Source organism: Equus quagga, chromosome 7 (assembly GCF_021613505.1).
Source record: "Equus quagga isolate Etosha38 chromosome 7, UCLA_HA_Equagga_1.0, whole genome shotgun sequence".
In the NCBI taxonomy this organism is placed as follows: domain Eukaryota; kingdom Metazoa; phylum Chordata; class Mammalia; order Perissodactyla; family Equidae; genus Equus; species Equus quagga.
The window spans coordinates 40,358,420-40,427,919 of NC_060273.1; the positions used below are offsets into that span (position 1 = coordinate 40,358,420).

The following is a 69,500-nucleotide window of genomic DNA, read 5'->3' on the forward strand; positions in this document are numbered from 1 at the left end:
AGGAAGACGGAAGTGTGGAAAACTCTGGTTTGAGCGGCCGGGACGGTGCAATTCGCTGGGATGGGAGCACCACAGAGGGAGAGTTTAGGGGGAAGAGGAGGACTCTGGGTTCGGACACTGAGGTTGAGGTGCCCAAGGGACGGCCAGGCAGAGATGACACTGCTGGTCTGGACTGAGGAGGGCAGAGTGGGGTCCCAGGAGCCCAGAATGGGAGGGTCTTGGGGAGAGGGTTGTCCACAGCGCTGAGCGCTGCTGAGGTGGTGCGTAAGTTAAAGCACAGCAATCCCGTGGGGCTGCGTCTGCGGGGTCTCTGCTGGCCTGTGAGCGGTGAGGGCCGTGGGGGTGGAGGTGGGGGCGGGGGCCAGACAGGAGTGGCTGAGGAGTGAGAGGGAGGTGAGAGTGGAAACAACCGTGTAGACAGCTTTTTGGAGAGTCTGGCTGTGACAGGGAGGCGAGAGATAGGGGGCAGCCAGAGGTGGAAGTGGGGTTCAAGGCAGACTTTCTTTTCGTTTTGTCAATGGAATGTTTAGATGCCAATGAGAAGGGAGTGAGAAGAGAAATGCTGGAAACCTAAAGGTGGCTGGGCTGAGACGTGCACGGAGCCTCAGAGGGGAGGGGAGCCGGTGGAGGTGGCTGCACCGTGGTTGAAGTGGCCTCTTCTGCACGGATGGGGAGGAGGAGAGGCCAGGTGGCCTGAGGCCCAGGGATGGGAGGTTGAGCACAGTCCCACAGAACTAGCCTTGGGCTGAGGATGAAGGCTCAGAAGTTTGGGGACAGTGAAGTGGGTATGAAGGATTTCTGTGTGAAAACTCGGTGACAGGGGAAAGCCCAGAGTCAACCTGGGGCTGGGGGCAGAGGTCACTGTGGGCTGGGAGCAGAGGTCATTATAGACCTTGGGACAGTTCCAAGTCTGGAATTAGGGTCAAGATCCAATCTGGGGTCAGAGAGGGCTCTGCCCAGAGTGGGGAGCAGATGGTTAACACAAGGTCAGAGCCCTGTAGCCCTGGGCTCCATCCTGATCTTGGGACGCAGTCCTGGAGTCACTGAGGTCAAAGGCAAGCCCTCCTGGGCACTCAAACTCCAGGCGTCTGAGCTGGCTCGGCTCCCGTCCAAGAACCTCCACCCTAAGGGGCAATGCCGGCCCAGACCCGTCTCTTCCCTCAGGCCTAAAGGGCCCCCCAGCCCAGCCCAACGGCCCCCGACTGGGCACGAGCCGAGTCCCACCCCGCCCAGTCCAGGGTGAGAATTCCAGCCACACGTCTCTGTGATGTGGTCACGGTGGAAAAATGTTAATCAAATATTCTCCTCCGTGTTTCCTTTCTTTCCCAGGCTGGATTCCTAGAAGACAGGAATTTATGGTGTGAGAGCTCCAGCCCCCGCAAACCCACAGCCAAGGTCAACAGCACGAGGCGGGCAGCGCTGCCAAGCGAGGAGGGGAGCCGCGATTTGGGAGCTAGCTGCACAGAAAACCAAAGTACTGGATTTAAAAAATCGCTCCTCTCCCTCATGTCCCCAAACTGGCGGCTCAAACAAGGTCCCCAGACTGGCTCGCACGGGCCCCTTTCTGGGAAGAGTGCCCTGCTCAGAGACAGGGCCTGTGAAGCTGCCAGGGGGGCCCTTTAGCCTGTGGAGGATCTGAAAGTGACCCCATCACTGAGACCCAAGCTCGGCAGCCCCCATCTGGCCTCCAGAGCTGGTGGGCGGGCTACACATGGTGCCCCCATCCTTCTAGCCAACCAAGGGCAGCTGAGATGGAAGGTGGTGCCCTGGGTCCTGTTACAAAACCCCCTGAGATAGGTGCTGATCCGCTCAGCCTCCCCTCTGTCTTCTGGGGTCTGGGGTCTCGAGTGCCCCCACTCAGTGAATTCCCTGTGCCCCTGGGGCCAGGGCTCCCTCTCACAAGCCCAGACCCCTAGATCTCCAGCAGCAAAGAATAGACTTATTCTGCTTCCTGAGGGGCTGGGGAGAGCTGCCTGGAGTAGGTGAGGGGCCCAGATTCAAACCCGGCTGACTTGGTGCTGGGAAGACAGCCCTGCTCGGGCCGTGAGCCCCGCAGGTGTAACTAAACATCCACGCTCGTCCTTGCACCTGATGTGCACTGAGTCCTCTTGGGTGCAGGCAGCCAAGAAAGGGACAAGGTGGCCTCCTGCCCTGAAGAAACACCTCCAAGTCGGGGTGGAGGGAAGACTGACAAGGAAATGGAGAGTGCCCATCACGTGAGGGCTATGGATCCCCCCAGAAGAGAGTGAGCATGCCAGGTCTGGGGAAGAACATTGGTCAGGAAAAGCTTCCTGCTGAAGGTGCCCCCAAGGGGTGGCCAGAGTTCACCAGGGGGACACAGAGCAGGAGGGGGCCTTGGAGGGAACATTCCAGCTAAGTCCACAGCATGTGCAAAGGCCCAGAATGTTTATACCTTGGTAAGACTTTTCATATAAATAAATTCTCAAATCCAAAAAATAAAAAAGACCTCTGGCAAATCACATGTCTGGATTTCTTGCTTGGAAAATGAGGCCCTGCTGTGTCCCGGAGCCCAGGGACCAGCAAAGTTCTGGCCAGACGCAGCCCTCCAGTGCCGACCGCTTCCACCCGGCGCCCACAACAGCACCACACGGTGCGCCCCCATCGGTCCACCTCTGCCTCCATCCACGCCCTCAGCTTCTGCTTCACACTGTGGCGCAGTCGGGAGAGGATGGGGGCGCTCCCTGGGGCCTCAGGGTCCTTCCATGGTCTCTGTTCCCTGGGTGCCTGGAGTAGAGGGAATCTGAACCTCCAGTTTGTATCTCATTTTTTCCATTTCTTTTTGGCCCTCAAACACAGAAGGTTTATTTACTCAGTCACTTTGAGTCCCATCCCCCCCAACAGGTAGCCTTTCTAATGCATGCCCTTTTGTTGGTGTGTGTTCTTGTAAAAGGTGGACAACTAGTGTCTGCCTAACGGATATGGGGTTTCCTGTTGGGGGATGACAGGTCTCGAAACTGGACAGAGGCGGCGGTTGCACAGCGTCCTGAATGTATTAAATGCCGCTGGATTGTACACTTTAAAATGGCTAATGTTCTGTTTTGTGAATTTTACCTCACTTTTTAGAATATGTATCACCGATTGGGGAGGGTTTTTATTTACATGAGTGGAATTGGGGTATGGGCTATATTTCTTTCTTACTTTTTCCACTCGGTGCTGTTTTTACGATCTAGCAACACAGTTTTGTCTCTGCTGGGCTTGTTGCTTCGCACTGTGCGTGGTGCCAGGAGGGGCAAGGCCACATTTCGCACCCACCCCCCAGTGATGGGCACCGAGGGGGCCCCCTCCCTGCCACCACAGACAGCGCTGCCATGGACTCGTGCCGGAGTGGGAGCGTCTTGAGAATATAGCCAGGGGGCATATGGGCACCAAACCGAAGGAAGCCCTCGTAGATGGCCTTTCAATGGCACTGCTCCTGCCCGCATCCCTGCCAGCATGTGGCCTGACCCAGTTCTCTAATGCCCAGCAGTCTGATGGGTATGAAGCAACATCTCAGTATAGTTTTAATTTGCATTTCTCTGATTATAAGTGAATTTGTCTCTCTTCCATGCTCTCTAGTTCTTGATGCTTCCTCTTCTGCAAATTGCCAGTTCAGACCCTTAGCCTGTTTTTCTGTTGAGGCTGCTGTCTTCTCTCCTTGCTTTTTAGGCATTGCTTATGTATTCCAGATCGCAGTTCCTTGTTGCTTAAAGATCACAAATATCATTATCCTCCCATCTGTCACTTTGTCCATGGAGTTTGTCCTTGAACCAAAATCCCTAATTCCAACTGGATCTTTTTGAGGAGCTTGAAAAACTTAATATAAATCTATGGACAAATAAAGATTCCTGAATGGCTAGGTGACTTTGCAAAGGAGCCCAGAGGAGAGGGCTTGCCCTGTCTGAGGTTTACACGCACTACAAAGCTCTGGAAGGAAAGCAACATGGTAGAGGCGCAAGAACAGACCAACGGCGACGGGGCAGATCGCAAGCTGGGAGAGAGTCCAGCACACCTCGGGCCTGGGGAGCACGTGGACTGGCTGACAGGGTTGAGGAAGGGGCTCATTTCATAGAGAAAAAATCACAACTGGATCTCTACCTAATATCTCCTAAAAAGGTGGCTCCAGATGGAGTAAAGACAGACCTAAGTGTGAAAAATAAGAATTTGCTGGAATGAACAGTTGGAGAACATCTTTGTAACATAGGAGTGGGGAAGGACTTCTTAAAACAAAACCCCAAATGCACAAGCCATAAGGCAAAAACAGCAAACCTCCAGCCTTATCCAGAGGAAGTGGCATTTCCTCCCGGACGCCAGCCACGGCCCTGCCCCCCTGGTGAGTCATGGGCGCTTTCGAGGCTGGCAGCCCGGCCCGCCCTTCCCGTCGGTACCCAGCAGGGCGCAGCAGCAAGGCCCGCCTTATCTCGCCCTCGCCCAGGCCCTGCAGACATGAGGTCAGGACCGGGGATGTTGAGGGTGGGAGGCAGGAGACAGCCGAGCGGTCAGGGACAGGGCAGGGGTCGCTGGCAGAGCTGCCACTGCCCTTTCGAGGTCGGGGTGGGAGACAAAGCAGGTCCTTGAGGGACGCAGCCAGCTTCTGCGGCTGGGGGCGGTGGAAGGTTCATGTCATCAGAGGGTGGCTGGGGTGAGGAGAACAGGGACACGTGTAGCGGCCTAGTGGAACAGAGAGCCCAGATCAGGATCTCCCATCTGGGATTCTATCCTCACCCCTTTGCCCCTTCCAGAATCCTCTCTGGCTTCTCCAATGGCTCTTTGGAGCCAGCCCTTCCAGCTAAGACATGGCCAGGCTAAGAGGCCATTGATAACAGCGAGGGTCTGTCTCTCAGTTTGTGTCTGTGCTCCACCTGGGGGTCTCCCTGGGGCGCTTTGGGTATCTGTGTCCCACCCCTTTGGTCATCTGACAGAGGGCCACCCTGCACCAGCAATCAATGCTGCCCTGAGGCTCTCTGAGTCCAGGGTGGGATGAGCCCCTCTCAACAGCAGGAGAAGTGTGTGTCTTTGTGTCTCGGTCCCTGGGCTTGGCGGTTCCTCTGGGTGCCTGGCGCCCGGGTCCAAGCCTGGTGTGTGGGTCCACATGTGTCTGAGACCATGTGTATGCCAATCCAATTGTCCATCCCCCTTGCTTTGTCCTGGTTCTATGCTGGCCATGCCAACTGCTCCTTTTCCGGAAGGTCCCTGAACACTGAGACAAGATAGCATCCTCTCGCCTGCCCTGGGCATCCTGATCAGTGCTGGACAACAGCCTGTGCGTTGGGCAGGCAGCTGGTCAACAAATATTTACTCAAGGGTGTACAGGTCAGCCCTGACGGGCCTACAGCCTGAACTGCCTCCATTTGGGGCTTCCAGGGACTAGAAGGGGATGTAGTTGTCCTCTCTGGCCAGTGCTGCTGTTCATCTCTGCAGCTGGAGTGGCCCCTCCCCTTCTCCAGGGTGCAGGTCTGTGTGCGTCTGTCCAGGGTGAGTGGGGATGGGGGACCTACTCCACGGCCAGTGCCTGCCTCCACCCACCCCCGCAGAGGACCCAACTGTGCATAGAGAAACAGCATTAGCCAGATTCTCCTGAACACACAGAGATAGATGAGGATGATGACAGACAGACGACAGATAGACAGATAGACATAGATTTGTATATACACCTATTTACATATACATACACATATATATCAAAGTACTGTGACTGATTTTTTTAACCTTTTAGTCACAGTAATATTACATTATTATTATATTTTAAATATACAATATATTATTATTATATATAGATTATTATATTATTTATATAGAGAAGTGCACAAGTCATATGTGAACTTTCCTCGAATCAAATGTAAATTTTCACAAAGTGAACACATGTGAGCTGACAGCACTCACATCAGCATACAGAACTCCACCAGGCCCCCGAGAGCTCCCTCACAGCCCTGCCGGTCGCCACTCTCGCACCCAGGACAGCCACTCTTCTGCTTCTCTCGCCACAGACCAGTTTCGCCACTTTCTGACCTTGATGTCTGCGGAATCCTGGAGCACACGCCCTGTTCCATCCGAGAGGCGTTGGAGCGGCTGAATGCAGTGGCCAGTGCGTTATTTTGCGTGTGCGTTTGATGTGGCTGCATCCTGTGCCCCTCCTCGTTCTGCTGGCACCCCCACCTGAGCTCCGAGGAAGAGCTCGGGAAGAACACTGGGAAGACGATCCTAGAGGAGCCTTTTTGAGAGCACACCTTGAGCCACAGAAGCTGTCATCCTCCCAGAGACCAAGATGACTTCAGAGGCTTCTGCTGAGCTCCCAGACCAACGTCCCCGACACGGGGCAGCAGGGAATGAGACCAGAGGGATAGGCCCCAAGGCTTCCCCAGCCCTTTCCAGAAACGTGCAATGGAAAAGCAAGCCGGGTGCAGGTGCTGGGGGGAAACAGCCACCTTCCAGGCAGGAAAAGCAGAGCCTCCTCAGCCAGGCAGGGCCTGTAGGAGGCGGCCCTGTTGGACGTGGCCCTGTTAGAGGCAGCTGTGTCAGAGGTGGCCCTGCAGGCCCCGGGCAAACAGAGCTGAGCGGTGTGGATGGAGGCACATCCTAGGCGCAGAGGGAGACTGCACACCCGCTGTCTCTCTCCAAGAAAGGATGTGTTTGTGGGCCGCTCAACCCACACGTGTTCCCTCCCCCAGCCCTGAGTCTGTGCCAGGCTCAGGGACACAGACGTGGGCTAGACACCACCGTCCAGACATCCTTCCTCTCCTCCTTTGAGGCCCAGATTGAGAGAGACCTCCTCTGTGAAGACACCTCGACCCTCTGTCCAGGTCCCTCCTGGACCCCGCAGCCCCTTCCTTGGTACCTCCGGCGTGGTGTACTGCACAGAGGAGGTGATGCCCCAGGGGTCCTTCTGGATGCACGTCTGACCCTCCCTCTGCCGTGAGCCTCCCCTGGTTCTCAGTCATCTCTGCCAAAACATTCCAACTCCTCCGTCTGGCATTTCATGCCCAGCAGGATCCAGCCCCCCTGGCTTCCCCACCTCATTTCTTTCCACTTTCCACTCTCCAGCTCCCCACCAAAGCTAGCCTGCTATTTCTCACCTTCATGATTTCTGAATTGTGGTTACCCCGATTACAATGCCCTGTCTCCCTTTAAACTAGCAAACTTTTTATCCTCAAAGACTCAACTCAAAGGTCCCCCTCTCCAGGAAGCCTTCCCTGACTGCCGAGGCAGGGTCAGAGCCTCCCCTGGGCTCCCACAGCCCCATGCTCCCCTCGGAGTACCCCATTCCTCAGTTGCAATAGCCCCCTCACTGGACTTCAGGCCTCTGGAGGGACAGGCTGGCACTGAGGAGGGGCACCGTGTGGACGTGTGAGGGGTGGGCATCTGAGGGCATCCTGGGAGGGCGTCCAGCAGGCAATTGGCCATGTGGGTCTGGGACTTAGAAAAGAAGCCTGGCTGGGGCCGAGAGTCCCCTCAGCTCTGTGGGGATGCCAATGGGATCAGGGCTGTGGCCCAGCTAGTGTGGCACAGCAGACAGACATGGGACTGTCACTAGTATCAGCCCACATGGCCTGGGCTGGCACAGGGCCCTGAATGGGTCCAGCCATGAGAAAATGTCAGGGGGCCTTGGCCAGGTGGCCAAATGAGGACCATCTCCCCAGGAATGAGCCAGCCTGTCCTCCAAACTGGCCAGGCGGCTGTGAAGGTGGTGTGACTCTCTGGGTCAGAGCACAACCTTGGACAGCAACTCTGGTTAGAGCCTCCTCTGACTTCCCCAACTGCCCCGCAGGATCCCATAGCCCCCAACGGAGCTCCCCAACTGCCCCAGGCACATGGCAGCCAGAGGGCACCTGCTCACATGCAGACCTAACTGTGATGCTCCCGGCCTCAAACCCTCCATGTCTCCCCAGTGCCTCAGGGCACAGTCTTGGCCTGATTCCCATGGTCTGCTGACCTCTCTGGCCTCATGTCTCAACACCCACGCCTCATCCCCAGCGCTTCACTCCATCAGAGTAAACCCCGGGCAGGTCCCCAGGCTGATCCCCCCTCCTTTCCCTCCACATCGCCTGGAGCACTCACTCCCTGCACCCACCGGCCACAGCTGCTCTATAAACGCACCCTGTTCTCTCCAGAGAAGACTGACTGCTCCGCCGCCGCTCCCTGCGGCCCCCTCTCCAGCTGTCCTGGACCGTGAGACGCTCTGGGGCACTTCCTGTCCCTGTCTATTACCCCCTCTAGACTGTGGCCTCGGGGCTGAGGCTCTGCTCGGTGCATCTCCATGCCGGGGCCTGGCCCGCAGTAAGCGTTCATTGAACAAACCCGTGAATGCACCCATTTCATAGATGGGGGCACGCGGCCGGAAGGGCAGTGAGGCGGCTCGGATCCATTGCGGGGTGCAGACACAGGCCTTTGAGCTTCTAAGAGCTGTGGGCTGCTTTCTGGGGTCTGGGATCTGCCCGCTCTCCACCCCGCCGCATGTCAGTCCCTGGCAGGGAGTGGCAGGCTTGCGCCCCACTCCAGGAGCCAGGAATGGGACAGCCGCAGGAGCAAGCTCAGGAGACTGTTGGACATGCTTCTGGAGAAGCGGGTCACTCAGGACATGTGTTCTGCAGAGCCAGGAACTCCCAGGCGGGCCGGCGGGACTCAGGGTGGGGCCACAGCACCGGAGGGTGTGGCAAGACCTGGGAGTCGCTGGGGAGAGGAAGGCCTGATTTACGAGCAAGCAGTGATGGGGCCACTTGGCAGGGTGGGCTCGCACGACAGACCCTTGGAGATAAGAGCCCAGAAGTATGTGAGTGATGTAAACAGCGGCGGGTGGGCACCCCAGCTCCCCAGTACCAGCCGGAGACACCGAGACAGGGCAGGACGAGGCAGCCATCTCCGATAGGTGGCCTCAGGAACTTCCAGGCCTGGACCCCTGGTCCTTCCCCACATTACTGCCTCCACACCATCCTTCCCACTGAGCTCCTACTCCCTTTCTGACCCCTGCCCAGCTCTGCATCCTCTCTCAAGGCAAACCCGCTCTGGAATCTTCCCTGACTTCTCCAGGCTCTCCTTCGTTACTGCCCCCAGGTCAGGTCAGTCTCTCCTCCTTCGTGGCTCATCATGGCCCTTCTCAAGCTCAGCCTTTCTGACCTCCTGCACTTCCCTGAGTGTGCCCCACAGTTCTAGCCACCTGGGGGCCTTTGCACACATGATGCCTTGGCTCCAAAGTCCTCCACTCTGATCTGCTGGCAAACTCCTACTCAACCTTCAAAACCCACCTCATAGGTCCCCTCCTCCAGAGTCATTCCTGCCTTTCTAAGGCAGGGTAGGGGCTGCCCTCAGTTTCCACAACTGCCCACCCGACACCTGTCCTCTCAGTCACAGGACTCAGCGCTCTTGCCAGCCTGCCCCTCCTTTGGTGGGGGCTTTCTAGGGCAGAGGCCTTATGTGTGTTCTCTCTGGGTGCCTGACTTTCACGTTGGGGTGTTAAGGACTCAGACGCGCCAAGTTCAAGGATAGAGTCTCCCTCCTTTTGTGAAGAGGCCCTGCCCTGAGAGGCCAAAAGGATGAGGCCACCAACACAATCCCCCCTCCCACACACACACTTTCTGCAGGCCCCTCCCCGGTCCTGCGCCCAGGGACAAAAGGTGTTCTGGACACCGCTCTTCATCCTGATCACAGCGGCCACGCGGAGGGAATGACCAGGCACATAAGGAGGAGGAGACTGAGGCTGGGACACGCGTCTGTCTGAGCCACAGTCGTACAGTGGGGGAGCCCAAGCTGGCTGACTCCCTGGAAGGGCCCGGCATCCAGGGCAGGCAGAGGACATGCTCGCCCGAAGTACAGGGCAGGGACATACCAGCTGGTGCCCGGGCAGGACACATGGGCAGGGAGAGGGCAGTGTGTGCAAGGACAAGAGCTGCTCCGGCTGCCTGTGTGGGGCTAGGGACACACGGGCAGGGTCATACCAGAGGTCCACGTGGGGCAGGGAGATGTGCCAGCTGAGTGCCTAGGGCAGGAAACAGAACCCGGGTGTCACCGTGTGCACAAGCCAGCTTCCCGTGGACTGCCTGCACCAGCAGGAACGCAGTCACACGCCCATGGCACTGCCTCCAGTGGTGCACCCGATGCACACTCCCTTGGCTGTGGGCACGGCTCAGGCCCGCATCTGCAGACGGGATGGTGCGTGCCACAGCAGAGCCCCCACCCCTGCAGACAGCCGTGACCCCTCCTCACTGCCCTCCCACAGGAATGCCTGACTGTGGAGGAGACTGTCATCCAAGAAACAGCCCATGTTTTCCTTGGTGCATGCTCTGGGAACGTGGCAAGGACGGCTGTCCACACTGCCGTCCGCATACTTGGGCAGCAGCCGAAATGCCAGGCTGCCTGGGACAGCCATGTCCTCAGTCCAGAGGGGCTGGCCCCTGGGAGGCCACCCCCCCACACCTGCCTGAGAGAGCAGGTGGGACTATTTCCAGGGCTGGGAGCTGGGGTGCAGAGTTTGCAGGGAGCAAAGGTCAACTGCCCCTCACCCAGGCCTGGGCCCTGCTGGCCAAGCACTGCCTCTGAGTCTAGAAGATAGAGACATGGGTGCCAGTTCCCTTCCTGGCCACACCATGTGACTTTGGGCAAGCCACGCCCCTCTCTGGGCCCCAATCTTACCCTCCATACAATGGGCTCCCTCAAGGTTCTCCCTGACTCAGAGGGGTCTGAAGTTCAAAACCGGGTCTTGGCCTGGGCACCTCACCCCAACAGGATAGAAAGGGGCCCACTGGTATCCTCACACCCACACCCATGACAGCAGGGACACACCAGCCTTTGCTCCTGCAGGCGTCCTGCCTGCAACAGCTTCCCTCCTCCTTCCGGCTCTGAGCACAGAGGCCAGCCACAGGGAGGCCCCTCTGACCACACGCCCAGCGTCTCCTTCCTCTAGCATCCTCTCCTCTCACGTTGGTCCCCGCCCTGTGCTGTGGGTGACCAAGCAAGGTGGGGGCAGTGAGGGCGCTGTCTGTATTCCTCCTCTCTCTAGTGAGGAACCCAGGCCCAGCTCTCGGGGGCTCTGAACATCTCTGGGATGGAGACGTGTCCCTGGGGCCCCCAAGGGGACAGGAGAGAGTGTCAGTGAGCCAGCGGTTTGCAGCAGCCACACTGCCCCTCAGAAAGTTCTGCACATCGCTGGGCCCAGGCACAGGGCTGGCTGACACCCACCGCCGGTCCTGAAGGTGAGTGATGGAGCCCACAGAGGGGGAGCCCCAGAGGCACCCCTGGCCCCCGCCCCAGCCCCAGGCCAGTCGTCCGCTCTGCAGGGGTTAACACAGTGCTCCAGCCCCTTCTGTTTTCAATTTGGACGTGGTGGATGGAGCTTAAGGATTTTCGTGTTTCCTTAAACATTTCTGGGCTGGGGCCCAGGCAGGGGCCCAGGACAGATGCCTTCAGGAGCGCAGTCAGGCGCCACCTGACCCTTCTGGAAGCCACATCAGAACAGCCGACCTGGGGTCCGAAGAACAGCAGAGCCCAACAGCTCCTTTCATGGACCAGGAGGCTGAGGCCCACCGAGGGAAGGAGCTTGTCCAGGGCCCACAGGGCACAGAGCCCACAGGGAAACCCAAGGCACCGGCCCCTCGGCTTTGGCTGAGCAGCTTCTGATGTGGTGGTTCTAAGGAGGGGCATCTTCTGGGGGTCAGGGGCCCAGGCTGGGATGGGCCTCTCCATATGAACCGGGCCTGGCCCTTCCTCTCGGGGTCCCAGGCCCCTGCCATGGGCGCACAGGTGTGTCTGTGTGAGGGGTGTTGAGGCTGCACCCTCCAGCCAGGCCCTCTCTGACTGGTTTTCCACTGTTGGGGCTCTGGGATTATAAATCTACCAGAGAGTGGCTTCTCAGGGCCAGGGCCTCAGCTGGAACCCCTGAGGCTGAGGACCAGGCCAGAGGTGGCAGGCCCTTGGTCAGGCCTGTCCTCATTGCCCGCACCCTGCCCGGGGGGCAGCGTTGGCCTCGGCCTGGGGCTCCCAGCCCTGTGGGGGCTCGAGTGCGTGGAGTCAGCCACATCTGGCAAAAGCCATCTAAACAGGCCTGAGGCCCCAGAGCTCACTGGGCCCAGGGGGAGCCCAAAATAACATCTGACTCAGCGTCCCTGTAGACACCCCCACCCACCCGGGCCCATGGGGAGGGGCCCAGAGGCCGCCCAGACAGGGGACCGGGGCCAGGCCAGGCAGCCACCTGCTCCGGTGGTGCCCAGCCAGCGACGGGTACAGCCGAGAGGACAGCGAGCCCACCAAGGTCAAGAGATAGAGGCTGGGAAGTGGAGGGGAGAGGGGTGGCCCTGCCCTTGGGGACCTATCTGAGGGACACAGACATGTCTGCAGATGGTGGCAGTCCAGTGTAGTGGATGTCACACCAGAAGGAGAAGGGGGCTAGGAGGGCGGGGTGGGGAGCCCTCAACCCAACCTAGGGCGGGAGAAGGCTCCCAGAGGCCAGCGAGTCCTGAAGGGCGGGTTGGATCCAGACAGGAGGGAACTGAGGAGATACGCTCTAGACTGTGGGGAGAAGTGAGCAGAAGCCCAGAGCTCTCGGGCCTCGTCCCAGAGCAAGCTGGGTACCCCTATCCCTCAGCGGGCAGACGCAGACAGCCCAGGACAGCTCCTGCCCCCGGCTTCCAACTGGAATTGGCCTCACGCCGTGACCCAAGGACCTGGGCCACCGTCTTCCAGGGTCCTGTCTAGGGTGAGGCCAGGACTTGGCCTGGGCTGGGGGAGACAGTGCTGCAGGTCAGGAGACCTGGGCCGATTTGGGACAGGGGTCCGGAGACATGTGGCCTCGGCTCCTCCCTGAAGGTGGTCTCCGAGTGAGCGGCCCAGATGGTGCTGTGTCCCCACATCCCCGGTGGTGGCTCATGTCACTCCCTTCACTTCACAGCCCTTAGCAGCTGTGAGGTCGTCCTGCCCCTCATCTCCACGCCGGGGCAGGAGGCGGGTACCTGAGTCCCCGCCAGCCTGCGGCCTAATCCCCCAGCTTTCCTGAGAACGGCTCTGATGTTCTTGGCCGCGGCCTCCGCCGAGCCTGGCACGGCCCCGGCTTGGCCCTCACCAGAGAGTGAGGACTTGGCCGGGGCCCAGCCAGAGCGGTGGACATGATGAAAGCACAGAACATGGGGCCCAGCGGGCAACAGGGGCCCCGCCGGGCTCCGGTCGGCGGCTCTGTGGCGGGGTTGGGGCTCACCTCCTGGGCCCCTCTCATCCAGGGAGGCTGCAGCGGCCCTCTCCCAGCCTACCTGGGACAGAAAACAGACAGACCCTGCTCCTTCATGCCTCTGAGACAAATTCACACTTTCCCAGAGGAAAGAACCAGAAGGCAGAGCAAAACCCTGGTCCTCTCCTTCCCTCTCTCCCACAACAGGCCCTGATTGTGTCTCCACCACATCCAAGCTCAGTGCCAAGCTCTGGGCGGGGGTGCAGAGATGAATTTCCTACGGAGCCCCGAGGGCCGGGCCGCACCCTCCTCACTGCCCAGCTTCTTAGAAGAGCTGAGGCAGTGATCTGAGTGGAGCCGCAGCGAGAGCCGCAGGTGACAGTTCTTGAGCAGTCACCCTCTGCCCGACATGAGCAACGTGCTCCTTGATGCCTCCTCAAAACCCTCGCTAAAAGATGGGGAAACTGAGGCTCAGGGAGGTTAATTGCCCGAGGTCAAATAGGTTAAGTAGGACAGTGGGGCCCTGAACCTGAGATCTGTGAGCCCAGGACCCTGGCTTTTCGCTGCTGTGCTGAGAGGGCTAGACGGGCAGAGAACGTGTCTGTGCGTTGCTGGCATCTCTATGTGTGCCCCCGAGCTCGTCTTTGTGTGCATGTGTCTGTGTGTGTGCGTGTACGTCTAGGGGAGGGGAGGAGCCTGAGGCCAGCTCAGAGGGAGTGAGGCTGGGCTGCAGGGCGGGACCCAGGAATTTGTCACAGAATGGTGCCGGAGCAGTCCCCAAGGACCCTGGTAGAAATCCAGAGTCCCTGTGGTCCTTTTTGTTGGCAACTAGGGTTTTCACGCCCTTTTGTCACAGGCCTCGTTTGCGGGTCCCTTTCCTGAAAGTTATCCGAAGAGAAACATTCCAGCTGTGGAAGCCCCGTCCCCCAGCAGCTTCCACGGTGTCAAAGTGCCCTGCAGTCCCACCCAGGCACTGGGGCCCGAGGCGAGGGCGTGCGCAAGGGCAGGCTCGCCAGGTGACAAATGACTGTCCCATGAGACCCCTGACTCGTTAATTCTGTACGTTGAATATTGGAGTCAAGGAAATCCTGTGGCACCAGGGATACACCAGAGTACATCTCAGCACCACACTTCCTCAAGGCCCCGCCCAGGGCCTGGAGTGCCGCGGTGCTGTCAGGATTTGCTAAATAGACGAGCAAGCACCCTCAGTTGAATGGAGGATGCCTGAGCTCCCAAACCTCTCTTAATTAATAGCTGAACGCCCTTGAGGAGTCATTTAAATTCTATTTCTGATTAATCCTAGTGAAAGACTTCGACCAGATCAGAGGCATTAAAGACGCAACGTGCGGGGCACAGTGCCCGCCTTTCTCCCAGGCAGATGTTACCAAGCAACAGACTGTGTGATTCTCACGTGCTGACACTGGATATCCCCAGAGTCCTTTCTAACACCATTTCAGGCAGCCATTGCCAGTCAAATGGGCTTGGTGACGGAACCTATTTGCCATCCTGGGAGGGGATGAGCTCCTCCAGCCCAGAAATCTATGAACAAGTGGAGGGAAGGGAGTGGGAAGGCCCAGGCTGTGGGGCGTTAGGGAGGAGTAAGGAAGGATCAGGGAGGGAGGCTCCCCGGAGATTCCTATCTCTGTCTAGGGACCCTCAGAGTTGCATGAACAGGTGAGCTTGTCCCTCACCAGGTGGGAAAAGAAGCACACGTGGAGAGGGGCTGGGGGACCCCACACACTCCTGAATCCTGACAGAGGTTGGAACCAGCACTCACCTGGAAACCACAGGCAGCCCAGAGCTTTTATTAAATCCAGGGCCTGGAGGAAGAGCTGGGGCTAGCGACAGAGGCAGTGCACCTGCAGGGAAGTGGAGCCACCCACCTGGGGAGGGGTTGGGTGGGCAGGGCGAGCCCTGACTTTGCTGAGATTTGAAATACTCTTGGGCCAAGGTAGATCAGAGACCTAAAAGCGAAGGGTAAAACTATAAGCTTTGGAAAGACAACCCAGGGGACTATCTTCATGGACTTTGGGTATGCAAAGATTTCTTAAATAGGACAGAAAAAGCGTGAACCACTAGAGTAATGATTGATCCATTTGACTTGATTAAAATCAAGGGCTTCTGCTCATCAAAGGACAACGTGAAGAGAAGGCAAGCCACAGAGGGGGAGAGGTCTTTCTAATACATATAACTAACCACAGAATTGTATCAGCATATATAAAGAACTCCTACAAATCAATGGGAAAATATTAAACTACCCAATTTTCAAAAATGGACAAAAGACTTTAATAGCCACTTCACAAACAAAGAGATTCAAATGACCCAAAAGCATGTGAGAAGGTGCTGTCATTATTCGTCAGGGAAATGAAAGTTAAAACCACAATGAGATACCCTTATACACCCACCAGAGTGGCTAAAATTTAAAGCTGACAATTCTAAGTGTTGACAGGATGAGGGGCAACTGGAACTCTGACACACTGCAGGTGAGAATGTAAAATGGTACAAGATTTTAAAAACTGGAAGTTCCTCAAAAAGTCAAAAATATAATTACCGTAAAACCCAGCAATTCTGCTCCTAGCTCTATACTGGTGAGAAATTAGGACATATGTCCACAAACAGACAGGAATGTTCCCAGCAGCATTATTCATAATAGCAAAAAAACCCCAGAAACAACCCAATGTATGTTACTGTTAGAAGGGGTAAATAAATTGTGGTATATTTATAAGATGGACTACTACACAGCAATGGAGAAGAATGGACTATCACTATACACAACAACCTGGATAAATCTCACAGACACATTAGCCAAAGAAACCAGACACAGAAGAGTGCAGATAGGGAGATTCCATTTATGTGAAGTTTGTATTAGTCTCCTGGGGCCACTGTAACAAATTACCACAAATTTAGTGGCTTAAAACAACAGAAATTTATTCCCTCACAGTTCTGGGACCCAGAAGTCCAAAATCAAGGTGTTGGAAGGGCTACACTCCTTCCAAAGGCTCTAGGGAAGAATTCTTCCATGCCTATCTCTAGCTTCTGGTGGCTGATGGCTGTCCTTGGTGCTCCTTGGTTTATAGGCGGTTCATTGTAATCCCGTCTCCATCTTCACATGGGCTTCTTCTCCCTATGTCTCTCTGTGTCTTCATGTGGACTTCCTATGAGGACACCAGTCATTGGACTTAGGACCCACCTTAATCCAATATGACCTTGTCTCAATTCGATTACATCTGCAAAGACTCTATTTCCAAATAAGGTCACTTTCACGGGAACCAGAGATCAGGCCTCGAGCAGATCTTTTAGGGACACAATTCAACCCGCTACAAAGTTCGAGAAGAAACAAAACCAGTCTGCAGTGAAAGACATCCGCTGAGTGGTCCAACTGGGCAAGGCACAGAGGTGCCTGCGGGGCTGGAAATGTTCTCTGCGGTGATGTGGGGCTGGTGACGGGTCGAAGGGTGGGTAAAAATCCTCAGGCTGCACACCTACGCTTTGTGCACTTGGCTCCATGTCTGTTGTTCTCACTTTAAAACGCTCTTGTGGAACTGAGTTACCTGTTGGGTGAGCAGATGTCACTGTGCGAGTCCACACGACAACGCACACACAGCGCCACATGCCCACAGACAGACTGACACGGAGACACATGGACCCCCTCGCCCTCACTGCCGCCTCCCCCACGGGTCTCGGTCTCCTCTGCAGTCGGCAGCGGGTGGCAGGAGGGCCAGCCAGGCTGCCCCACGAGGCAGAAGGAGGATGTCTCTCCCCCCGAGCTGAAAGCCAAAACCCGTGCCGGGCCGTGGAGACCACCCCGCTGGGCGTGCTCCCTCCTCTGGGGCCTGGAAGGAGAGTTCAGGCAGCTGAGTCTGCTCAGGATAAACAGCTTCATGCAAAGCAGGGACCTGAGGGCCTCGGGCCCTGTGGGAGCGAACCGTGAGAGGCAGAGAGAGATGCAGGCAGGAACACGGAGATGGGGCGGGAGGGGAAGAGAGACACACAGAGAAAGAGACAGGGACACAGTGCGGGCGAGGCAGAGACGCAGAACGAGAGATGGGGACAGAGAGCAGGGGACATCCATCCATTCACTGTTTTTCCAGGCATGTGTTCTGGGCCTGGCCAGGATGGGTGCTGGGGACACAGAGGCACTGAGACATGGCACCAGCCCCCACGGAGCTCCTGGAAATACGAAATAGAGACTCCAGCTACTGGGGCGGGGGGGTGGTCAGGCTTTAGGGCAGGTCTGCCTCCTCCCCTTCCCCAGGGAGTTTGTGTCTCATCCCCCTCCCTCCAGGCTCCCTTCAAGAATCCAGAGATGGGATGGAGCCCAGAGAGCAGAGGAACCGCTGGGCCAACCTGGAGAGGGCCACAGACTCAGCAGGTGAGGACCCCCACGCAAAGGGTCAGCTCCAGGACATGTGCCCCAGCCCCCTCTGAACCTCCACTTGTCTTCCTCCCAGGTCCTCCTCTGTCTGAGGACAGGGGCCGGGGAGAGATGCTGGACTTGGGACAAGGTTTGAATCCCAACTCCGCCATCACCGGCTGTGGGGTCTAGGGCAAGTCACTTAACTTCTCTGGGCCTCGCTTTACTCACTTAAAAAATGGGAGGAGAATATTTTAAAATACAGATTTTATTTTAATTCCAGTATGGTGAGGCCAACGGATCAGAAAATGACTGACACTGAAGAGACAGTTTGTTGTAGTCACAGACTATGAGAGAAGAGGGCACGCCACACCACACAGGGCCACACAGGGAAGCACCAGGTCAGTCAGGAGGCCGAGGGAGGGGAAAATGTGGGCAGGAGCATGGAACAGGTGAGGCAGGCTTAGGATTGGCTCCTTTGAATAATTTCAACCCCAGTGGGCCCTGGGGCGTAGGGACTGTCCCTGGTTGTCAGCTACCTGGCCGCAGGGTGATTAGGGCAGGTGGGCAGTGGCCTGGAGTGTGAGAACTCCATAAACTTGGTGGTTTGGGTGCAGGCTCTGGGGTGGCTGGTTTATATACAAAAGGCACGCTCCCAGGGAAGCTGTTTGCTATCCCCAGGTATCAGCCAACCCTGGGCAGGGCAGTCCCTCCAGGGTCAGCAAGGCCCCAAGATGTCAAGGCATCAAAAATACAGAATGAAAAGACGTGATTAATACAGGGGAATAACAGCACCTCCTCATTCGTCTGGCGCTTAAGCCGGTTATTGTCATAGAAGCTCCCAGCATGGTGCCTGACGGGTGGCAGAAGCAGAGTACAGCTGGAATCTGAAGCAACATCTCACCTCCTCTGAGAAGCCCTCCCAGACTAACCCAACCAGGCACTTCTTCTGCTTGACACCCAAGCCCCCGGTTGGCACTGTCAGATGTTTTTTCCTACAGTCGTAATCTCTCACACACACAGCTCTGGGCAATCAGGAGTCTCCCCAGTCTGGGCTGACGGGGGAAGAGCGGGCGGCTCAGCCTGAATCATGGAATCCTTGTAAAGAAGTGAATGAGAAGCACCACACACCAGCCTGGATGCTCAGACTATCCGGTAGCACAGTGTGACCAGGAAAGCCCCCTCGGAGAGGTCCCTGCAGGGCAGGGGGCTGTTCTCTTGCACAGTACATTTGGACTATCATTCAGGAGGTACACACGCCCCCTCAGACCCACCCCTCAAACCCAGGCAAGAATCAGAGCCAGGGGGTCTGCTTTCAGGAGAAAATGTAATAGCATGTCACTGGTCAGGAAAGGAACCAGAGTGTCTGGAGGGCTTACTTCCAGAATGCTCCCTCCCTGCCCTTGGGGCCTGGGTGAGGGCCCGCTGCCTGCCCCCCAGTCCCCCACAAGGCTTTTGTTATGGGCTGATTTGTAGTCCCGCCCCTGACAGACTCACAGATGCTCCTCTAACCCCAGGACCTCAGAACGTGACTATATGTGGAAACAGGGTCCTTAAAGAGGTGATTAGGTCAAAATGAGGTCATTAGAATGGGCCCCAATCCAGGATGACTGGTGTCCTTATAAGAAGAGGAGATTAGGACACAGGCACACAGAGGGAAGACCATGTGAGGACACAGGGAGAGAGCGGCCGTCTGCAAGCCAAGGAGAGAGGTGTCAGAAGGAACCAGCCCTGCCAGCACCTTGATCTCGGACTTCCAGCCTCCAGAACTGTGAGGCAATAAATTCCTATTGTTTAAGCCACTCCGTCTGTGGTCCTTTGTTATGGCAGCCTGAGCTGATTGATACACCCTCCAGAAGCCTCTGGTGGCTCTGCCTTCTTTCCAGAAGCAGAAGCTGTGGTTGGGAGACATGGGCGACCCTTGAGTAGGGGACTCTGATGGTCAAGGTTAGGCCAGTGGTTCTTGTGCTGGGATGGGCACCAGCATCACCTGGTGGGCTTAGCCAGGTGCAGCTCACTGTTCCCACCCCCAGAGTTCCTGAGTCAGAACATCAGGGGCGAGAATCTGCATTCCTAACAAGGTTGTTCTCATGTGGTACTGATGCTGCTGCTCCAGGGCCCACACTTTGAGAACCGATGATGGGGATGCTCATTAAACTCTGAAAACCACTGGCTGACAGCCAGAGCCCCCTGTGGGAGGGTCACTCGCAGAGATGGGTCACCCAGCCCAGGGTTGCTCAAACTGTGCTGTGCATTGGAAGCTCCTGGGAAGCTTTAAAATGCCAACCCCCGGGCCTACCCCAGAGATTCCGGGCAGTGGTACTGCCTGGCCAGGGAGACTAGAAACTCTCAGGGGTCCTCATGCAAGGCCAGGGTTGAGAACCACTGCTCCAGTCTGCACCCCCATTGTTCGGAGGGGGCTCCAGGCCCAGACTGGGGGAGAGTTCCCAAGGGTCACATAGCAACTGGGGCAGGTCAGGGAATGGAACGCCAGTCTCCTGAGGACCCCACCGCCAGAATGGCAGTTTTCATGATTTTCAAGCCTAGAAGCCTTTCTTCGAATGAAATGTTACTCCAAACCCTGGTGTACAAACCAAACCAAACCAGGCCTGCCCAGCACCAGCTGGGTGGGGTCTGGAGCCCTGCTCACCCAGTAGGCCACCTCTATTTTCAGAGTTCTGAGGAACACACCCTGAAATGGCTCATGTCCCCCAGGATGTGCTCTAAGGGGGCCCCTGGGGACCCCACTCCCCCACAAGAACAATGGAGACCCAAGCTTGGGGGCCAAGACCCCAGTTCTTATCAGTTTGGCAGAGCCCAACATTTAGCCAAGCCAAGGGGGTCAGGGAGCTGTGCAGCAAAGGGGGTCTCCCTTCCCCTCATCACTTGTCTGCTTGTCCATTCGCTCGCCACACTGTGGGTGCCTGCGTTCGAGCCGGCCTCCTTCCCATGAGCAGGACCACAGCCCCAAGTGTAGAGTGAGAAGGATTTGTACACGGTCCTCGCAACAGTGGCTCTCAGACTGTGACATGCAGGAAAAAGTTCATCACAATCCAGTACTCACATGCAGGCACATGGAACTCAGACGAAAGATCAAGCCCCAAGGCTGACCTGGGCAGTCGCGTGACCCTGTGTCTATTCTTTCCTCTCACTTAAAAATGCTGTTCCTGACCCACTAAATCAGTTTCACACCCCGCCAAGGGGTCACAGCCCGCACTTTGAAAAGCGCTAGTACAGCGTGAAAGGCTGCGTGGGAAGGGCCAACCGCTTCCTGCGGGCTGTCAGCTGGGCAGGACAGCTGGGATCCACTTTCGGAAGTTCCCCGGCAGGCAGGCAGGCTGTGGGTGGGCTGAAGGGCAGAGGCCAGAGCCTCAGATGGGGCTGCCTTCACCTTTCCCCATTTTACATACACCACCCAGAACGTATCTCCCTTTGAGAGAAGGAAACAGGATTCAGCTCTGAGGTCATCTCCTCCAGGAAGACTTCCCGATTGCCTCACCCTTCCCAGGACTGCAGGTGCTGATGCCCTGTCTGTTCCCCCTCCCAGGACCCGACGCCCAGCCAGAACAGGCAGCTCAGGAATGTGAAGGACAGAATGAATGAGGGAGCAGATAACCCAGGCCCAGCGGGAGCCCCTGGCCCGGCCTCCCCTGCCTCCCACCCTGCATCCTGGCAGCTGCCCTCCCCGCCCCGTAGGACCCGCCCGGCGCCACAGAGATCAGGCCAGCTGAGGGTTCCGGGCATGGGTGGAGGGGTCTGCCCAGGGCAGGGAGTGGCCACACATGGTGTGGGGATGGAGACTGGCAGAGCCCAGGAGGAAGAGTTCCCTGACCAGCATGCCACCGGCTCAGGCTCTTGGAAGGGCTCCTGGGCAAGGTGGGCTGGGGGAGGCAAGGAGATAAGGACGTGCCGGAGGGAGCAAGGGCCAGGGTCGGGGAGTGTGGACAGCCCGGCTCACCAGCTCCCAGAGCGAGCACAGGGACCCCTGGGGTGCCCAGCCCAGGGAAGAGAGGGCTCTGCTCTCCAGGTGCTGGGTGTACCCCAAAGCTGGGGCCATCTCCCCACGTGAGAGCAGTGTGGCTGGCCAGCTAAAATACCCCAGAGGCCTCAGCTCCAGGCCACGGTGTCTCAGGCTGACCTTGGGCCAGTGGTGTGCTTCCTGAGACTCAGTTTCCTCCCCTGGGTAGCAGGATATTTGTGATGGACGTCATGAATACCTGTGTGTGTCCATCCTGAAGCCCGCCCCTCCCACAGCCCAGCAGGCTACAGGCCAAGGCAGTCTGAGGTCTTCCTCTCTTTGAGAGAGTACCGTGTGGGGCAGGAGGCTGAGGGAAGTTGTCCTGCCCTGGGCATGGAGAGTCCCCGCTGGGACCCGTGAGCAGATCACGCCTTGCAAGCATCGCCAGAGCCGGTCCAGGCCCCGGGCTCCCAGGCCCTGGGCTCCCAGCCCCACCGCGGTACCGGTACCGGGGCACAGAGGTGCTAACAAGGGGCTTATTGACTCTCCAGGGCCCGTCAAGACTTCCAGCCCCCACACGAGAGGCCCAGATTTTGGTTGGGGGTGGAGGGTGGGGACACAGAGACCTGGTAACTGGGATGGAATTTACTGCTGCCCACCCATGTGACAGGGGCTCAGGCTTGGAGTTAAATAGATCTGAGGGAGATATTGAGAGCGCTCTTTCTGGCGGCGGGAGTCCGCAGACAGGGCTGCTAACCCCTCTGTTTATAAACTGAGATAATAATATCCCAGTCGCAAATGGAGATGTGCTTTGTAAACTGTGAAGTGTCAAACAAATGAGAGGCGTGTTCTGGACTCCTCTGTGCCAGGTCCCCTGGGGAGGGGGTGCCCGGCTCGCAATGTTCCCCTCAGACCTCAGCAGACAGCCCTCGAGGCGATGCGGGAACAGCACGGGGCAGGACGGCCCGTCCGGGACGCCCACCTCCCGGCTCGCACCAGCCAAGGACCCAGACTGACAAATGACTCAGACGTGCAAACACCCAGCCTGGGCAGAGGCAGGGCCTTGCGCAGAGGTAGCTGGATCAGAGATGCACGGCTCAGGAGCTGGGGCGTCCGGGGGCAGCCGTGGGGAGGGCACTGCTGGGGAGGGGGCTTCCTCCTGCCCCCCCCCCAACCTTTCCCAGCCTCAATCGCCTGCTTCGGTTGCCTGAAATGGCACCAAAGACCCCATTTCGCCTTTGAGCGCTTGTTGGATACCAGACCCTTACAGAAGTGAGTTTTCAGTCTTAAAGGCTTGTGAAGACCCCTGTCTCCGTAAGAGGAAACGAGGGCTTCCAGGAATTAATTACTGTTGATGTCAGCATTATCTGGTAGTGTTACTAGATGACCCACCCAGGCTCATACACTAATTGTGTTGATCCCTATCACAAGGATGACCGCTAGCCCTCTAGCACCCCAGCCTGGGGGCCGCAGAAGCACCCTGTGCTGTAACCCCAGCCCCTCCCTGACTTCCAAACCCCACTCGGAACCGCCCCTGCATGATGAGGGGAGACTCAGAAGTGCCCCAAACCAGCAGCCTCTGCCTGTCCTCGGCTGCAGACCCTCGACCTCTGGTGAAGCCTGACACCCAGCCCTATTCAGGCCCTTCCTTTCCTGTGCTGTCAGAGTGGTCCCTGGCCACCACTGCAGAGGGCTGAACAGCAGAAGGCCTTCCTCAATTTCCAGACAAAGCGTTGGCTCTGGGTGGCCACTGCCGAGGGCCCCTCAGTAGACGGCTACCCTCCGGCTCGGTCACCAGCACGAGGACATAGCCTCTCCCTTGGGGCTGCCTGTCACAGGTGTGCCCCAGGCCTCTCCCTGCCGCCCTCAAGGACTTCCCTCCCTCCCTGCCCTCTCCCTCACCCTCCTGCCCCATCCTTCCTGTAAACTTTGAGCAGCAAGAACCATCCTTGGGTGTTTCCTCCTCACTCATCGTGAGTCAGGCCCGTCCTCACCAGACCCCGCATGGCCTCGACCCGCGCTGTCCACCCTGGCGGTCACTGGCCACATGTGGCTACTGAGCCCTCAAAATGCAACTAGTCCACACGACATGCGCTCTAAGCATAACTTCCACACTAGTATTAAGACTTAGTACTAAAAAGAATGCAATATATTGCACTAATCACTTTTATATCAATTACATGCCTGGTATGATAATATTTTCGATATATTGAGTAAAATAGAGTCTGTTATTAAAATTAACTTTACTTATGTTTTCTTTTATTTTCCACGGCTACTAGAATATTTAAAATCCAAGGAGAGGCGGATTCCGGCCTTCACGTTTGCAGCTGGGTCTCACGGAAGAGGGCGGGTGGATCCGGAAGGTGTGGAGAGGGGTTCTTCAAGCTGCCTGCTGCTAATCCTCTCCTGGAGCGTCTACACTTGTACCCACGCTAGCCAACCAGTGTTCATTTCTGTCCCGAGCCTCACTCGGGTCTGTATGAGACATTCCTGCTGCCCCGTCAGTGTGACCCTGACCTTGCTTCCTCTGGGTGTGGCCGGAGGGACCCTCACTCACACGGAGGAGTAAATGACTAACAGCGAGGCTCCTACGCACTGGGAAGGGGCACGGTGGGGGTCCCGGGCCTGGCTGACACCAAGCTCTTCCCAGACCAGCTAGGCAGCCCACGCCTGTCTCTCTCTCTGGTCCAAGGTTCCATGCAGACAGCGCGTCCCGCACTCAACAGATACAATGATCATGTGCAGACGAGGGAGAAAACAAAAACCACAGCCCCAGGATTCTGGAGGTCTGTCCACGCCAGCAGCCTCTGCTCCCATCTCCTCGAGGGCACATCTGTGCTTCTTAGTCAACACGGATGAGGGGGAGACAGGAACGGGTCCATCCTCAAGCTGCCTTCAGTGACGGCCAGGCCAGTGGGGAATCAGATGAGGCCCCCAAGCTCCACCCAAGGGGCTCAGATCAAGGCCCTCAGAGGGGCCTGGGGGGCAGGAATGCTGAGGGCCCAGACCCGCAGGGATGGAAGCTGAGAGCAGGGGACCTCGCCAACAGAGGTCCAGCTCCCAGCCCTCCAGAACAAGTCTGAGGGCTGGGGAGCAGCTGCACCGGCAGAAGGGAGGCCAGCCAGGGGGAAGGAGAGCGGGAGAGCAGCCGAGCTGGGTAATGCAGGGCCTTGGAGGCCATACGGAGAAGTCTGGACTTTATCTGGAAGGTAAATGAGGGTTTCTGAGCAAAGCAATGACATGCTCAAGGGCATGTGGAGGCTGGTGGCCCTGCCCTTCCTAAACAGGTGCATCTGGAGGAGCTGGGGACAGAGACAGCCTGTCAGGGACTCCCCTGGGTGCCCAGCAGCGAGTGGGCGAGTGAGGCCTGCCGGCCAGCACAGGGAAGCCGCGCTCACCCAGCATTCAGTGCATCAGGCAGTGTTGTGGGCAGTTCTCCATTTATGACCCGATTTAATCTGTACAGCTACACAGGGAGGTGGGCACAGAGCAGCCTAGGATTGTTGGGTTTCTTGAATGTATGAGCAAATGAACGAATGAATGAATGAAGTGTTGGTTAATAACTGTAACCTCCAGTCCTTCTGCTATGTATTGAATGCGTTGGGTTAAATTGCACTGGAGAATCCGTTTAATGGGTTCGATTCTGAACTGCAGCTCCCTTCTGAGGTGCATGGAGCCTTGCTGGATAGGAGTTAATGGAGCTGCTGCAATGAGCACGGGATGCTCAGAAGAAGCGGGGCCACAGGGAGGGGGTGGGACTCAGGGCCTGGCCCTGCAGGGAGAGGTCTGGCCCTGCAGCCTCGAGTCCATTCCTGTGAACGCCCCTCCACGCCTCTCCTGCATCCCCCGCAGCAAGCCCTCTCCCGCTGGCTCCGGCCTCTCTCCAGGTCCTGGAATTAATAAAGACTCTGAGCAGACTGCGGTTTGCAAGTCTGAAAGTCGGTTCCTGCCCACGTCACTGCCCTGAGAGGAGTGGGGCCCAGCTCCTCCCCAGCACCCCCTGCCTTCCCACTTCCCGGGAGGGGCTGGGCCCGCTGATGCACTCCGTCTCCCCTCCCCCGCAGCAGGCACATCCCAGGCTCCGAGCCTCAGACCCTGATCCTGAGCAGCCTCTGCCCCCATGAACAAAAGCTGGCTCGGGCTCATAATCTCCATCGGCTGCCCCCAAAGCACCCCGAAATCAAACACACTGGAAGTAACGCACAGCTTCAAGCCAGTCCTCCTGGCACGCCCACCTGCTTCCCAACTCCTGGAGCCGTGCCACCTGAGACCAGGAAGAGGAAGGGATGGCCCGGGGTTCCAAGGTGGCCCCGTTGGGCCAAGCCTAACAGTCACACTAAAAACAGGAGTGGTGCTTGAAGAACTAGTGGTGGTAACAGTGGTACCAGAACTACTACCAGCACCAAATAAGTACAGGGCATTTTGGATCTGGCAGTCATGGTGTGGAAATATGAGACCACATTTTATTTACCTCTGCAAGAACCCCCAGGCATGGCAACTTATCACCATTTGACAGATGAGGAAACTGAAGCTCCAGGAAAGGGTCCCCGTAGAAAGTGCCAGAGCCGGAATGTAGTCCTGGGTACACCTGAGTCCAATGCCTGGCCTTTGACATCTCCGCTCCTGGACACCCCTGCTAGGCCTGCAGATGGCCACAGTGCTCCCGGCCGGAGGAGGGGTCATTTAACTCCTTTCCTGCCGGCCAATGCTGTGTGCCCCCTCATTCTCCGTCTGGGTGTAGGGGAAATGCTCTCAGAACAGGGCCTCGACTTTTTCCCCTGACAGGCCACGCTTAGGGCAAGTACCAGTTTCTCTCTCCTGTCCTTTGCCTCCCAGATTTCTTCCCCACTTGCTGGCAGGGGGTGGGGGAGGAGGCATGACCCTCTCCTGCCCCCTCACCCCTAGTAATTCCACAGGGTCCTCATCCTGCCCTGGCAGGCGAGAACAGCCCGAGTCCTGGAAATGCTGGTCCCAGCTGTTTCAGCACAGAGCCGCCCCCTCCTGGCCACTGGAGGGATGTCGGCCCCCGGCGTTCTGGGGCAGGATGAGAATCTGCATCTGGGGGTTCCCAAGTCAGGTCTGGGTGCCAGCGATGCTCAGTGTTGGGAAAGGTGGGGCCCGAGTGATAAAGGGGGGCTGGGCCACCTGTCAGTCTGAGTGGGCTCTGCAGCCCCCTGGTCCCCTGCAAGGCACTTGGGGATCCAGCCTGAACTTCACCAGACACTGCCCAGCACAAGCCTGTGTGTGGGACTGCAACTTTGATCCATGACAAATGGAACCCCTGCGGTGTGTCAGAGTCTCCCACATGTCCCCAAGATGCCTCAGGGGACAGCATCAGTGTGGTCCTAACTCCGATGCAGGCCCTCGGCCTCTGCAGACATGGACCCCAGACCTGCCCAACACCCTCTCCTCAGCTTCACAAAGGAGACTGTGAGCTCAGCCTGGGAAGGAGGGAGCCCTGTAGTGCATCAGGTCCCCCTGCCTTCCCCCAGATGCCCCCCGGGGCAGCACCTACGGGATCTCACCTTCCAGGCAGTTCTGCCTACTGCCCCTTGACCTCTGCAGACATTGGCCCCAGGCCCCAGACCTCAGACCTGCCCAACACCCTCCCTCCCCAGCTTTGGGCAGGGCCTGTCTGTGGGGGTGTTGGGGGAGTCTGGAGGACCGGGGTGGGGGCAGAGGCGCGGGACAGCTGGCCTGTGTCCCCACACTGGGCCCCGGGCCCAGCCAGAGGGGCGGGGGCCTGGCCACTCAGGCCTTGGCTGGGGCCAGATTTTTGGCCGGGCTGCAGGGCCCTCCCTCCCGCTTCCTCTCCCGAGGGCTGTCCTGGCAAAGGCCCCCCTCGCACTTTCTGGCGGGAACAGGGCCAGCAGTGAGAGAACAGCCACAGAGGGAAAGCGATGGGGGAAAACTGTGTGTGTGTGTGTGTGTGCGCGCGCGCAAATGTGCGTTTTAAGGAAAAAAGCCCACAGTCCAGTCCAGTCCGACCCAGCCTGGGAGGCTTGGGAGCCGGCCTTTCGTAATTGCCCCCCTCCCCGCAGCCCCCTCCCCCAGGCCTCCCCCTTCTCCCGCCCTCCCGCCCGCCCTCTCTCCCTCCCTCCTTCCCTCAGCCTACGAGGCAGCAATTACGCTTTGGGGATAAAACGAGGCGCGGAGAGCGGGCTGGGGCATTTCTCCCCGAGATGGCGGGTCTGACAGCTACAGCCCTGCGGCCCGGAGTCCTCCTGCTCCTGCTGTCCATCGTCCACCCCTCGCAGCCTGGAGGTAGGCCTTGCCCTGTCCCTGGAGCTGCCCGAAGCTCTCGGGCTGCCCGGCCAGGTGGCTGGACTGACGGATGGAAAGAGGACGCCTTCACCCCCGGCGTCCTCCAGGGGGTCCCAGGCAGGAGCCCCTCAGCCACTGGATCCTTGGACCTGCCCCTCCCGGGAGCCAGCCCGAGCTGAAGAGGGACCTGTCACCCACACACCCAGTGACTCAGGATGCTCCCAACCCAGGGTCCAGGTTCTGCTGCCCCAGGAGAGCTGCGGGGCCTCTGCTCTGTCCCAGTGCTCTCCGAGTCGGGGGTCGGCAGCACGCTGGGGAAGAGCCAGTGGGGTTCCATTGGGTCTGTGGGCACCAGCAGTTTGCACACCTGTGGACCTGGCGGGTGTGCACACTTGCCTTGGGGGCAGGGGACCTGCACTGGAGGCCAGCCCAGCCGCAGTGAGCTGTGACCTCAGCAGGTTCCTTCTCCCCTGAGAAGTCAGGACCCCTCTGAGGAAGGTCAGGGTTAAGTTGATTACAAGGTTGCAGGTTGGAAAGTTGCCACTGTGGTCTGTCCCTGGTGAGGAGGGACTTCTGAGCGTGTGTGTGACTCTGTGTGTGTGCGTATGTGTGTGTGCACACAAGCACACATGAACGAGTGTGTTGGATGCTATGGCACAGGTGTGCCCGTGTGTATATGCCCGAATATGTCACCAAATAGTGGAAGAGGTTTCTGGGAGGGGTGAATGTCTGTTCACAGGTTCCTCCCTGGACAAGTGTGTGCGTGTGTTTGGGAGGGGCATGGAGGGTATGTGAAAGTGCCTGTCAGCATGTGCAAAAGTCCGCTACCTGACAGACACGTACCCGGGGGAGATCTGGTGTCCAGGTGTGTCACTAGGTGTGGATTGTCACTCTGTGTGTGACTGTGAGTGTGTGTGAGTGTGTGTGTGTGTGGTATGGGACACAGCAAGGACAGGGAAGCTGAGGAAGGTGTCCGTCTCCTGGCAGAGAGAGTGTGGCTGGTGGAGTGGACCTCAGGGCCATCCTGGACCATTAGGTGTGTGCCCACCATGGGGCTTCTATGCCCCTTGGGGGACCCTGGGAGTGTCCCTCTGGGGGCCCCTGGAGGTGCTCCTGGCCATGGGAAGAGAGAGGTGCAGGCTGGTGCGTCGTTTGGTGGGGTGGCCTGGGTGGGGTCTGGTTTCTGTGGGAGTCCTTGCCAGGAGAACCAGACCTTCAGTGGGGCCAGCATAGGGGGCACAGGGTGGAGGAGGGTCACCCGGAGGGCTGGAGTCGGGGGCTGGGCAGGAGCAGCAGCTGTTTCCTCGAGATTGACCGGCGGGGCGGGACTGCTGGGAGTCGGGGCTTCCTGCGCAGAGGTCAGCTCCTGGGCCTGGTTGCGGCCAAGGGACGTGCGCACCAGCAGGTGGGGCCCAGCAGGGGAAGCGAGACAGCCCGGGGAGCAGCGGTCCCAATGCCCACGAGCAGCAGCTCTGGTCCTGCCTGAAGCTCCCCCCACTGCAGGTGCGCCCCTGGACACCTGCCTTCCCAGACAGATCCTCCACCTAAAACACGGCAGTGAATCCCCGCAGGAACCCCGGGAGTTGAGAATTATTATCTGCACTTTACAAATGGGGAAACTGAGGCTCAGACAGGCTAAGGCCACCCCAGAGGGTTAGAACCAGACAGCTCTCTGCCCTGGGCCAAAGGATGAGGCGATGAAGGCCAGGTACTAGGCAACATTTGGGGAGGCGCAGGCCTGGAGCCGAGTCCTCTAGGGTGGGCACACCCCGGAGCAGAATGCAGCCTCTCCTTGTGCCCTCAGCGACAGCGCCAAATGCTTGGCAGGCCTTGCTCTTTCCTTGCAAACATAAATCTCAGCTCTGTCCCAGGTGGTAGAGTAGCTGGGTCCAAATAAGGGGTGTGGGAATTGCTGAGGTCTTCTGGTGTTTGTGCCCAGAGCCTACCGATGTCTAGAGAGATCGAGGGGCAGGAGGGGGCCACAGACACACACCCTCCCCCACACGCCCACCTGCACACACTGATGCATATACACACACACGGAGCCACCCCTCTGGCTGTCCTGGGGGAGCCCAGCTTCCCCCAGCCCCGAGAGGATGTCACTCCCATGAGCTCCCAGCTCCAAAGAACCGTGTTGCCAGTGGAGGCAAGAAAGGGGCTCCCCAGGAAGACTCTGTGTTGGAAAGGGTAGTCTAGACCCATTTAGGATGTGTCAAAGGTAGCTTTGAGGACCAGCTGCCCCTAATCCCCAGGCCATTTAATAAGAGAAAGAGAGAACAATTAAATCAAGTGCAGTTCTCTCCCCATCCCCAGGAATATTACTAGTTTTTTTTTCTCCTTTCGGAACTGAAGATGATTTAGAACAGGGGTTTTCAACTGTGGCTGCATATTGGAGCTACTCAGGGAACTGTACACAATGATGCTAGGGTCCCACCCAAGAATTCCTGCTTTCTTTGGTCTGGACAGGAAGCTGGACGTGGAGGTTTTGTCAAGGCTGCCCAGGTGACTCCGACCAGCCTCCAGGGCCACGGACCTCTGGGTTAGGGACTGACCCTGCCCTCTGCATCTGCTGGGGCCCAGGCACGAGGGCAGACATGCCCCGGAAAGGGAGGGGACCGAGTCACCCACGAGAGGACAGACTGTTTTTGAAAAACCCTTGGCAGCCTTTCTCCTTGCAAACAACAAACAGCTTCGTGTGGTCTTATCTGCTCCCAGGCCGGCCCCCCGGACTTGGACTTGGCAAAGCCCGCTGCCAGGCCCGCTGGCTCACTGCTCACTGCCAAACAGCCTTCTCCCAGATCTTTGAACCTAGAGCCCAGGGCTCAGGCGGAAGGCCCTGCGTGTGACTCAGGTCGGCTGCGGGTCCCAGGCCAGGCGCTTCCTCTCGCTGGCTGTAAAATGGGGAGAAACATCCTCACCGTACTTATCTCCTGGGGCCGGTGGGAGGGTCCAGCAATGTGATAGCTGCCAAAAATGCATCAAAAAAGAGGACTGTGGGAATGTGCATTTTTGAAACGATGTATTTTCTTATTCAGAATTCGCTAACTTGGGCTGATTGACCGTTGTAACTAGTGCACATTTATAAGATTCAATTTTCTCTCTGGCTATTCACACCAGCTTCTGTCTAGTGGGAAGCAGTGTGAAGTGATGGAGGAAGGAGACGGGACTGGGGGAAGGGGTGGCCTGGAGGAATCCCAGGAAATCCAGGAAGGCTTCACAGTGGAAGAGATATTGGGGTTAGACCTTGAAAGAAAGGTCAGTGTTTGAGGGCTGTCTGTGGATGAGAGGTGAGCCTCCGTCTGTGGGGCTCTGGGAGGCAGAACTGGAGAGGCAGAGGGGCAGATTCTATCTCAGTAGGAGAAAAACCTCTCTACTGGTAGAGCCGACAGCATCGGGAGGTGGTGATTTTCCTGTCACTGGAAGCATGCAAGCAGGAGAACAAGGGGATGTTTGCAGAAGGAGTTTCAGCCCAAGCCAGAAGATTGTTATGATCCCTGAGAGTCTAGGATCATGATTTTAAGATGCAAGAGACAAGTTCCACCCTGGGCTAGCCGGGGAAACCAGCCAAACCCACATAAAACAAGACAAGTGTGCTCCAGGCCAAAAGCTGGGGCCAGCTGAGCAGTGAGAACCACAGGCTCGGAGAGGGCAGGAGGAGGATCTGAGCTCAGTCGTGGTGGAAAGGGAGGACTTGGAGAGAGAAGAGGGCATTCCTGGCAGGAGGAGCTGCTCAGGCCAAGGAGCGGAGGTGGGAAGGAAGACGACCCACTGGAGCACGAGAAGAGGCTGCTGCATCTTGAAGGCCCTTGGTTAACCACTGTCTTCCTCTGCTCTCACCTCTCCCACACTTGAGGAGAGGAGGCGGGCCGGAAATCCTTCACACCCAGTAAGCCTGCTCCATTTCCTCAGTGCAAAATGGCAACAGCATCTCCAGCTCCCCAGAATGTCATGGTTCAGGCACAGAGTTTGGCAAATGCTGTTCAGATCTGAACTGTGGAGTGGAGAGTGGAAGCAGAGAGAGCTGGGGAGGGAGGGGCAGGTGCTGGGAAGAGGGGAAGCAGAGGGGGAGCTGGCAGGCACGAGGCGGGGGTACCAGCCGCAGGCGGGTGTAGGGGAACAGAGCCCCAGGAGAGGAGATGGGGGTTCAGCCAGGCCTGAGGGCTGGACCAGCCCGAGGTAAGGAGACCTCTAGAGGGGTTGGGGATGGAACAGGTGGGACCCAGACCCACAGGCAACATCCTTGCCTGTGCTCCACCAAATTCACCCATCATTTATTGAACACCTTCTGTATACCCGGCCCCAGGCCATGCACTGTGCAGCGAAGTGGACTCGAAGGGTCACTATCTTTTGTTTGTTTGTTTGTTTTGAGCAGTCACTGTGTGCCAGGTCCAGGGCAGCATAGGTCTCTCACTGGAACCTTTCAACAACTTGCAACAAGCTTGCAAGGCAATGGTTATCAGCCCCACATTCCAAAAAGGAAACTGAGGTTCAGAGGGGTTAAGTGACCTGCCCAAGATCAGGCAGATGGTAAGAAGTCGCACAGCCAGGATTAGAGGCCAGGTGGGTCTGTCCTGAGCCGCTTGCTCCCTCTACCCCGAGACTTCTCCTGCAGCCTGCTCTGGAGCCCGGAGCAGAGAGGTGAGGAGAGGGCTCTGTGAGGAAGGAGGGAGAGGGAGAGAAAAAGGAGAGAAGGGAGAGAGACGGAGGCAGAGAAAGGCCTGGAGCACGACAGGGAAAAGCACAGAAGAGACAGTGCTCAGAGCTGGAGGCCGGAGCCAGGGACAGCATCAAAGGCTGCAGGCAGGCCATGTGTGTGCTTGGCAGCCGATGACAGGGCCGAAGCACTCATTCCCAGCAGGACCAGCCTCCTGCGGCCACCGCTCTGAGCCCTCAAGGCTCTACCCAGATTTCTTGCACGCTCCAGGCCTGGACTGCAGTTCCTGGGGGGCCACAGGCCCTGGGGGGTTGGCGCCGGGGCTTTGGCACTGGGTGGCCATGACAACTTGGCATCCCCCATCTTACTGGGCTGAGGCTGAGGAAGACTGGGCCCTGGGGCCAGTAGGCCCAGCTGTGCAGCATCACCAGGCTGCAGCGGCCAGACGTCTGGCCAGGAGGCCTCTGGACAAACTGCAGAGCCGCCAGATGCTGTCCCCCCACCCCACCCCCGTGCCCCTTTCAGGAGGGTGGTGCTGGGGCTCAGGCTGGGGCGTTGGCAAGGCCGCTTGTTAAGGCTGGGCCACTCTGTGGTGATGGAGTCAGAGCTTGTCTGCACCAGGATCGGCTGTTGCCATGACTACGCTCAGGCCTGGGTCTGGGGCCCAGCATCACCGCGTTCCCCAGTGAGAGTTTCACTCGTCCGTGGGGACTGAACCCGTGATCTCGGCCGGGCAGACGGCCCCCGGCCTGGCCAGTGAATTAGCTTTTCCTTAGGAAACTATTCACTTTGCTCATTCATGGTGTCCCCCTCCGGGCCCCGGCGCCTCCTAAGACAGCTCTGTGTCAGACAGCCAGAACCCCACCCAACCACTGCTGCCCAGTGGCTGAGGACGCTGACCTCGAGCCGTCCTATCAGTGTGGGAATGGCTGCATTTTTGCTGGCAGCAGCCACATTTCCTTACTGCTCAGCTCACTGTCACAGCTCAGCCTGCCCTCCCACCACTCTGGCCCCTCCCTATGCTGCTCAGGGCTAGAGAGAGTTGGCTGCCCAGCAAAAGGCAAACGGCGCTCAGAACCAGCCCCATGCCGGGCCCTCTCCAGGGGGAGAGGAGAAGAAGGTAACGCCATGCAAACCGTCCTACTCAGACAAGTGGCTTGGGTTTGAATGCAGGCTCTATTTCTTTCCAGCTGTGTGTCCCTGGGCACGTCTCTTAACCTCCCTGAACCTGATTTCACATCTGTTGAGATGAAGATAGTAATCCTAGCACTTCCAACCTCACAGGGCCATTCTGAGGAACGTGACTGTGAAAACGCTTTTGTAAACATCAATTGCTTTGTAGACGTGCAATGTTATCATCGTCATTGTTACCATGATTTTATTAGTTCCGGCTAATGGAGGACTCTGCCTGCTTCCTTCCAGGGGTCCCAGGGGCCGTTCCTGGTGGAGTCCCAGGAGGAGTCTTTTTCCCAGGTAACATACATAAAACTGCCACCCCGTAAGCGGATTGGGATCACAGCCCTAAGAGAGGCCCATTTTGACCCTGCAGAAGTGAAGGACATTGGCCACCTACCCCAGAGAACCCACAAGTTGCTTCTACTTAAAAAAGCAGTTTCTGTGACTCTGTTTTACGACTATTAAGAGCATAAATTTTCTGAAAGAGGAAACACAACGAGACTGTAGGAAAGTGGGTGCCTTCACGCATCCCTGCCTTTCACAGTCTTCAAATCGTTAACCCCACTCTTGGGAATCTATTCAAAGGAAATCATTGGAAAGTGAAAAAAAGAACCGTCTGTAACAAGGTTCTTAGGAGTATTATCTGCAAAAATGTAAAACAAGAAACACACCTGATTGGAGGGTGTGATTAAGCACACTCTAAAATCATACACAGCTCCTAAAAAGTATGAACACGCTACCTGTTGTGCAACACGGTGAAATGTTTTTTCAAGTAAAAATGATATAAAAGCAACGACTGTGTGCAGTTGGAGACTGGGAGCCCCAAAAAGAAAATGGGCAGGATGTTGGAACGATGGAGCAATGACATTGGGGTCGGGGGGGGGGGGGGCCATACTTTCTTTTAATTTAGAAAAAAGTAGAATGCTTTAAAGTTGATTGAAAATCAAGAGTAATGTTTTCAACACTTAAAAAGTATTTGAGTGTTCAGAAGTGATGCGGAAGTGAGGGCAGCTACCAACATCCTTCCAGGAACAAACTGGCGCTCTGCTGTTGGCCCAATGAGACAGACCAGAAAACTGAGGCTCACAGAGGCTAGGACTTGCCTGAGGTCACGTAGCTGGGCAGTAATGGATCTGAGCGTGGTCAAGAGGTGGCTTTCTGGCAGGACACTAATTCTTTCTCTCTCTCTCAATATAGGGGCTGGTCTCGGAGGCCTGGGAGTAGGAGGTAAGCTCAGAAAATAAATTTGGTCCCTTCTGACAGGTTCTGGGTATCACTCCGGCCCACACAGGTCCTGGCACCTCAGAACCCCAGAAGGTGCAGGCAACAAGGGCCTCCTCGTTTCACGGCCCAGCGTCCAGTGCGGGAGACTTGACTGTGACCTGGAGCCCGCTGCCTCCCGCCCCCTGCCCCTCCCCCGGACTCTTTCCCTGGTGACCCCGCCTGCTTTCATGTTTCTTTTGATCTTCCCAGCATCCCTGCAAAGCCCGCTGAGTGGGTATCATCATCTCCTTTGGAGGCTGGGAAACTGGGTCTGAGAGAGTGCAAACCACAAATCAGGGCGGGAGCTGGCTTCCCCACCCCAGCGTCTAGATACTGGGCTCCAGCAGCTCCCTGTCCAAAGGGGAAAACCAGCTCTAGCAGCTTTTTTAGGACCTGGGGAGGGAGAGCTCACTATACCCTCACTCTGCCCTGGGGGGATAAATAGTGGGACAGGCAAGCTGGTGCTTCCCATTCACTCCCGTCTCTTTCCCCGCAGCACTGGGACCTGGAGGCAAACCAGCCAAGGCAGGTAAGACTGGAGGGCAAGGAGGGGAGGGCCTCAGAGCTGTGCGCCTGTCAAGGGAGCCAGCGGGCAGGAGGAGGGAGGAGAGTAGTGGGCAGAGCCAGCCCCCAGGTATGACCAGGTTGGGACCAAGCCCAGGGCTCCAGCGACAGGAGACTGGAGACAGCTTGACGTCCTTCCTGTGTGAGGGGTGTCCAGGGTCCACCCTGTGAGTGCCGATGTGCCCAGCTGCCCTGGCCCCTTTGCACAGGGTTTCAGAAACAGCCCAGGGGCTGGGGACACAGGTAGGAATTGATGTTCCAATGGCCACCAAGCCTGTAAACATTCCTCTGGGACTCAGACACAGACGGTGGGCCCCAGAGTCTGCCTGGATGGTCCCCTGACCCCAGACCAAGCCCTCTCTAACCACAGGCCAAGACTCTAGATATTCCTGACTTTGATGACATCATGAGCCCTTATCCTGACCCCAGAATAAGCCCTGAGCTTACCCCCAGGCTGAATCTTGACCCTGGCCCCATGTGAGCTTCCTTCCTGATCCCAGGCCCCTTCCAGCTATGTCCAGACCTTAGAGTTTTCCAGCAAAATGTGGCTAGCTCTGTCTTGGCCTCGCCTATGGGGCCTGGATCTGCCTCTAGGGCCCACCATCAGCTCCAAAGAGCACACCCCTAGGCAAGGGGGAGGGCAGCCCCCCTGGGAAGCACCAGTAGAAATGGAGCAGGTGGAGGAAATGGTGTCTCCATCCAGATTTATGGCCCTATCAGCGTGAGATGCTCCACATGTGGCCTCGGCACCCCGGCACTGATCCGTGTCTCCCTGGCTCTGAGGCCCGAGGCTCCAGGACACTTTGGATGTCCAACAGCTCTTATGAAATCCCCGATGTTCCATGATCCAAGCACAAATGAATCTTCAAGGCCCAGATTCCCTGCAAGCCCATCTGGGTTGTGAAACTCCAGAGCTGCGCCAGGCGAGAGCAGCAGGGGCAGGCAGCTGGGCCAGGGCTTCCCCGGGGTCTGTGGGGTCCGCAAGGCTGGGAGCCCTTGGGATTCATGCTCATCCTGCATCCTGTCTTCCTGGAGGGGTGAGCCATCTTCACAGGGTCTTTGAAGGAAGAGAGAATGCAGGAAAGGCCTAGAGACACGACAGCATGGAATTAGGACCCAGCATAGCCGAGAAAACCCAGATTGTGGAGGCCATGACTGCAAAGCTAGCGTGGGGATTGGTTGATCCCCTTGGCAGCAGGGGACACCCAGCAGGTGGTGATTAAACACCGGAGGGAAGACTCAAACAACTGCATGCAGCGTCCCATAATGCATGGTTGCTAAAGCGATGCTTGTATTAATTAAAGATTTAGTTTAGACTTCCAAAAGAACTTCCAGCTTGGGGTAAAGGAGCAGAGCAGAAGCAAAGGCAGAACATCTGACTGGATGAAAAGAGGATGGGTTCCACGGCTCCCTGAGGTCATCTTTCAGCCTCAGGACTCAGGGCTGCAAAGGCCAAGGCAGGGCCACAGTGCCCACCCCCAGGCAGCTCCCCACATCCGGGCCTGCCCAGGCGGGACGGGATGGCACGAGGCACAGGCAGCATGTGTCATGCTTGGGAACAATTAATCCCTTGGCAAGTAGAGGGTGGGTGGCCTGGCAGCTTCTCCATGTGGGCCTCAGCCGCCTGCCCTGCCTGGGCTCTCGGTGGGGGACCAGGCAGCTGGGAGCCAGCACCACCCACACCCCCAGCACCAGCTGGAGGCCAGCTGCCCACCTGAGAGGACATGAAGGAGCGGGGGACACCTACTGGGTGCCCTGGCAGCTGAACACATTAGGTGCTTTCTGCTCACAAGCCCGCTGGTCCTGGAAGGTCAGGGACACACTGGTCATTTTGTAGGTGGGTAAACTGAGTCTCAGAGAGGTGAAGTGACTTGCTCCCACATGTACAGTAGGTAGGGGTAGGAGAATTTGAATCCAGAGCTCTCTGACTCCAGGAAGAGAGAGGGTTGGGCCGGCGGGGGCCCTGGGCACTCAGCTGTGGTCAGATCCTCAAGGTCTCTCCTCCTTTCCACCAGCTGGACTTCTTGGGGCATTTGGGCCAGGGGAGTCCACAGGAAGGAGGACATGCCATCGTGGTGTGTCACGCCCAAGGACAGCCCTGGGACCAGACAGCTGAGGGGAGCACAGGGAAAGGGCAGATGGCTGCAGAGGGGCTGCCTGCCCCCACCCCCACCGGCCCCAGCCTCTTCTCACTTCCTGTTAGATCCCCATCTTCTTTTCCCAGCTTCTCTGTGGTCAGGAAAGGCCAGAGTGTCCCCTACCCTGTTGGAGCTCAGGAACTAGGTCTGGCTTGAGAGAAGCCCCTGACGGTGCTGGGGAGGGACAGGGCCTGCAGGGCTGGGAAGTGAAGCCTGCCATACCCCAGGCCCAGCCTGACCCCCACACCACATCTGCCGGAAGGGAGACTGGCCGGAGCTGGAGACCCATTTTACAGAGGGGCTGGCTGGGTGTCAGCTGGGGCCAGCTCACACAAGTAGGAAATGGAGTAGGGGGAGAGAGACCACGCCCAGTGAAAGCCAGGTAGACCCTCCAGGGCTCAGCAGTCCCCCAAGTTTGGGGTCAGTCCTCAGAGAGGGCCGCCCCTGGGCTTGGGACCCTGGCAGCCAGGACTGGTGCTTGCAGGAGAGATTCTCACATAATTGGAAACAAACCCAACCTGATTGCCCATCGGCCTAGCCAAGGCCCTGGAATGTCTCCTGGAGGGGGAAAAGGAGCGATGGGGCCCAGATGTGAGAAGGAGGGAGCCAGAGGGACCCACTCAGCTTCTCATAAACATCCTAGCATCTGTCTGCAAGCAAGGAGGCTCCTGCACTGCAGGGCAGGCTAGATGGACGGACAGATAGATGGTGGGGGACAGAAAGGGCTCCAGATACAGAGGAGGGGAGGGGGCTGAGCTAGGGGACCCTTGCAAGGAAGCAAAAGAAAGGCCTTGGGGGGGGACCAAGGTGGGAACAAGCAAGGCCTGGCCAGGTCTTGCTGGCAGATTCTGCTCAGCTTCAGCGTTTACAGAAAGCCCTGCTGGGTCCCCCATCAGCTGGCAGTGCTTCCAGGGGAAACACGGCCTGGTCCAGGAATGTCACGGAGGGCCTACACGGCACATCAAATCTACATGGCACAGAGCAGTTAGTTGCTAAGCAGCAGCTGCTATTTTATCAGAATCAGCCCCCAAGTACCAAAGGCTTGAGTCCAGCTTAGGGGCCTGAGTGGCCACAGCATTGCCCGGTTCCTGCCCCCGTTCCACGAGAGCCCTCCCACCTTGGGCCCCAGAAGGATGCCCCGCACCAGACTGTCCTCACCTGGCTCTCTCTCCTCTTCCCTGCAGGTGTTGGCGGGCTCGCGGGCGTCGCCCCTGGGGCAGGTTAGTGTCGACATCCAGGCGAGATGCCCTCTGGGGGCTAGAGCCAAGCCCAGGGCATCTGTCTGCCTGCCGTGGAGGGCAGTGGGGTACAGGGGCGCAGGCCAGGCCTGTCCTGGGCGCTGGTGTGGGGGTGATCCTGAGACCACCTGCCTGGAGCCGCTGCCTAGGGCACGAGGGAGTCCCAGCTGGGTCCTGGGTGCTGTTAGAAGGAAGTGATAAGGGCTGGATGGGAGAAGCCCTCAGAGCCCAGAGGAGTGGCTCCACTCAGTGGGGCTTCAGGAAGGCTTTCTGGAGGAGGAGGGTGTAGAGATTGGACCCCAAAGGATCCCTGCAGCTTTGTCAGGCTGAGCGGAGCGGCCTGGTCCATATTGCGCTCCAGCATCCACATCGGTCCTGGGAGCAGTAGTCGTTGCTTGGCATGGAAGTCCTGCAGAAGGGCCTCAAATACACCTCCCGGGCCAGGCAGGGCTAGGTGGGCTGGGGCTCAGGACCTCACCCCCTCCTCCTCCCTGCAGGGCTTGGGGCCTTTCCTGCAGGCGCCTTCCCGGGTGCTCTGGTGCCTGGTGGAGTGGCTGGTGCTGCTGCAGCCTATAAAGCTGCCAAGGCTGGTGAGTGTCGCTCTTTGGGACATGCCGGAAGCCCTCCGGCCTCCCTGGGTTCTCCATTTTGCTGAGAACCTTTCCTGGGAAGCAGGCAGGCGGGATCCTCATCTCTAATCTACTGGGGCTCAGGGAAGCAACCAGCCATGCCCAAGTTTCAAAGTAAGGTGGTGGCAGGGCCAGACCTCAACGCTGGGCCCTCCATGTGCAGCCCAGGGCCCTCCAGCTGCCCCTGTTCTTATATGACCCCTGGCCTCTCCCACTCCTGGCCCCATAGGTGCTGGGTTTGGTGGTGTTGCCGGTGTCAGTGGGGTTGGTGGCTTAGGAGTGTCTGCAGGTATGGTGGCTAGATCCAAATTGCCTGGGTGAAGGCTGCAGGCCTGGGTGGAACCTGCTCTGATGCAGCCCCTTCCATGCAGGTGCGGTGGTGCCTCAGCCCGGGGCAGGAGTGGGAGTCGGAGCCGGCGCCGTAGGGAAGCCTGGGAAAGTGCCCGGTCAGTGTGGAGTCCCTGGGGCAGGAGTGGGGCGGCCAGGGAGGGGCAGAGGCCACACCTCCATACTGGGCAGGAAGGGCAAGGCCTGGCCACAGCAGGGCAGGGAAGAGGGCCAGGCCCAAAGTGAGGTGCCTGTCTGAAATGGGAGAGAGGGGCCCTGGCCGACTTTCCACGCCCTCCTTCCAGGATCTTGGAGCAGAAGGAGACCTCAGAGGCAGGCTCTGTGGCAGGCATTCAGGTGACAGATGGGGAGACTGAGGCTCAGAATGGAAAGTCAGTGCAGCAGGGCCCTCAGTGGTCACAGCAGAGCTGGGGTGAGCCCAAGGTGCTCTGACCCCCATCTGGGGCTCATTCCTTTGCACCAAGCCCTGGAGGAAGTGACTTCAGGTTAAACAAAAAGCTGTCTGAGTCCACACAGCAGGGAGGAACATCTGGAAGCTGTTAGCCCTGAGGTGGGCTGGGCCGGCCATGTAAACAGGCTCCAGGAGACGAGATAAATCCACGCACAGGAACGTTTGCAGATGACTTCCGAAACTCGTGGGAGGAGGCTGTAGCCACCACATGTGTCCCTGGCTGTTCCTTCTGGGCGCCCGGGGGCTGGTTAGGGAGCCCTGGACCCACCGAGGAGGGCAAGGCCGGGGAGGGGTTTCGGAGGCTGGCTGCTGCTAGTGACTCCTCCTTTTTCTTTTGGCCACAGGTGTGGGGCTACCAGGTGTATACCCAGGTGGAGTGCTCCCAGGCATAGGTGAGGGCAAGGAGGAGAAGGGGACCCCATAGCAAGGACAGCATCCCTGGCAGCCTCCCTGGTGGCCCCTCACCTCCCCCCATGCCGAGGCCACCATAGGCCCTGGGTCCTGACCAGCACCAAAGCTCAGGCTAACAGACTTCAGGCCCCTGGTCATCTTTCCCCACAAAGGCCAGTCAGCTTCCTCCCTGCCCCACCCAAGCCCTGACCCCAGGCCCAGGCCCACACCATCGTCACGGCCTGAGGTGGGCCCCAAGGAGGACACACCACATCCCCAGTGTGGCCAGCTGTTTCCCAAAAGCCGTGAGTCACCAGGGGGCCCACCCAGTGCATCCGCCCTGCAGGAGACCCTCAGGGCTGCCCTCTCAACCTCCTTTCCCTGCCAGGGCCCGGCCACCCCACCCAGCAAGTGACCTCTTGGATTCCCCCAAAAGCCCGGATTCTGGCTGCTCTGAGGGATTTGCTGACAGAGTGTCCCTCCCCTTGTCTCTCTCGCCGAGATGGCCCAGACCCAGGGGAGACATGGGCAATGGGAGCACCAGAGCTAGAGGTCGAGATTCCGGCCATAGCAGAGGGCTGCTGCATTTGGTTGTGAATGACACTGAGAGAGAGCCCCAAGGGCACAGGCATCCCACTCACCAAGCATTTATTGTCCTCCTGCTCTGATGCGGGTGGGCAGGGTGCCTGGAAATTAACTCCAGTTTAGAGGCGAGGCCTTCTGAGGCACAAGCTCACGTGGCTAGGAAACGGGATCAAATCTCAGGTCTTCTGGCCTCGGGTCAGACAGGGAAGGAAGGTCACCACCAAAGAGGCCCCCCTGCCACCACACGGGCCATGCCCATCGCTGACGGTCAGTTCAGGAGGCCAGCGGTGTGACCCAAGGGGAGTGTGGGTGCCAGGCTGGGTCTGCGAGGCCTGCCTCCCCTCCCTCGCTGCCAGAGCCCTCTTTCCCCCTCAGGAGCTCGGTTCCCGGGTGTGGGAGTGCTCCCTGGGGTTCCCACTGGAGCAGGAGTCAAACCCAAGGTCCCAGGTATGCGCTGGCTGGGTTGGGGGGTCCATGGTGGGAATCTCTGCCCACTCTCAGGCCCCTCTGGCCTGGCTGGGGTTGGGGTGGGGACCCAGGGCTCAGGGCCCTCTGGGTGGGCACCTCCTGTGCTACAGCCCTGGTGCAGCTGGCGAGGGGGCAGCAGACCTCTCAGAAATCCCGAGCGAGTGTGAAGGCAACATGAGCTGGGCAGTTTGGGCGGAACTGGCCACTCTCAGGCCCTCCTGGCCCTCAGTGCTGCCTGGCACCGGCCAGTGGTGCCCCTGTGCCCTACGTCCATGATGGCAGGACTCAGGATGGCTCCTGTCATTGCAGGTGGAGGTGGAGCTTTTGCTGGAATCCCAGGTGAGGCAAAGCTGGGTCCCCCACGGGGCGGGCGGGCCAGCAGGGTGACCAGCCAGGCAGGGGCTCTTGGGAGGGGCTGGTCACCCAGAATTTCATCAAGGCCTGTCCAGCTTCCCCATGCCTACTGCTCCAGGCCTTGGACTGGCTTCAGCATAAAGTGGCATCACTCACAGGCCTGCTTCCCCCACCCCACCCCAACCCCTCTGCCTAGCAGTCCAAATGAGCCCAGAAAACCCACCAGTCTGTGCTAAAATCAGTGAGGGCTGCGGGCCCGAACTGTGGCCCAAGCCCCAGGAAGGAGAGAGTCCTGCAGCTTCCCAGAGGAAGTGGCCCCCACGGGGGGCTGGGGTGCTCAGCGAAGGCTGACAGAGGCAGGAAGGCCGTGGAGGCAGGATGGATCCCAGATGCAGTGCGAGGTCATTCTGTCTGAACAGAAAGTGTGAGACTGGAGGCTTAGCAGGGGCTGCTGGCCTAAGCTGCGGGGACCTGATTCTGCTCTCCTTGTTGCCACAGGAGTTGGACCCTTTGGGGTACAGCAGCCTGGAGTCCCACTGGGGTACCCCATCAAGGCACCCAAGCTGCCAGGTAAGTCAGGAGGAGGATCCAAGAGGCACCACCTACCAGGCCTCACTGCTGAGTGGCCAGCTTGTGGGAAGCACTTGTTTGCCTACTGGTGTCCCTGGGGGGCAGGTTAAGAAACCTGGGTCTTGCAGCACACTTCCCGTCATCAGCAAAGGAAAGCATGGGGAAGCCATGCTGCAGGAGTTGGCCCGACTCACGAGCACATACATGCGCATGATGCACACACATGCACGCCATGCACAGGCATACACACGCACAGAGACCCACAGCCCTGATGGGAAACCATCTTGTTGATGGTAAGAAACACCATTCATGGGAAAGACCCCTCTGACGTCAGCCCACCCCACCCCTGCAATCAGCTCATACGTGAGATATTCCCTGCTGGGGAGGGGAGTCAGGAAGCTACTCAGACTCTAGGGCCATGGCAGGCCTGCACTGATGGGGGATGGGTGTCCCACTGGGCCCTGGGGCAGGGGTGCCCTCTCCCTCCTCCACCCCAGGCCTCTGCTCTTCTGAGAGCCTCTGTGAGCAGCTCAGGACCCTCAGGGGGTGTCTCAGACTCAGTACCTGGGGGAGTAGGTCTGTCCACCCAGGTAGTGGGAGCCCAGCAAGGCATGGGGCTGCCATGAAGCAGCCCCTGAGCCCGCCCCGGCCCCTCTGCAGGTGGCTATGGACTGCCTTACAGCACTGGGAAGCTGCCCTTTGGTGAGTAAGGCCCTCCTAGACTGCTGGGCTTCCAGCTCTCTCCAGCTGCAAAGGAGCTGGGTCCTTGCCCTGGGCTAGGAGAGCACCCAGCTGCGGAGGGGGCGGGGGTGGAGTCTTAGAATGGGAATCCCCTAAGGAAGGAGCAGGGAGCTCAGACTCGGACAGCCCGGTTCTCAATCTCGGCCCTCGTGCTTATCACCAGGCCTTGGGTGAACCCGTTTCTTCTCTGGGCCTCAGTGTCTTTGTCTGTAAATGAGAATAACCACCCCACACCCACGTTTCTGTTTGCCTTAACTCTGGCCAGGGGTATGGTGGAGACTCTGGGGAGCCCAGGCCCCAAAGGGCAGGGCAGGAAGGGCAGAGCAGGGAGGACAGCTGCAGTGCCATCTACGCAGCCTCCCGCTCAGCCTCTCTACTTCGCAGGCTATGGGCCCGGAGGAGTGGCTGGTGCAGCGGGCAAGGCTGGGTACCCGACAGGGACAGGTAAGGAAAGCCTCCCCTCACTGCCAGCCAAAAGGGCACTAATCACCCAGGCTCTCGAGCCCTGGAGCCAGCCCACTGTGTATCCAGGTCCCTCTGAGCCTGGAGAAGGATCCTGGGTGGGGGCGGCTCTATCGACCTCTGCTTGCTGTGAAGCCCCACCCACACCCATATGTGAAAGGGTTGGTTCTCTCGGGGCTGGAACAGGTGGCCTCTGGAGATGCAGGGGCACAGTGTTCAGTCTCTCCCCTTCCCCTCCCCCAAGGAGTTGGTCCAGCTGCAGCAGCAGCGGCAGCTAAAGCAGCAAAGTTTGGTGAGTACCTCTGGCGTCCTCACCTGCCAGCCCCCAACCCCCAACCTCTCCATCCCTATTACACTGAGAGCCTGCCTCACAGGTAACTAAACAAGGCGGTCCCTCCCCACACCCATTGTCCAATTTTTTCAAAACCATTCCTCTCTCCCCCCGTCCCTCCCTCCCCCATCCATTCATTTATTCTTCCCTCCATCCCTCTCTCTATTCATTCCTCCATCCATCTATCCATCCATCCCTCCATCCATTCATTCCTCATTCCATCCCTTCACCCATCCATCCATCTATTCTTTCCTCCCCACCTCTCTCCTCCCTCCCTCCTTCCATCCATTCATCCATCCCTCCCTCCATCCATCCATTCATTCCTCCCTCCCTCCCTCCACCCCTCTCTCCCTTCCTCCCTCCATCCATTAATTTCTCCCTCTATTCTTCCATCTGTCCCTCCATCTAACCATTCATCCATTTCAGAGACCAGGGACAGATAGGAGCTCTGCTGGAAAATGTAGGTACTGTTGTGGGAATCAAGAAGAGGGAGATATTATTTCTGCCTGGGGGAAATCAGGAAGGCTTCTCAGAGAAAATGACATTTGATTCAGGCCTGAAAATACAGGTGCAGTTTGCCATGTGGTTAAAACAAGCAGGAGCCCAGGCAGAGGGAACGGGTACTATGGTGGATGGGATAATTTGAGGTGGTACATATATGAGCATTTAAACAATTTAATAGTTTAGTATCAATTTAATGTGCACTATAAAATTTTTAACTAGCCCACGATCCCTTGGCTCACAGACGTAGCATGGCCTTCCCTGTGCCACACAGTGGGGAGAGTGGGCATCTGTCCCCTTGCCCCAGGGAACCCCCCAGTTCAGAGTCAGATCATTGAGGCTGAAGTCCTCACATTCACTCCCAGTCCTGGGGGAGCCCTTCCTACAGCCATTTGGGACAGAGACCTCTCCCCACCAGCCCAAGGGGGCCAGAGTGTGGAAAGAAGCACTGAGCTGGAGGCCTGCTCCACAGAGGCCCCCAAGGCTGGAGGGGACGGCTGGAATGTGGGAGCAGGAGAGTGGGGCAGCAAGGGGCTGCCAGAGCCAGGCCGCCAGGCACTTGGATTACAAACTTGGCCGAGTCTTCGGAACACAGGGAGAGGAAGCCTTGAACATTCCTACAGGGGCCCGTCTGGCGTGGGGAGCGGCCGCTTGTGGTTTCTCAGTATGTGGCAGTGATTAGAATGGGATTTGTCTGAAAACGTACAAGTCTCTTAATGAGCGTGTTGAAATGGACACTTTGGGGGTGAGTCAAGGAACAGTGGGGTGGGGGCCTTCCCAGGCAGACATAGCGGGAGACGCCTGGGCCTCATTTCCAGAGGAGATTGTGCTGGTGAAAATGTGGGCCTCCGAGCCGCCTTCCTGCCCGGCCTCAGGAGGGACCCTGGGAGCCACATCTGCACTGTCTCCATCCTAACAGGTGCCGCAGGAGCCGGAGTTCTCCCGGGCGTTGGTGTTGGAGGTGCCGGCATTCCTGGGGTACCCGGTGCAATTCCTGGGATTGGAGGCATCGCAGGTAATGTCTGTTCCAGCAGGGGGTGGGGGTGGCCTTGAGAGGGCCACAGGGAAAGGACCTCACCATCTGTGGCTATCTCTCTAGGGGTCGGGGCTCCAGCTGCTGCTGCAAAGGCGGCTGCTAAGGCAGCCAAATATGGTGAGTGTCCCCAGGAGTGGCAGGCCCAGGACTCCAGCCTGCCCTCAGACCCTCAGGGCCTGCCCTGGCCTCTGCAGTGGCCTCGGAGACCCCAATCTGATAAGGCTGGATGGACTTTGCCTTCATCCATCTGTGGCAGTCTCCCTCCCCGTCCTGAACATGCCTTGTGCCTGCCTCCTTGCCTTTGCCCTCTGGCCAAGCTGCCTAGGAGGCCATCTCCAATGTTCTCCACTGACTGGCCCAGTAGATGGGGGGCGGTGCCTGTGGAGCATCTGGCCCCTCCTGCCGTCCCCCCAAGGCTGACCCACAGCTGTTGCACCAACTGTCTGGGTGCCCAGTAGCGAGAGTTCTGACTTTGCTTTAGACACAGACCCCGTTCTTCCCACCCACAGATCCAAACTCTTAGAGCTCTGTGGGAGTTCTCTCAGTCCCTCCCCATCTCTCAGATGAGTTGGATCCATGCAGAGGCAATGCCAGCCAACCTGGGATCCTGCACTCAAGACCCGCCATCCTATAGCTCCCCAGAGCCATGCCCTTGGAAGACCTCTGACATTCCCATGGGGTCCAGGCCAGAAGAACAAGCCTTCTCTTCCGCAGGAGCTGCTGGAGTTGGAGTCCCTGGCGTTGGCGTCCCTGGCGTTGGCGTCCCCGGCGTTGGCGTCCCTGGCGTTGGGGTCCCTGGCGTTGGCGTCCCTGGTGTTGGGGTCCCTGGTGTTGGGGTCCCTGGCGTTGGGGTCCCTGGTGTTGGAGTCCCAGGCATTGTTGGACCAGGTGAGCTGAGCTGTATGGGTAAAAGAAATATTGAAACTGTTGCCAAGACTTTTGGATTCTCCCTAATACATTACCCATCTATCCTCTCCATATCCTTGGCCATGCCTCATCTTCTCTCCCTTGGGTTATACCCACCTCCTAATTAGCTACTGACAGCTTCGTCTTCTCCAGTTCACCTTCTGGCTGTCAATGTGCTCCTGGGGGCAGGAACCATGTCTTTTTCATCTCTATGTTCCCAGCCCTTAGCTGAATAGGTGCTCAGTGAATGGTGGATAGATGGGTGAGTAGGTAGGTAGATGGATGGATGGATAGATTGATGGGTGGATGGACAGGCAGATGGACAGCTGGGTAGGTAGGTGAATGGCCATGTGGATGAGTAAACAAATTTATGGATGAAGGAGTGTGTGGTGGGTAGATGAATGGACAGATACAAGGATGCATGGACACATGGATGGATAGATAAATGGGTAAAATGGTGGATGGAGAGATAAATGGGTAGATGGAAAGACAGATGGATAGACATGTGGGGGACTAGATAAGTGGTCAGAATGATGGATAGATGGATAGATGGATAGATGAATGGATGGATGATGGATGGATAAGCACATGTTTGGATGAGCAGATGAACAGATGGGTGGGTAGAAGGCAAATGCAAAATGGTTGGATAGATACTTAGATGAATGGATAGATAGACAAGTGAGTGGATAAGTGTATGGATAAATAGGTGCATGAGTGGACAGAGAGATAAGTGGTTGAGTGGGTGGATCAAGGTCCAAGGATAAAGAGACAAATGGACAGACATGGGTAGGTCAGTGGGTGGATGAACGGGTGGTTGGGTAGACAGATGGCTAGATGGGTAGATGGAGACATGAATGGGTGAATGGATGGACAGCTCTACATTGGCTCGAAAGAAAAGGCTCCAAAAGACAGATGGGTGGACAGAGGCATATACATGGAGTATCTCTCCTCCGTTCTCTCCTGAGCATTTGTGTCCCCCTTGGTCTCTCCAGGGGCTGTGTCACCAGCTGCAGCTGCTAAAGCAGCCGCCAAAGCAGCCAAATTTGGTGAGTGTTATGCTGATAGCTCTGCCCTACCCTGTTCTGGCTTTTACTTACCAGAACTAAAGAACCCTCATCTTCTCGTCCTCAATTGTACAGCCCAGAGAAGGGGAGTGATTTGCCCAGGGTAACACAGCAAGTCACTGGCAGAGGTGGGACTTGGACCTGTTAAGCCCCAGGACAATGTCCCTTCCAGTTGTCCCCCACCCATGAGGCCATGGGATTGAGTGATGAGAGAGTCCCAGTATGGCATTCCCAGTGCAGACAGTGTCCCTGACCCTCCCTGCCGTGGCCAGGGCTCTCTCAGAGGAGCCCCAGCCTGGCTAGGGATATGGGACCTGCCCACAGTCCCTCCACAGCCAACAGAGGGGCCCTTCCCCAAGTGCTCAGAGAAGAGAGGGAGTGGGGGAGTGTTGGAGGGTGTCAGGAAAGGCTTCAGGGAGGAGGCTGGCAGGGGGCCCAGGCATTCCACAGTTTCCTGTCCTTCATGGACCAGACTTGGGGGAGGCTCTTTCCCAGCCGACCAGCATCCCCCAGAGCCCTCCCCAGCCTCTCTCATTGAGATCCTTTTCCACTTGGTTCTCTTCTCTCTGCAGGCGCTAGAGCCGGAGTGGGAGTTGGAGGCATTCCCACTTTCGGGGTTCCTGGCTATGGTGTCGGTGTCGGAGCCGGTGTTCCTGGAGCTGCCATTTCCCGTGAGCCTTCATTCCATCTGGGGAAACCAGGAGAAGGAGTAGGGGCTTCTCTGGCGTAGGGCTATCTGGGGGATGGGGAGTGTGGACCGGGCTTCAGTGTGGTCAGGGAGGAGTCGGAGGAGCGCTCAGGCTCGGCCTGCGGTGCCTTTGGGGCAGGACAGCTGTAAGCACAGCCCGGCTGAGGTCCAGCAAGGCTTCTGAGAGTCTCTCTCTTTCTCATTTCCTCATAGCTGAAGCCCAGGCAGCAGCCGCCGCCAAGGCAGCCAAGTTTGGTGAGTGCCCCTGCCTAGTCTGTCCTCGCGCCCAGGGCCGCCACCTGCCCTCCTCCCCAGCCTGGCCCTGCTCTCCCCGGGGCCCAGGCTCCGAGCTCAGAGCAGTTCTCCAGCATGAGGGCAGACCAGCCTCATACTCAGGCCTCGGGGGCCAGAATGGCCTGGATCACGGTCGGGAGCCCCTGGCCCTGTCTTCCAAAGCCACACTGCACTTCTCTGCCCTCTTCGGATGCCACCGTCAGGGTTATTGGTGTCCTGCTTATCACCCGCACCCCAAACCAGCAAGCTGAAGGTGCCCATGCAGCCATTCTGTCCCCCTGCCCGCCTCCACCCTCTGCACCCCGACAAGGGGATGCTTCGAGGGCCAGGCTGGACGCTCCTCCCTCCTGCAGGTGCTGGTGCAGCAGGAGCCCTAGGAGGGCTGGTGCCAGGTGCCGGAGTCGCAGTTCCAGGCGTGCCGGGCGTTGCAGGGGTGCCAGGTGAGCTGCGGCCCCAAACCAGAGATGGGAAGAGAGAAAGCAGTTGCCCCTAGTTTGGAGGGAAGAGCCTTCCATGGGATTCCAGACTGCTGAGTGGACCCGGCATGTCTCCTCCCTGCCCGGGACACTCAGGACGTCAGCCGGCTAGGCAGCTGGAGCTCTGCTCTGCCAGGGTCCAGGGGCCTCATTCCCTGCCTGTGGGGCCTCGCTGGTCCCTGATGGGGTGGGAGTGCCTGCATCAGCCCGTGGTTCTCCTGAGCTCTTTCCCTCTACAGTCAGAGGCCAAAGGGGGAGATGAAGAGTTACAGTGAGGTTACCTTACAACCTTCCTTGGTGGTTTTTCCCGCCAGAATATTTCTCTTCTGCATTCCTTCTTTCTGGGAGAAATTCCCCTTTCGAGTTCCCCCAAGAAATGAGCCATTTCCTCCAATAGTTTTGGATACAGGCACGATTAGAATTTTTTTAATGAACACCACCTTCTGCAGAAAGCCCCACAAATCTCCTCGACTGAGGTTTGGGAGAGAGGGTCTGTGCGTCCACCCATCACCGCTTTGGGGCCTCCACCACAGGCAGAGCTAGAACGCCACAGTCCCAGAGCTGCTTCCTGGGAAAGGGACGTGCCCAGATCAGCCAGCGGACCACCCCCAGGGCGGGCCCTGAACCCAGGCGGCCTACCACGGGCAGGCTTTCCTGCCCCTCTCTGTCTCTTGTGTGAGGAGGCTGAGGGTCTTTGGGGAGAGAGGACAGTTCCCTAGGGGTGGACTCTGAGGGGTCTTTCCGCAGTAGGGGATGGGAGAGAGTGAGTAGGGGGCTGGGGACTACTCCTCAACTCCCGCTCTTCACCTTTCCAGGAGTAGTGACCCCAGCAGCTGCCGCAGCCGCCAAGGCCGCCGCGAAAGCCGCTCAGTTTGGTGAGTGTCCCCCTGCCCCTGAATCCTGCCTCCAACCCTCGTCCTGGAGTACTGCTCTCTCAGGCCCCCTGCTCTGGGGTCCAGCAGCCCCTTAGGCTGTCACATTCTGGGCGTGGGCCTTCCTCACAGCTGCTGGCCTGTCTGACCACTTTTAGGGGTGTGGGGAAGTTCCCATTTAGGAACTCCAGGACTCCCCGTCCTTCCCAAAGCCCCTGCCGCCTCCCAGGCGGCTCCCGGACCTCCTGCTGGGCTCCTCTGGACTCGCCCGGCCTGAGCGACCGCCGTGTTCTTGCTCCCTGACAAGGTGCTCCATCTCTCGCTCATCTGAGGGCTGCCCTGGCAGCCCCAGGCACCCCCCTCTTCCTGGAAAAGGCAAATTGGCAGCTCCACTCCAGAGCCCGCCTCTGTGCCAGGCCCTGGGCGAGGGCTCTGCACGCCTTGGCTTCAGGGACCCACGAGCAGCAAGAATCAGATCAGAAAACCTAGGGCTTCTGGCCAGAGAAATCTTAACCCGGGGTCCGCTGACCCCCAAACCCATCTATGACAAACAGCCCTTTTTTATAAAACTACCATTTGCTGAGGTAGTTCTTACGCCAGCCTCATGAATTGGTGCCTTTATTCCCATTTTACAGCTGTGGAAACTGAGGGTAAGTCACTCGCCCACAGTGACACAGCCAGACGGTGGCTGAGCCGAGCTCAGAGCCAGGTCTGCCTGTCCTGCCAGCTCCTTTCACTACGTCACTCTGCCTCCATCCCCCTCCGAGGGGTCCTTGTCCCTCCGAAGGCTGAGAACTCCTGATCCTGCACACACCTCGTGTTAGGGAAGAGGACACTGAGGCCCATCAAGGGGAAGTAACTTGTCCAAGGTCACACAGCAAGTCTGTGTCCTGGCTGGGATGAGAACCCAAGGCTCCTGACTCCCAGCCCGCTGCTCTTTCCATCAGCTTCCATGCTCCTTGGTCGGGACTAATTAATTCAGGTTAAGAATGAGCTCCTCTCACTCTTACAGGGTTAGCCCCCGGTGTTGGCGTGGCTCCTGGCGTGGTCCCCGGCATTGGCCTTGGCCCAGGCGGTGTTGCAGGTGAGCTGCCTGAGTAAGTGGGCCTGAGGGGCCTCTGAATCCTCCATGGGGGCCCTCCCTGAACCCCTTCCCTCTCCCCGCAGGAGTAGGGGTCCCGGCTGCAGCTAAAACTCCTGCTCAGGCTGCCGCCAAAGCCCAGTATTGTGAGTACCCTGCCGCCTTTCTCCCCCGACCTGCCCCCACCCCGAGCCCAGGCTGGTTGACCCAGGCCTGAGCTGGACCCCAGGACATGCAGCCCCTCTGACCCGCCCCACAGCCTCCTCAGATCCCCAAGGCAGCAGGCAGAGGGGTTGCAAGTGCAGACCAGGTGTGAAGGATACCCGGGTTCAAGTCCCGGGCCCCATACCAGCTGAGCCACCTCTGAGTTTCCGGTCCTCATGTGTGATGTGTGGGTGCGGACGGCACCTGCCACAGAATGTGGTTAGGAGGATTAAGTGAGCTCATTCAAGAGGGAAGAGCGGGAGGTTAGGCTGAAAACAGCAGTGATGTCCAGTGTGCAGCCCTGAGTGCCAGCCCAGGGAGGGGCTGGACTCGGTAGTCAGTGGGAGTCCTAGGAAGACAATTCTGGTGGCATCACAGGGGGCAGATGAAGGCGAGGAGGCCCCTGTGTGGGTCTGGGCCCCTTCCCTCGGGGCCTGAGTCAGCTCGCTAGGCAGGACACCCCCAGAGGGGCATGCTCCCTGCCTGCTGCCACCAGCCCACTGCCCGTCTCCCCCAGGGGCCGGGGCCGGGCTTCCTGCCGGTGTTCCTGGACTCGGAGTTGGTGCTGCTGTTCCCGGACTTGGAGTTGGTGTTGGTGTTCCTGGCCTTGGGGCAGGTGCAGGTGAGGGGCCTTCTAGGAGATGGGCAGGAATGCCCCTGAGCTCAGAGGAGGGAGACCTCCTCTCCTCCCCGCACATCCCCCAGCACCCTCCCTCAGGGGCACGGTACCTTCCCCATTAGGTTCTCCTGGGCAGTTAGAGACAACTGAGGTCACAGACGGAGGGCAGGCCAGGCGAAGGGGGCCCCAGGCTGCCAGATTTCAGAGTTTCTACCTCCTCAGTGGAGGGGTGACAGGGCTTCAAACTGAGAAGCGGCCCACCACCCAGGGAAGAAGGCGGAGGTCCCTGGGGTCAGTAGGCATGGGTGGGCCAGCCTGGCTCCCCTTCAGCAGTACACTGTGGCAAGGGGGCCACCAGGAGTTCCAGCTCTTCACCCAGTGGTTACTGAGCCTGCTCTCTGTCCCGCTTCAGGCAGACCACACTAGGCCTGGAAGGGACAAGAGAGGACAGATGGAAGGAGCAGCCACAGTTCAGCCCTCAAGCACCCCCAGATCAGAGTGGCAGAGGCATAGTTAGATACTGGAGCTCTCTACCTGGCCGGGTGAGCTCCTGGCTGGGCAACCACAGCTTCTGGGCTTTGAGAGGAGTAAAGAATGCCAAGGAAGTCAGGGAGGGCTCCCTGGAGGAAGCAGAATCCCCAGGTACAGAGCTCAGCTGCTGACCACCCCACTTTTCCCTTTTCCCTAGTACCTGGACCCCTGGCCGCAGCTAAAGCAGCCAAATATGGTGAGTGTGCCCCACACACTGGCCCCCATGGTTGCTTCCCTTGCTGCCCCACCAGCCCTGGAGCCTGCAGCACAGGGCTGGGGTGGTCAGGATGGGAAAAGGCAGTTTCTAGTTCATAGTGACAGTTTAGCAGAGCTGGCTCCGGCCCACCAAATGCCTAGCACGCCTGCAGCCTGGGACAACCAAAACATCCCTCGTATTTCCAGCCCACCTGGGGGCAGTGCCACCACGTTCCCTAAGGCCCCTCTGGCTCTGGCAGTTTCAAGGGACCCGAGGCCAGGGAGCGGCCAAGGCTGCTGTCAGTGGGTGGCTTCTGCCTCCTCACCAGCAGACTGGTGACTGCTGGCCTGGGGCCCCAGCCCCCTGCCCGCCTACCTGTCTGCATGGCTGCACCCGCCATGAGCCATGAGGACGTGGCAGAACGGCCTGCCCCTGCACTTGGCGCTCAGGCAGCTGCCTGGCCAGACCCACACTGTCTGTGGCCCCCAAATTCCTGGCCCCCCGGGAGCTGAGCCGGGGCCTCAGCCAGGGAACCGCCAACCAGCCCTGGCCGGTCCACTTGCAGCCAGTTTCCACTCGGAAAATCCCAGCTTCCTGAGCCCCCACCCCTGGCAGGCCGGTGACCCATGGGCCCCTCTCCTGTTCCTTGCTGGCTGCTCTGCCGGCCTGAGTCTGACAGATGTTGCCAGGGAAACAAAGCAGTTAAAGGTGCCGGCTCCGGAGCCATTTCCTGCCCATGGAACCTCGGGCACATTGTTAACCTCTGCTGTGCCTCAATTTTCTCATCTGCAAAACGGGGATGATAATAGCACCTACCTTTCCTGTTGCAACGAGTGATGGGCAGGCTAGGGCGTGTGGAGAACTGCACACTGAGGTTCCAGAAGGCATTAGCTGTGACTCCTGCTGCTGCTCCTGGCAGCTCTGGACCAGACCGTGGTTCAGAGCTCAGTGATGGTCACAGAGGGCGGGTCCTTTTACTCCTCACAGACCTGTAGGTTTGGGGGGGGGGGGGTCAGGATCATCATCCCCTTTGGGGAGATGGGGCTCTGGGGGTCAGAGGCCACAGCTGTAACAAGTGGAGAAACCAGGACCTGAACCCAGGGCCATCAGAACGCAAGATGAGTCCTCCAACCTGAGCAGCTTGCAGCCACCACTGTGGCCACCTGCGGCTCCCAGTCTCGCCCACAGGGAAGGAGAGGAGATGGGCAGGCCAGGACTCAAGGGGGCCCCATTGGTCAGGGCAGAGTCAGGACTCAGACGCAGTTGAGACTCAGACCTCCTTGCATTGGGTCAGTGGCCTCGGCCACCTGTCTATTTGCCCTGTGTCCCTGGGGCAGAAAGACCCCATCCTCCAGAAATGGGGTCTTTCCATCCTCTCCTCTCTCCACAGCACCAGCAGGGGTCGGGGCCCTCGGAGATGCTGGGGCTCTTGCCGGAGTAGGGGTCCCGGGCGGTCTGGCAGGTACGTTGAAACCCCAGGATGGGCTGGGCGAGGAGGGAGACTGACCAGTGGAGAGTCTGTCCCGAGCACTCTCTGTGTCTCCAGGAGCCGGACCTGCTGCCGCCAAAGCTGCTGCCAAAGCTGCCCAGTTTGGTGAGCACTGGGTGGAGGGGGGCCTCTGCCAAGGCCCCAGGGTTTGGGGAGCTCCGACCACGTGCTGTGGAGCACGTATTCCCTGACCTGCCCCTCAGACCCTCCAGGGTGTCACCTCCCCAGGGCCCAGCCCACTTGGGGCCCCACTGCACTCTCTAAGGCCCTGGGAGCTCAGGCTCCACCTGGGTCCTGGGATGACCCCTCCACCCCTCCACCGACAGACCAGCGCGGCATTAACACACAGCTCTTTCCGCAGGCCTCGGGGGAGCCGCGGGACTCGGAGTCCCGGACCTGGGAGTTGCAGGACTTGGGGCTGGTGTTGTCCCAGGGGTTGCAGGCCTGGGAGGTAAGGGGCTGCTCTGGAATCGGTGTGTGCAGCAGTTGTGTGTATGCGTGTGTGTAAGAGAGAGAGAGAGAGAGAGAGAAGGAGAGTGAGAGGGAGAGCCTGACTTTCTTTCCCACCTTGCCACACCTTGCTCAAGCTGTCCTCTCTGCCTGGACCCCAGCCCCACTTCATCTGCAACTCAAGGCTGTCCTGGGCCCCACCCCTTCTTCAGGCTCCTGCAGCGTTTAGAGAGGGGCTTGAGCAAGCGGATGCCATGGCTGGCCCTTGCCACTGGGCGTCCCAGTCCTCTCCCTCTCCTCTCTCTTTCAACCCACCCGCCCACTTCAACTGGGAGTTCATTAGGACGACGATGGTTATGCCCATTTTCCAGACAAGAAAACCACAGCTTGAAGGGAAATTACTTTCCCAAATTCTCCGCCATCCTGGCAGGCCTTGTGTTGACATTCTACCCTCTCGGGTCATCACTGTGTCTCCATACCGAAAATGGGCCCAAGTCTCTTCCTGTGTGCTCCACAGGACTGGACACACAGTAGGAGCTTAATAAAGACTTTTGGAAAGATGGATGGGTGGAGGAGGGGTGGAGGGATGGTGGAAGGATGAGTCTGTGGGCAGATGGTAAGTGGGCGAGCAGGTCAGGAGGGAACATGGTGCTGGGAGGGAGGTGACAGCCTGAGCCCTCCTGTTCCCCATCTCCACAGGTGTGTCTCCAGCTGCAGCTGCTAAAGCAGCCAAATATGGTGAGTCACTCCCCGATGCCCTCCCTCTGGCCAGGCCTGTAGGCTGCTTACCCCCTCGTCCCGACCACCCCGACCCCTGGCCCAGGACTCAGTCCTGCTCACAGTCCCCCTGAAGGTCTGTCCGGGATGTCCGTGACCCCACAACCCAGAGGGGATGCTCAGGGCCCCTGAAACTGTGCCTTGTCCTCACCCCATCTGCCCTCTTCACAGGTGCCGCTGGCCTTGGAGGTGTCCTAGGGGTCACCAGGCCATTCCCAGGTGCAGGTAGGGGCCATCTCTGCTGTGAAAACCTCAGCTGTGCCCGGGTCTCAAGGAAGCCTGTTGGGCTAGCAGGGGGAATCCTGGAGTTCAGCTAGCACAAGGACACAAGAGAGAGGGTGGAGGGGACAGTCCAGGAAAGGAAACATCCTGGAAAAAGAGACTGGCCTCAGGGTCGGGGGTCTCACCACGGACCTCAGACACCAGGCTGACAGGCCGAGGCTCCGGGGCCCCATACCAGGATGCCAGGCGGGACATGTTAAGAAAGCCACTCCGGCGATGGGGGAAGTGGGGGTGGGCGGGGAAGGAGGTGGTCCTGGGCAGAGAGGCAAGAGTGAGGAAGTCGAGGTGGGGCCTGCCCCGTGCCAACCCAGAGTCCCTCATGCAGGAGTTGCAGCAAGACCTGGCTTCGGATTGTCTCCCATTTTCCCAGGTATGCCCGGGCTCCCTGCCCCTGGGCCCTGTCCCCGAGCTCTGGCCCAGGCCTTCCTCCTCCTCTGCTTCATCTCAGCTCGGAAGGGCTGAGCCAAGACCCGGGGATGGGCCCCATGACCTCAGATTATGTGAGGCTGGGCCTCCCCTCATCCTTCTCTCCCTCCCTTGCAAGGCCAGGGAGCATCAGCTTTTCCAAAATGCCAGGTTCCAGGTGAGGCAAACTGAGGTGCAGAGGCTGCCAGTCACTTGTCCAAGGCCACACAGTTAGGGAGGCAGAGCCCAGGGCTCCCGACCCCCAAGCCCAGAGCTTGGCCTTCTCAGGCGAGGCCCATGCTACTAGGAGGGCGTGGCAGGCTCCCCAGGAGTGGGTGCACTCACAGCCCCTCTCCTTGCCTTGCAGGTGCCGGAGCCGGGGGCCTGGGAGTTGGTGGTGAGTCTGCAAGAAGAGGGCACCTAACAGCTGCTGAGGGAGTGGCTAGTGCGGCCTGGGCCCTGGGCTGCCCTGTGGCACAGGGGTTGAGGGGAATCACAAGGCTGAAGTTCAGCCCTGGGATGCGGGGACAGGGGGAAAGGATCCCAAGTCCTGGGGCTCCCAGCCTAGCTCTTGACTGGGCACCAGGATTGTGACAAGGAGCTGGGTCCCCCCCGGGCTTAGGGCCTAAGTGGAGAGATTGAAAAGGTCCCACAGAAAAGGGAAGAAACTAAGAGGAGAGCAAGGTGCATTCAAGCAGGTGGTCAGGGAGGCTGAAGCCAGGGGCACGTTAGCTGGAGCTGCAGCCAGGAGGCAAGGCCGGGGTCTGACCGGTGGGAGGGGCTGCCCACAGAGCTGCTCAGACCTCCACAGGCAGGATGGATCTGTGAGGAGCATGGCTGGACAGGAGGGGTCAGGCCAGACAGCGGAGGCAAGGAGGCCTTTGAAACCTGCTGTGACAGGATGGGGGCCGGGATGTACTGGGGGCAGTGGGAAAGCCTGGCCCCTCCCCAATCCCCACCTTCCCTCCACAGGCAAACCTCCCAAGGCCTTCGGAGGGGCCCTGGGAGCCCTGGGATACCCAGGTGAGGAGACATTCAGCCCTTGGAAGAAGGCGGGGGAGGGAGGGACAAAGACAGGGGCAGATGGACGGGACCCATTTGCCTGGGCCTGGGAGAGGGGCAGCCCAGCTGATGCTGAGGCACTGCTTTCCAAACACCCAGGACCAGCTTCACAGAGAGACGTCCATCCCTGACCCACTTGGCTGCTCGCTGCCACCAGGTGGCGGTAGTGAGCCACATCTAGCGCTGGCAGGGGTAGGAACCGCACCAGGCCCTACCAGCAGGAAACGGTTTACTAGCCCGTCCCCAAGAGAGGGTGAGGGCAGGAGTCCTGGGTTTGAGTCCCAGTTCAGCCACAGATTGTGGATGTGTAAGACGCTCCCTCTCACTGGGCCTCAGTTTATTTGCCTGATACCCACTCACGTTTATAGGTCTCTCCTAGGACAGCTATCTCTTCCAGACACTGTCAACTCTCCCTTCACCCCATTTCCCTTGACGGGGGCTGCTCTGAGCCACTCGCTAAAGAATGCCCAGATGCAGTAGACTCGGAGTGTGGAGACCTTGTCCAGGCCTGGCCCTTCGGGACCTGGCCCCATGCCCTTTCTGCGACTTGGTTTCATCACCATATCTCGGGCCCTGCTCCCACCCACCTGCCCGGTGGGAGTTTCTACAACGGAACAGCTCAGAGTTTGGCCTGGGGTCACGGCCAGGCTTCTGGTGCTTCTGGGACCCTCTCTTCCCCACTGTGATGATGTGGGTGCGAGAACAGCTTGGAGCTGGTCAGAGCAGGCAGGGGCCAGAGCAGCAACGGGGGGGCCAGACTGACTGTGGTGTGTGCCTCCCCCCAACCCAGGTGGAGCCTGCCTGGGGAAAGCCTGTGGCCGGAAGAGAAAGTGAGCTTCCCAGGACCCCTGACTCACGACCTCATCAACGTTGGTGCTACTGCTTGGTGGAGAATGTAAACCCTTTGTGACCCCCCCCAACGCCCCCTCCTAAGTCCCCACCCCGGGAGGGGACAGGGCAGGCCAGGCGGACTTGGAAATCCCCAGGGCAAGGAAACAAGAGAGCGGTGGCCAAGTGGGCCCTGGGAGGCCCCCTACTTCAGAGGCAAGGGGTGGGTGGGCTCAGCCCCCTGCCCCCATCCCCTTCCCACCCAGGAGCTCCCCCTCCACACACTCTCCATCTCCAGGGGAACTTGGTGCTACATGCTGGTGCTCTCATCTTCCTGGGGGAGGGAGGAGGGAAGGGCAGCCCCGGGGGAACCCCCTCCCTGGGGCTCCTCTGAAGATGGTGCGGACATTTCCTGGGCAGTCCCACCTCCCCCTGCCCACCAAGACCCACCTCTGGCTGCGGTCCAGTTGGTACCCAAGCATCGAAAGCCTCAAGCTGGATTCGGTCACACTATCTCTTGGCTCCCTTGCTCCCCTCTCCCCCACCAATCACTATTCCCCATGTCTGGGACACCTTCGTATCAGAAGACTCCTATCGGGAATAGCCCTCTTGCTCTTGTGGAATTCATCCGCCCATCTGTCCATCCGTCCATCCATCCTTGTCCCCACTTGACGGCCCAGCACCACTAGCTGGCTGGGCACCCCCACCGTCAACCTGGTTAACCTGTCATGGCAGCCTGTGCCCTGCCTTCGCCCCACCACACACCCCCCCTACACACGGGCCCAAGCCCAGGGTGTGAGGGGCTGTGCCAGCTGGGGTGGCAGGAAACTCCCCCAACCTGGGTGTCCCCCCACGCAGTACTGTATCCCCCGTCCCTCCCTCGAGCCACTGTACTTCAGAGCATTTCCCCCTGCCCTGCCCATCTCTTTGTGTCTCGCTGTGATAGATCAATAAATATTTTATTTTTTGTCCTGGATATTGGAGGATTATTTTTGATTGTTGATGCTCTCTTTTGGTTTACTTTTGTGGTTAACTGAAAAACAATTTTTTTTTCTGATCTGGGGAACTATATCCCCAGTAGAAAATGCATTTTAATCACTTTGGTATAACTTTGGATGAAACATATATCTTTTTAAATAAGAAAAGAGAATTAACTGCTTCAGAAAAGACTAATAAATGAAAACCTTTCAAAGGAAACTGTGTCTTGGCCTCCTTGAGGTTCTCTCATCTGCCTCCAGCTCCCAGCCCCGGTAGGGAACAGGCCTTGGCCTTGTGGAACTGCCACTGTTCAAGCTGTTTTTGGGGAGCTGCTTACCAAGATCTCCTGCCCTTGGCTTCTGGCACATCAATGCTTCTCAAGTTCAGCTTGCCTTTTAACAATGAAAGCCCCTTGGTAGAGAAAGCAGGGCCAGCCAGGCCCACACGCACCAGCCCAAGGTGCCTTCCTCCATGGAGGTGGGCTCACCCACCAGCCACACCTTCCCCTGTCCTCTCGCCCCTTAGGTCTGAGACCTTGAGCACAGGGCCTGGTGGGTGGCCTCCAGACGCTGAGGGTGCAGCTGGAGGAGTGGAAGAAATGAAAGTGACCCTTCTGTCCAGACCAAACCCTTGGCCTTGGGGAACAGCCATGCAGAGAGGAGAGAAATGGCCCCATCTATGAAAACCAGAAGATGTTTCCCTCTGAACCATCCCCTCCAAGGAAGACCTCCTCCTACACATGGCACTGCTCCACTTCTTTATAAAATGTAACACTGAAATCCTGCAGGTGGCACTGGAGACTCACTGCCACCCTTAGATGCACGCGTCCCCAGGGCCATCTCCTTCCCCTCTGGGCCAGAAATCTACCTGGAGCCCACAGCTCCCTTCTAGACCATGCCCTGGCTACCATATTCTAGAATTCCCTCCCCAAACTACCAAGTCCACTTCCAAGGCCCAAATGGCCTCTGCCTACATCTGTCCTCCTGAGAGGGAACCCCATGGCCAGCGGCACACCTCTAAGCCAGCAGGCTGGCGAGGGAGCTGTCTGCTGGGAGTGTGGGTAGAGTCTGCTGGGCAGACTGGAGTATCTGGGCATTTGCTTGTGAGCACCTCACAGTGCCAGAAGGAAGTGGGATGGAAAGAGAAAGGTATGGAGACGATGCTCAGGAGAGCTTCCCAGAGGACAGTGAGCACAAAGAGCAACATCCCAGGCAAAGAATAGAGTCGGGGAGGGGGCGGGGGCGGGGGGGGCGGGGGGGGGGGGGGGGGGTCGGGCCTTGCAGGCTGGGAGAGCAGCTGTGTGAAGGCCCAGCTGCCAGGACAGTAAGAAGCGCCCGGTAGAAGGGGGCAGAGCGGAGGGAAGATGCAGGAAAGCTCAGAAGCAGGTACAGAGCAGGTTCATGGAGACCCATAAGGGGGCGGCTGTGACAGAGAGGAGCGACAGCCTGCCCCAGAGTCATGGCAAAGGAGATTCATTCTTTCATTTATTCATTCACCAAAAATATCCCTTCCTGTTCTCTCCTCAGCTCTCCAGCCTCCAAAAGTTGGCCAGCCCCAGCCTTCTGCTTCTCATAGTTCACGGCTTTAAATACCACCTATGCACTGGCAACTCCCAATCGGACAGCTACAGGACAGACCTCTCCCCTGAGCTCCACACCGGCACGGCCAAGGCCAATTCTCAACATCTCCACCTTGACGTCTCCCAGACATCCCTGAGTAGCGTGGGCTCCCTCCTCTCCAACAGAACACGCCCCCTCCCCGCCTTCCCCATCCCAGGAAACGGCAGCTCCGGGGGTTCAGGCCAGCAGCTTTGGAGCCATCTCCAACTCCTCTCCTCCCACTCCCCACCTCAGACTCTCCAGCAAATCCTGCGGCACACCCTTCAGAAGACACCCAGGGTCCAGCCATTCCTCACAGCCTCCAGGGGCCGTGCCCTGCTCCACCCGCGGCTCTTGCCTGGATTGGGACGTGGCTTTCTACCTGCTCGGCTCCCCTTCAGCCTTCTCTCCATGCAACAGCCAAAGCAATCCTTTGAAAACGTAAGTCAGCTCAGGTCACACGGCGGCTCAGAATCCTGTAACAGCTCCCCTCTGGCTCAGGGCCAAAGCCAGAGGCTTTCAGTGGCCTAGAAGCCCCTCCCTGAGCTGCACCAGCTGTTCTGACCTCACATCCCGCTACCTGGCCTCCACCAGGCCCTCTTCTTTTTCCTTGCGGGTGGCAGGCCACCGCCATGCAGGCTTCCATGCCTGCTGTCGCTCCTGCCCAGGATGTTCTCCCTCAGCCATCAAGGTGCTTGGCTCCCTCATCTCCTCGGTTCTTGGCTCTAATGTCACCTTCTCAGGAGGTCCCTGAGAAATTGCAAACTGTGCCCTCCTCCTCATGCAGCATTCCCTCACCTGCCCCTGCCTTCCTTCTCGCCAGAGCGCCTGGCACCCTGGGCATAGTAACTTCCCTTCTTTGTTCACTGTCTCACTCTCCACAACAGACTGTGAGCTCCCTGAGGACAGACACTGTTTTAAGAACAAAATAGAGGAACTCCCCCCTTTCATTAATTTCACACTCTGGGAGAGAGACGTAAGCAAACATGCTAGGATGATAATACCCTCAAAGGTATCCAGGCCAAATCCCAGGAACCTCGTAAAGATCCCAGTATCAGTCTGCATGGGCTGCCACAGCAAAGGACCACACACTGGGGGCTGAACAGCAGAAAATTATTGTCTCACTGTTCTGGAGCTGGAAGTCCGAAATCAAGGTGCTGGCAGGGCTGGTTCCTTCTGAGCCTCTTTCCTTGGCTTGTAGATGGCCGCCTTCTCCTTATGTCCTCACATGGTCTTCCCTCCGTGCGTGTCTGTGTCCTAATCTCCTCTTTTTATAAGGACACCTGTCATATTGGATTAGGGCCCATTCTAATGACCTCATTTTGACCTAATTGCCTCTTTAAAGACTCTATCTCCAAACAGTCACATTCTGAGGTCCTGGGGGGTTAGGACTTCAACATATGAATTTCAGGGAGGGATGCAATTCAGCCCATAACAGAACCTTATATGGAAAGAGTCTTTGCAGAGGTGATTAGGTTAAAGATCTTGAGATGGGGAGATTATCCTGGTGGGCGCTAAATGCCATCACAAGCATCCTTATGAGAAGTTGGAAGAATCGTATGCCAACAAATCGGGTAACCTACAAGAAATGGATAAATTCCTAAAAACACACAACCTACCAAGACTGAATCATGAAGAAACAGAAAATCTTAACAGATGAATAAGCAAGGAAATTGAATCAGAAATCAAAAATCTCCTAAAAAAGAAAAGCCAGGACCAGATGGCTTCACCGATGAATTCTACCAAACATTTAAAGAAGAATTAACACCAACCATCCTGAAACGCTCCCCAAAAATTGAAGCAGAGGGAACCCTTCCAAGTTCATTCCAAGAGGCCAGCATTACCCTGATACCAAAGCCAGACAAAGACACTACAAGAAGAGAAGTGACATCAGCAAGATGGCGGAATAGGAGGTCTTCATCCTATGTTCCCCCAACAGAAACAATCTTAAAATTCAGATGGAACCACAAAGGACTCTGAATAGCCAAAGCAATCTTGAGCAGGAAGAACAAAGCTGGAGGCATCACACTTCCTGATTTCAAAATATATTACAAAGCTACAGTAATAAAAGCAGACACAAAAGACAAATGGAACAGAATAGAGAGTCCACAAATAAATCCAAGCATTTACAATCAACTTATCTTCGACAAGTGTATCAAAAACACACAAGGGGGTCAGGATAGTCTCCTTAATAAATGGTGCTGGAAAAACTGGATACCCAGATGCAGAAGAATGAAATTGGACCTTTATCTCACACCATACACAAAAATAAACTCAAAATAGATTAAAGACAACCATTAGACCTGAAACTGTAAAACTATTAGAAGAAAACATAGGGAAAAAGCTTCTTTTTTGTTTGTATGTTGGTTTTTTCGTTTTTTGCTTTTTCTCCCCAAATCCCCCCAGTACGTAGTTCTATATTTTACTTGTGGGTCCTTCTAGTTGTGGCACGTGGGACGCTGCCTCAACATGGCCTGATGAGCGGTGCCATGTCCACACCCAGGATCCAAACTGTGGAAACCCTAGACCACTGAAGCAGAGCGTGCAAACTTAACTACTCGGCCACCAGGCCTGCCCCAGGAAAAAGCTTCTTGACATTGGTCTGGGCAATGATTCTTTTGGATACAACCCCAGAAGCAGAGACAAGAAAAGAAAAAATAGACAAGTAGGATTGCATCAAATGAAAAAGCTTCTGCACAGCAAAGGAAACAATCAACAGAATGAAGAGATAACATATGGAATGGGAGAAAATATTTGCAAACCACGCATTTGATATAGGTTAATATTCGAAATACAAAAGGAATTCAAACAACTCAATAGCAAAAAAAAATAACCTTTAAAATGGGCAAAGAACCCAAATAGACATTTCTCAAAGGAAGACATACAAATGGCCAACATGTACATGAAAAGGTGCTCAGCATCACCAATCACCAGGTAATGCAAATGTAAATCAAAACCACAATGAGATATCACCTCACAGCTCTTAGAATGGCTATTATTAAAAAACAAAAGATAGCAAGTGTTGGAGAGGATGTGGAGAAAAGGGAAACTTTATACACTGTTGGTGGGAAGGTAAATTGAAACAGCCATTATGGAAAATACTACAAGTGTTCCTCAAAAAATTAAAAATAGAACTACCATATGATCCCTCAATCCTACTTCTGGTATGCCTCCAAAGGAAATGAAATCAGTATCTGGAAGAGAGAACTGCATTTCCATGTGTATTGCAGCATTGTCCACAATGGCCAAGATATGGAAACAACCTAAGTATCCAACAACAGATGAATAGATTAAGAAAATGTATTATATATATACAACGGGATATTATTCAGCCTTAAAAAAGAAGGAAATCTGGCCATTTGCAACAACATGGATGAAGCTGGAGGACATTATACTAAGTAAAATAAACCAGACAGAGAAAGACAAATATTGCATGATATCACTTATACGTGGCATCCAAAAAAGTCAAACTAATAGAAGCAGAAAGTAGAAAGGTGGTTGCCAGGGGCTGGGGGGTGGGGGAAATCAGGAGATGTTAGTCAAAGCGTACGAAGTTTCAGTTATGTAGGATGAATAAGTTCTGGAGATCTAAGGTACAACATGATGACTATAGTTAATAATAATGTATTGTATACTGGAAATTTTCTAGGAGAGTAGACCTCAAGTGTTCTCACCACAAAAAAAGGTAACTATGTCAGGTGATTGTTATGTTTATTACCTTGATTGTGGTAATCATTTCACAACATATATATATGTTAAAACATCATATTATACAACTGTATACGATTTTTATTTGTTAATTGTACCTCAAAAAAACTGGAAATTTTAATTGATTAATTGATTGATTTTGAGAGGAAAGAAAAGAAAACTACAGATCAATATCCCTGATGAATACTGATACAAAAATCCTCAACAAAATACTAGCAAACTGAATATAATAGCATATTAAAAGGATTACGTACCATGACTAAATGGGATTTATTCCTGGAAGGCAAGGATGGTTCAATGTATAAAAATCAATCAATATAATACACCGCACTAACAGAATGAAGAACAGAAATCACATGATCATCTCAACAGATGCAGAAAAGCATTTGACAAGATTCAATACCTTTTCATGATAAAAACCACTCAACAAACTAGGACTAGAAGGAAACTACCTCAACATAATAAAGGCCGTATACAACAAGCCCACAGCCAACATCATACTCAATGGCAAAAGACTGAAAGTTCTCCCTCCAAGATCAAGAGTATAACAAGGATGCCCACTCTCACCACTTTTACTCAATATAGCATTGGAGGCCATAGCCAGAACAACTAGCCAAGAAAAATAAATAAAAAGCATCCAAACTGGAAATAAGTAAAATTATCTCTGTTTGCAGATGACGTGATCTTATAGGTAGAAAATCCTAAAGATTACACACACACACACACACACACACACAAACCTGTTAGAACTAATAAATGAAGTCAGCAAAGTTGCAGGATATAAACCTAACAGCAAAAAATCAGTTGCCAATAAAACTGAAAAAACATAAAATAATAAAATAAATTTTAAAATTAAAATTTTAATTAATTATTTAAATAAATTATTAATAAATAAAAATAAATTAATTATAAATAATAATAGTAAATGAATAAAATTAATTTTTTAGTGTATCGTGTTTCTGTACGCTAACAAGGAACAATCCAAAAAGGATATTAAGAAAATAATTCCAGGGAATGGCCCGGTAGTGTTGTGGTTAAATTCACACACTCTGCTTCAGCAGCCTGGGGTTTGCGGGTTTGGATCCCAGGCACAGACCTACACACCACTCATGAAGCCATGCTGTGGCGGTGTCCCACATACAAAATAGAGGAAGACTGGCACAGATGTTAGCTCAGCGACAATCTTCCTCAAGCAAAAAGAGGAAGATTGGCAATGGATATTAGCTCAGAGCCAATCTATCTCACAAAAAAAAAAAGAAAGAAAACAATTCCAGAGCCAGCCCTGATGGTCTAGTGGTTAAAGTTCAGTTCTCTCACCATGTCAGTGGCCCGACTTCATTTCCCAGTCACAGAACCATGCTGCCTGTCTGTCAGCTGCCATCCTGTGGCAGCAGCTCACACAGAAGAACTAGAAGGACCTACAGCTGGGACATACAACCACGTACCGGGGCTTTGGGAGAGGAAAAAAAAAAAGAGGAAGATTGGCAACAGATGTTAGCTCAGGGCGAATCCTTCTCTTCAAAAAAACAAAAAACAATTCCATTTACAATAATGTCAAAAAGAATAAAATACTTAGAAATAAGGAAGGAGGTGAAACTTGTACACTGAAAACTACAAAACATTGCTGAAAGAAATAAAGAAGACAAAAATATATGGAAAGGTCCCATATTCATGGAATGAAAGACTTAATATTGTTAAGACGTCCAACTACTCAAAGCCATCTACAGATTCAATATAATCCCTATCAAAATCCCAATGGCATCTTTTGCAGAAATAGAAAAATTCATCCTAGAATTCATACAAAATCTCAAGGGACCTTGAATAGCCAAAAAATTTTGAAAAAGAAGAATAATGTTGGAGGACTCAGCCTTCCTGATTTCAAAATATATTACAAATCTACAGTAATCAGAACAATGTGGTACTGGCATAAAGACAGACAAATAGACTAAAGGAATAGAATGGAGAGCCCAGAAATAAACTCTCACGTATTTGCTAACAGATCTTGGACAAAACCACTCAATGGAGAAAGGACAGTCTCTTCAATAATGGTGTTGGGAAAACTGGATATCCACATGCAAGAGAAAAAGCTGGACCCTTATCTTACACCATACACAAAAATTAACTCAAAATGGATTAAAGATTTAAACATGAGACTCAAAACTATGAGTTTCTTCTAGGAAACTTCTACATTTACCAGAAAAAAACATAGGGAAAAACATCATGACATTGGACTTGGTGATGATTTCTTAGATAAGACACCAAAGCACAGGCAACAAAAGAAAAAAAGACAAATGAGATTGCATTAAACTTGAAACTTTTGTGCATCAATCAACAGAATGAAAAGACAACCTACAGAGTGGGAGAAAATATTTGCAAATCACATATATGATAAAGGGTTAATATTCAGAATACATAAAGAACTCCTACAACTCCACAACAACAAAAAATCAAATAACCAGATTAAAAAATGGGCAAAGGACTGGAACAGACATTTTCCCAAAGATGATATGCGAATGGCTAACAAGCATATGAAAAGATGACCATCACTAATCATCAGGGAAATGCAAATCAAAACCACAGTGAGATATGACCTCACACCCATTGGGACAGCTACTATCAAAAAAGCAGAAAAGAGGGGCTGGCCCCGTGGCCGAGTGGTTAAGTTCGCGCACTCCGCTGCAGGCGGCCCAGTGTTTTGTTGGTTCAAATCCTGGGCGTGGACATGACACTGCTCATCAGACCACGCTGAGGCAGCGTCCCACATGCCACAACTAGAAGAACCCACAACGGAAAATATACAACTGTGTGCCGGGGGGCTTTGGGGAGAAAAAGGAAATAATAAAATCTTTAAAAAAAAAAAAAAAAGCAGAAAAGAGCAAGTGTCAGCGAGGATGCGGAGAAATTGGAACCCTTGTGCACTGTTGGGAATGTAAAATGTTACAGCCACTGTGGAAAACTGTATGGAGAGTCCTCAAAAAATTCAAAATAGAACTTTGACATGATCCAGCCATCCCACTTCTGTGTATATGCCCAAAAGAATTGAAAGCTGGGTTGCTAAGAGATATTTGCACACCCATGTTCATAACAGCACTATTCACACTAGCCAAGAGGTGGAAGAAACCTAAATGTGCATAGACGGATGAATGGATAAACAAATTGTGATACATACACACAATGGAATATTATTCTGTCTTAAAAGGAAGGAAATCCTGTCACACGCTGTAACATGGTTGAACCTAGAGGACACTGCTGAGTGAAATAAGCCAGTCACAAAACAAACACTGTGCGATTCCACTTATAGGAAGTATCTAAAGGAGTCAGATCCATAGGGACAGAAAGCTGAATGAAGGCCACCAAGGGCTGAGGGAGGGGAAGAAGGGAGCTGTTGTTAATGGGAACAGAGTTTGGGGTCTGCAAGATGAAAAAGTTCTGGAGATCCGTTGCACAACGGTGTGAATGTACTTAACACTGTTGAAGTGGACACTTAAAAATGGCTAAGACGGTAAATTTATATTATGTGTTTTTTACCTCAATTTTGAGAAAAGAAGAAGAAGCTGGAAGAGGAAAGGAACTGATTCTCTTCTAGAGCCTCCGGAAGGAGTGTGGCCCTTGATTTCGGTCTGGAGAAACGGACTCAGGACTTCTGTGCTCCGGAACCATGAGAAAGTTAATTTCTGTCATTTTACACCACCAAGTCTGTGGTAATTCGTTACGGCAGCCACAGGAAACTAACGGAGTGAATAAATGATTAACTGCCAGGTCAGGTGAATCAGTGCTACGAAGATTTAAAGCCAGAGAGGGAGACAGAGGGTAACAAAGAACTTTAGGTTACTTGGGATGGTTGGGCCCCTGACCTCAGGTCAAAGACCTGTCATAGGCACATGCCTGGGGAGTCCGAGCCGCAGAGAGGTGAACCACGGTGCCCCAGAGCGAGCAAGGAGGGAAGAGAGAAGGGCAAAGAAGCAGCCGGGGGCTAGGTCGATGAAGTAAAGGCTTTAGGTTGAAAGCAAGGAAATGTTGCACGTTGACCCACGTGTTCAGAGGCTCTGAAGGGCAACAGGGGGACTGGCCTCAGGGGCTGTTGCACTCTCCGCCCAGCTAGACTAGCGAGGAGGGAGGAGTGGTGGAATTCTGGACATACTTTGTACAGAGAGCAATAGGATTTGCCAGTGGATCAGACGCAAGGAGTAGGGAGAGAGGATGAGGGAAGTGTGGGACGCCTGCAAGCGTGGCCTGAACCACTCGATGACCGAGGCGTCACTGACTGAGATGAGAACCACTTGGGGAGGAGCTGATCTGGGCCCAAATCAAAAGCTCTGCCCTGGATGCGTTAAGTTTGTGGTGCCCATTTGCCATCCAAGTGAAGATGCCAAGCAGAATTTGGGTCCTCGCGTCTGTAGTTCAAGGAGAGGGTGGAGGAGTGGCTGAGCCACGGGATGGGTGAGGTCACCCAGAGTGGGCGAGGAGGAGACAGACTGAGTCCGACAGCAGGGGTCCCGTGATGCTGGCTGTCTTTCCATGCCTAGGCTCGGGCAGCTCGGGCTCTGGACCCTGCCCTGGGGAACAATCTTGGGCTCATCCTGTGACAGTGTCCCACAGAGCCTCTAACTTCTCACCAACTTGTGTTCAGCCAGGCACCAACTTGGCGAGTTGGGACAAACCCTAATCATTGACCCGGGGTAAGCGAGCCTTCCCCGACAAGAGCTCTGGCCCCCTTGTCTAGAAAACTTCACGAATCCCATCAGTCAAAGATTTTTGAGCAAACATCATATATATATTTGCCACTTGGATGATAAATGGGCACCTAAAACTTAACACACCCAAGCCAGAGCTCTTAATTTGCACCCAAATTAAGTTTCGTGCCCCAACACACACACATAGACACATTCACTTATCAATTATACACTTACATACTTGACAATACAAATAAAATGTTTATCACAGAACAATGCAAAAACAGAGTTTAAGAAGAATGCTCTAAAAATGGGATAAGCAATACTGGAATGATTTCATTTATGAAAAGTACAAAATTCCTTTTCTGTTTTCAGTCAATAAAAGACTTAATACCTTGTATGTGCGAAGTGGCTGGATAGTCAGGTCTGATGAGCCGGTCACTGGGTTCGCAGGGAAGTGTGGCTAACAAGAAGCTCCTACTTGAGATGGAGGGGACAGCTCTGCCTTTCTGCTCATCTTGCAGTATCAGCATGGCCCTCAACCTCTGCTTTCTTTTTGGGAATCTTTTGCAGCGACGAATCGATTCTGTGAGGGTTCGTTTTGTTAAACCTGGGTAATATTCAGCTAATGGGGCACAGGCCCATGGCCCCCCAGATCCCATCTGCATCCCTCTGCATCCTGCACTGTGGCCCTCTCCTA

General features: G+C 56.3%; 1 protein-coding gene across 11 annotated transcripts; it reads left to right on the forward strand.

Moving 5' to 3' along the window:
* The first annotated feature begins 27,495 nt into the window (after window positions 1–27,495).
* On the forward strand, window positions 27,496–58,819 carry ELN (elastin). 11 transcript variants are annotated; one of them, XM_046666812.1, is made up of 35 exons: window positions 27,505–27,720; window positions 33,797–33,847; window positions 34,748–34,777; window positions 35,310–35,342; window positions 38,700–38,735; window positions 39,251–39,343; window positions 39,754–39,828; window positions 40,526–40,573; window positions 41,532–41,603; window positions 41,934–41,963; window positions 42,477–42,548; window positions 43,209–43,250; window positions 43,674–43,733; window positions 43,996–44,043; window positions 45,503–45,598; window positions 45,683–45,736; window positions 46,334–46,507; window positions 47,518–47,571; window positions 48,162–48,260; window positions 48,491–48,532; window positions 48,925–49,011; window positions 49,863–49,922; window positions 50,932–51,003; window positions 51,087–51,146; window positions 51,722–51,826; window positions 52,512–52,550; window positions 53,941–54,012; window positions 54,097–54,144; window positions 54,401–54,490; window positions 55,189–55,227; window positions 55,438–55,491; window positions 55,874–55,918; window positions 56,321–56,350; window positions 56,926–56,976; window positions 57,806–58,819. In XM_046666812.1, exons 1-35 carry the CDS (start codon window positions 27,639–27,641, stop codon window positions 57,847–57,849), a joined length of 2,187 nt encoding a protein of 728 aa, XP_046522768.1. In that variant the 5' UTR covers window positions 27,505–27,638; the 3' UTR covers window positions 57,850–58,819. The 11 variants fall into 11 exon arrangements, with proteins under 11 accessions (XP_046522780.1, XP_046522779.1, XP_046522778.1 ...); XM_046666816.1 differs by lacking the exon at window positions 56,926–56,976 and having other exon boundaries at window positions 27,502–27,720; XM_046666815.1 differs by lacking the exon at window positions 40,526–40,573 and having other exon boundaries at window positions 27,502–27,720.
* The last annotated feature ends 10,681 nt before the right edge of the window (window positions 58,820–69,500 follow it).

Bases quoted from the DNA above. Each gene is read 5' to 3' on its own strand.
- ELN (XM_046666812.1), top strand. From the start codon at position 27,639: ATGGCGGGTCTGACAGCTACAGCCCTGCGGCCCGGAGTCCTCCTGCTC. The intron at 43,251-43,673 runs GTGAGTAAGGCC...TCTACTTCGCAG, and splicing joins CACTGGGAAGCTGCCCTTTG to GCTATGGGCCCGGAGGAGTG. The intron at 51,827-52,511 runs GTGAGGGGCCTT...CCTTTTCCCTAG, and splicing joins TGGCCTTGGGGCAGGTGCAG to TACCTGGACCCCTGGCCGCA.